General features: G+C 40.9%; 2 protein-coding genes across 4 annotated transcripts; one reads left to right on the forward strand and one right to left on the reverse strand.

Annotated features, from left to right (window-relative positions):
* The first annotated feature begins 1,130 nt into the window (after positions 1 to 1,130).
* On the forward strand, positions 1,131 to 15,876 carry MDM2 (MDM2 proto-oncogene). 3 transcript variants are annotated; one of them, XM_075726421.1, is made up of 11 exons: positions 1,131 to 1,151; positions 1,763 to 1,835; positions 3,959 to 4,033; positions 4,393 to 4,526; positions 4,685 to 4,734; positions 6,031 to 6,098; positions 6,251 to 6,344; positions 8,919 to 9,079; positions 10,020 to 10,175; positions 11,854 to 11,931; positions 13,442 to 15,876. In XM_075726421.1, the coding sequence occupies exons 2-11, from the start codon at positions 1,767 to 1,769 to the stop codon at positions 14,009 to 14,011; spliced, it is 1,455 nt and encodes a 484-aa protein (XP_075582536.1). In that variant the 5' UTR covers positions 1,131 to 1,151; positions 1,763 to 1,766; the 3' UTR covers positions 14,012 to 15,876. The 3 variants fall into 3 exon arrangements, with proteins under 3 accessions (XP_075582536.1, XP_075582462.1, XP_075582608.1); XM_075726347.1 differs by lacking the exon at positions 1,131 to 1,151 and adding an exon at positions 1,579 to 1,634; XM_075726493.1 differs by lacking the exon at positions 1,131 to 1,151 and adding an exon at positions 1,579 to 1,634 and having other exon boundaries at positions 8,922 to 9,079.
* A 5,916-nt stretch (positions 15,877 to 21,792) lies between these two features.
* Positions 21,793 to 35,441, reverse strand: CPM (carboxypeptidase M). The gene is made up of 7 exons (XM_009484193.2): positions 35,412 to 35,441; positions 26,822 to 26,994; positions 25,153 to 25,337; positions 24,720 to 24,890; positions 23,722 to 23,874; positions 22,833 to 22,981; positions 21,793 to 22,026 (listed from the first exon to the last, which is right to left on the reverse strand). The coding sequence occupies exons 1-7, from the start codon at positions 35,424 to 35,426 to the stop codon at positions 21,793 to 21,795; spliced, it is 1,080 nt and encodes a 359-aa protein (XP_009482468.2). The 5' UTR covers positions 35,427 to 35,441.
* Between the last annotated feature and the right edge of the window lie 36,648 nt (positions 35,442 to 72,089).

A 72,089-nucleotide genomic window follows, 5' to 3' on the forward strand; every position in this document is an offset into this window, starting at 1 on the left:
ACCCCACACTTAAAAGATATTCAAAATTATAGAACGGGAGATGACAGGAATATAGGACAATATGATGGCATCCAGTTCTCTTTGGATGTAAAGTTTTCTCCTGGTTTCCTCTCCTAAATATGAGTGAAAAAACAACTTAAAAGCCAGAAATGAGCACTGCAAATCAAACTAGTATTCAAAGTTGTCAGTACCTCTTAGCCAGGCAAGCAGCACGTTTATTATTGCGTCCCTGAATTTATGTGGACTGTAAGCGAGAGTCCCTGCCTTTAGTAACCTCGAAAGACGTTGACATAAGGAAGTTTTGTGTCAGTCACATATGCTGCGGCCGGACTGACGGAAGTACACGGTTGCCAATCAGCAGTCTCACGGCTGTTCATCCCCAAACAAGGCCGCGATGTTTCGGAAACCGGCGGGGGCTGCACGGCCTCGCCCCGGGCGGGCAGGGCTGCGCCTCAAAACTGCCGGATGTGCCCGAGAGGAACTCAGAGAGATGTTCAACATCAACAGAAGATTTTTAAAAATTTTTAGTAAAGTGAGGCTCTGTAGGGAACATGCACGCTCTTTTAGGCCCGCTGTTAGCAACAAGCCCTGCTCTTCCAGCTCGGCCTCCTCAAAGCTTCACGTCCACAAGCCACAACATGTTTTGTTTACCACAACCAGGCGGTTTATCGTGGAGTGGCCGTAAACACAGTCGGGACGGGACAAAAGGGACGATGGACAAGAAAAGGAAGGACGCAGACGCGAGAAAAAAAAAAAAAAAAGCCGCCAGCAAAGCACAGCCCGAGCCCCCCGCTTCCCGCAACCCCCCGGCGCGGGTCTCACAGCGCCTGCTGCCGCTGCCGCCGGGCCGTCGGCCTGTTTGTCCCTCAGCCCGGGCACGGCTTTTCTGTTGTGTCCGACGCCGCGGGCCCGGGCTCTGGCTGTGGCTGTGGCTCCGCAGCCGGGGCCGGGCAGGGCCCGGGGCCGCCTGGCTGAGAAGCGTCGCCTCAGGCCCTGGCCGCGAGCCCGTTAGGGGGCGCTGGAGAGCGCGGCGGGCCGCGCGGCGCGGCAGCTAAAATGGCGGCGTTGGGCGAGCACCGCGCTGCGGTGTGGTAGGGCCGCCGGTCCCCCCGCCCGCCGCGGGCCGGGCAGCGGAGCGGGCGCGGCTGGTGGTGCGTGGGGGTTCCCGGCTCGCTCGGGGGCAGGGGCTGAGGGGTCGCTCGGGGCTCGCTATTATCGTGCGTGGCGGCCTCGGTGCTGGGGGAGGGGCCGGCTGAAGCGCGGCGGGGCCGCCGGCTCTGGGCGCGGCGCTGAGGGGAGCGCGGCGGCTTCCGCCCGCGGGGGGAGCGCGGCCGGGGCGGGGGGGGGTGGGAGCGCGGAGACGGGTCTGGTTTTCCACGCCGCCGTCCCCGTTGCACCCCCTCCCCGCTTCTGGCGGCCGCGGTGAGTCAGCGCCGGCCTCCGCCCGCCCCCCGCGGTGACTCGGCAGCGCCGCCGCTGCGGGTCATGCTCAGGCATGTCGGGCCGCGGCCGGCGGAGGAGCTAAGCCCCGACTTGTCTGCTCTTGGCAGCGCTATATAAGGCCCGGCCCGGCCCGACTCGGCCCAGATACCCGCTGCCGGAGTCCGGCGTGTGGGCTGGACGAGGGCACCGAGGTGAGTGGGCAACCGCCGGGGGGGTGGCTGCAGCCCGCGCCCGCCCCGGGGTGTCTCTGCGGGGAGGGGGAAGCCCCGGTTGTGCAGCTGTGTTCCGCGTTTTGAGGTTGTTCTCTCCTTGACTACAGGCAAATGTGCAATACCAAGATGTCCTCCCTCACGGATGCCTCTTCTGTCACCGCTTCGGAGCAAGAGGCGCTGGTCAGTAGCTCCGTTGGACGCGCGAGTTTTTCATGCTTTTGACAGAGTTTTTATCTGCTAGTGCAGAAGGACCGCTTTGCTCAGCGAGCGATGGTTAGAGAAAAGCCAGGAAATCCGGTGAAGATGGGCTCTCTTTGATCCTGTAGCTGTGGAGCACATCTTTCTCATTTGTGGTTGAGGGTGATGGTTTAGGTCTAGACTCTTTTTCCTGGAGACCTTTGATGGTCAGGTTGCTTTCTTTTGGTAAAAAGGATTTTACGGTCCCATTTGATCATGCTAAGTATTTCGTGGTGGAAATATTTAACGGCTCATAACTGAAGAGTTGTGGAAGATCTCCGTTCTGCAGAACGGATGCTGTTTGTGAAATAATCTTGTCATTACAACTGAAGGCTTTTGAATTTGGCATTTTCACTTTCTTCTCTATTGGAATTCTTAAGCAAGTTGTAATAATAGTCATCGTTTGTGTTTATGGCTTTGCATATCCAGGCTTTCCATGACAGAGTGACAGTTATGCTGTCCACATAAGTTTTCCTGGGGATGGAAGCCTATGTGTTATACCCAGGATGTGAGTTAATAAATGGCATGTGCACCATGACGGTTGAACTGGATTACTTTTTGTAGAACAGTAAAACTTAAAAGTGTAGGCTGATAGCAGAACTTCAAAAAAGTGAAGTAACAGAACAGCAGGCTGTTGAAAGTTGATTTTTTTTTTTTTTTTCATTTATTTCTTCTGGAGTCATAATGTGTTGCTACCATCTGCTGTCAGATCTGCATGGCAGAAGAACTTGCAGGAGTCAGAAAGAGAGGGCTAGGGAGTAAAAGGATCTGAACCCATGGGTCTAGCTGTGGATTTATAGTTCTGAAACTGCTTTGCCTTCCTACGCTGAGCTGTCATTAGTAGTTTAGTAAGTTACTGTTTGCTTCCTTTATGAAACTGTAATACATGCTGCGTGCTCTAAATAATTCAGCACTTAGGAAGGGGTGAATAGACATCTAACGTCCACAAGCTTGTTTATTGTTTTCATTATGTGTGGTTCTTGCAACTAATCTCTTGTTAATGCACTAAAACTTAACGTTGGTTTTAGCAGCTACGTGGAATGGAATGTAGGGAAGTTCCCCTCCCTTCCCTTAAGCATTTATTCATTGTCGCATGATACTTTATTCATGTCTTCCTGTAAAATGTTTCTCTTCTATAATATTTTTTCTATTTTAGGGACTGTATTAGGATAGCTAAATACTAGCCAGTTCTTAGAACGGTTATGCTATTGTTAAAGCGGCAATACTAGAACATACTGCGCTGGGAACCATCAGTGGCTCCACAGGCATTTTCTCTGCAGTTGTGGCAGCCCCTGCAGCTTGTTCTCATCTCCTGCACTGGTACTGGCACTGGCACAGCTGTTTGTGGAACAGTGCAGTGAATGGGATCAGGACACTGGTCTGGCCAGAAGGGAAAAGGTGGGGGGGGAAGAGGGAAAGCGATTCCCCCCCCCCCGAAATTGTCATAGACTGGCTGCAGATACAACTCTGCTGGCACAGTGGGTGGGTGGTAGGCCACTGTGGAGGTAGGAGTGATTGAAATACAACAGAAAGGATGGGGTATGCTTATCCCAGCTAAGAGAAGTCTTCAGAGGTAAAGCAGCCCAGCTGGCAAATGCAAAACCGCAGCCCTAGAAACTGTCACAGGAGGAGTCGAGGAAAGAGGTGGACCAGTGCTTTGCTTTGTGAGTTGCACTCTGGACCTGACAGATAGTCATAAAGGTCTGTTTGCCTTCCTCCTTCCCCTTTGGGAGTTGCCGTAATGACTGAAGGAGTGAAGCTGAATTCCCCAGGACCCAGCCCTGTGCTTGGAACCACCAAATGAATCCTGTAGCTCAAATTGAGGAATGTGTATGTACCAATGAAAGGTTGGGGTTTGAGCTAAGACATAGTGTATGAAAAGTTTAGTATGATTAGGTTTGTGTTACTTTAACTTTACAAAGTAAAAAAACTTGGATGTGAATAGGTTTTAATGTAGCTGTGTGTTTGTGTATCAGACCAATATACAAGGAAGGAGGAAGCCAGCCTGTATAAACAGTGTTTTGTTTGGTGAATAATTGGTGCATACTGTTTTTCTTCCCATGCAGGTTAGACCAAAGCCACTATTGTTGAAGTTGCTAAAGTTAGCTGGTGCAGAAAAGGACACTTTTACTATGAAGGAGGTGAGAACTTCTAATCACTAAAGGTAGATTACGGTGAATACAGATAGATTGTTCTTTTGTTTTGGGTGAAGGGGTGGGCAGTAGTTCACAACTGATCTAGAAGATACTGAGACAAGGTATTTTTAGTCTCTTGCTGACTCCTTAGGTGGTGGTTAGCAAGTTTCTCAAACTGAACAAAAGTATCTGGTGGTCAGTAGAATAGCAGAGTACTTGGGGAATGGTAGATGAAAAAATCGCAGCTCAAAGGGAGTTTTAGGCAAAGTCAGAAGAGCAAATCTCGATGAATTTAATGTGTTTTCTCTTACACTTAACAACAGAATCTGGGTATGTGATGTCTGTGTATGTCATTTATTTTACAGGTAATATTCTATCTTGGACAATATATTATGTCTAAACAATTATATGATGAAAAACAGCAACATATTGTACACTGTGCAAATGATCTCCTGGGGGATTTATTTGGAGTAACAAGCTTTTCAGTAAAAGAACACAGGTAAAATGGGATTCTTTTCTGAGAGTCTGGTTGTGAAATAATGGAGAACATAATGCGTATGGCCTTTTTTAACTCTTTGCATCTTCAAAGATGGTAAGCTCTCTTTTATAATTACATGTAGCTAACTTGTAACATCTCTTTCTTTATCCCCATCTAAGGAGACTATATTCAATGATTTCCAGAAATCTGATAGCAATCAATCAACAAGGTAAGCTAGTTTGGGAGGACCTTTTGTTTTGGGAAGTAGTAGTAGGGAAAACATAATTTGCATTGATGTATCTTGCATGTAGTGATCAGATAACATTGATCTCTCCATAATCAGCTATTTGGCTTTACACACTACTGTCCAGAGTGATCACAGTAGTGAATCAAAGCAACCACTGCTGCTTCTGGGGGAGGGGGGGAAAAAAAAAATCTGAACGTCATGTGGGTAATTTGGTCTGACTAGAGCCAAGCAAGCACAATCAGAGCTGAACACAAAGAGGAATAAATTGAAAAATTAGTCGTTTGCTTGTATTTCTTACAGATAAAGCCCTCAACAACATAAGAAGTTTTAATATCAAAAGTTAGCTTCTTGAACTTGTGCCAGCAATGAAGTCAGGGCAAATGCTGAAATATTCTTTCTGTTAGTGTTCTAATTTTCAAAACTGAATGTGGAGTACATTTAGAACTGGTCACCATCAGCTATACTGAGTCCTCTTTTAAAAGGTACTTAAAGTAGCTTTGTGGTAACTTTGTGGACAGCCACTCCAGAAATGGAGAATTGTTACATACAGTCATCTTCCCTGCAGTATAAAAAAGCTCAATATAGCTGTAATTTTTGGCTAATACAAGGAGTGAACCAGAAGTTAAACAATGCAAGCCATTTTGTAAATTAAGACACCCTTTGTTTCTGCTTCTTCCCCAAGGCAAGTGTTAAGCTGCTGAAGATGGGAAACTTCTTTATCCTGTATTGTTATGCTTGCAAACTTAAACTATGTCTCAAATTCTTTTCTTGAAAGAGAATTTATTAATTCAGGGTCTGTCTGAAGCATATATAATTAAAACCCATTAATTTTTCTTCTATTTAATGTTTTTTTAATTCAGTGTTCCCATAAGATGATAGCTAGTAAAATATACTTTGGAGAGGAAGAAGTGTAAAATACTTCCTGCCTATATTGTTTCATACCTGCAGAATCCCAGCTAATGGACAGCCTTCATTTGAAGGCATTTAGGATAAAATTCTGAGCTACTTTGCAGCTGAGATTTCTTCTTCCTCCCCATTCTCCCGCTTCAGTAATATTGCAGGTTTAAGGGCTGCATGCACCTGAAAAGTAAAGGAATGGGGTTGTTTTTTCCATTGATGCAAAATGTCTGGATTTTAAGTTCTGTTTAGAATTTACTTTGTAAATGCTGCGTGCATTTAACATCTCTCCCTTGCTTTTACTCTAAATCAGTTTTTGAGCCTGAAATTTACTTTTTCTGCTGTGCTGTGTTACGGTGGTGTGATTTGGTTTGGTTTCAGACTCTACGCTTACTGACACACCTGAGGATGATGCCAGATTTCAGCTTGAAGAAGAAAATGTTCTAAAGGTGATTTTTTTAATTTTTTTTTATTTTATTTTTTAAAAATAAATGTTCTGAGATATAAATTCTGTTTAGTTTTCCATGATTCGTCAATTAGTTGAATTTAGCCCTTTACCTCATATTCATGGTCAGGCTTACTCAGTATTTCTGTTAAGCAGGAATCTATGCAAGAGTTAGAAGAGAAGCAGACTTCATCAAACATGACTTCCCGACCAACTACATCTTCTAGGAGGAGAACACACAGTGAATCTGGTATGTGCAGATTTATGATGCAGAGCTTTCAGTAGCATGGCCACTTAGGAAAAAAGTACATTCTGTTGCCTTACTGACTTTGAAAGATGCTGTGAAATACTGTTAATGTTTCTCTGCTTATCTGAAACAAAATGTTCAGTCTGGAAGAAACACACAATTCCTTGCATTCCTCCAGTATCATGTTACAGTTTAGATCTCTAGAACTGTCAGTAAGATGATGGAATAACTTGTTCCACAGATCTATTAACCTTGTCCACATCAGCAGGACTTAATCAGTTGTGTTGTCTTCATGATGAGAACACTTGTGTTTGTAATAGACTCATGCAGTCAATTCATTTCAGTTCCCTCTGTAGACAGCCACAAAATTTTACAGTTTGTTTGCTCTCTAAAAGCAGTTTTCATTGGATTTCAACTGGTGGCAAAGATGTCAAAGGTCTGGTAGTAACATGGGATGATGTTGGATATATTTAGGTACCTGACCATTCCTTAAACACTTCTTTTAAAAAGTCTGGTGACTTAAGCATTGTATTTGTCTCCTCTTTCTCTTTACTGTGGTTATTCAATAATCACTGGCAAATACATTTTCAAAATGTGGAATGTTTCTTCCGATAATTAGCAAATAACAAGCTGGTCAGCATAAACCTGAATAACTTTAAATTTCTCAATGGAAGTGTTCTCTGCAGTTCTACTTCATTACTATTCTGTGGAATTTCTTACATTAGTTTGTTCCATCACTTACTTCTGTTGCCTTATGACTTGACAGTTGTAATTACCTGGCCAGTGATGACCTTCTGTCACTGCATAGAACTTCCTTTTCTTCAGTTGCTCGGAAACTTTTTTTTTTTCAGTTCCTCAGCTTTTGTGTAGTATTTGTGTTCATCATAGGCTACTGTTATGTTAGTCAGTCCAAAAACTGTGCTGCGTTGCTGAGCGGTTTGCACTAAATTAAAAGAACTTTTTAATGTTGTAACAAAAACTGATGAAAGGATGGAAAGTCTCGGTTAAACATCACAACCTGTAATATTTAGGCATGACCCAGAGCACATAAGGTCCTGTGTTGTGCTTACTTATTGTAGGTTTGATTATTAACTCTTGTCTTTGCATCCATTTATTAGTTTGTTACAACCTTAAAAGTTCTTTTAATATAGTGTTTTTATATACACTTTTTTTCTAATTTATAGGAAATCTTCCTTTTAAACCACTATTCTTATTAAATTGGGATGGTAGCGGCTCCTTTGGAGCCGCTTATATAGTGTATAGAAACCTTGTGGTGATACAGTATCAGTACAGCATGGAGCCATGACAACTAAATGAGGACAACGATGGAGAGGAGCAACCCTTGGGCCTGCGGGCACCAAATTTGGTGGGGCTCTCAGGGCGGAAAAAAGAAAAGAGAGGGGCTGAGCCAAGAAGCACCAAGGGAAAGTAAGAGAAGTCTCAAAGTATGTACAAGTGTTTTGTTCTCTTTTTCCTTTACAATGAAAGATTCAAGACTTGAAGACTCATGGATTGTCAGGGTGTGTTTTGCAAGGCAAGGGAGAAGCTGGGCAATAGAGGGTGGGTGCAAAAGGCACCTGTAGGGGGGCAGCAGGCTCGTACTGAGGTCTGTTGAACCAACTTGTCAGGCCTCTTGGGGAGTTTTCACTCCGCTGCACTTACATACTGACTTTGCAACGCCTTTTTAATGAAATTGTTTCTTATCAAAGATTCTAAAAGTCAGCGGAGCTGAATTTTGACTTACCCAGCCCTAAAATGCTGTCCCCCTACTCCTTACGCTGTTGTAGGTGGTTGTTTCAAAATGTGACATATTTAAAAAGCATTGTCTTTGTGCCTTCAAACCAAGCATGTTTTAATAAGCACAGCTTAAAGCAGTGCTTTCAGAGTTCAATTTTTACATAGTATGCCTTGAAGATTTTCTTGCTAGTGTGTGGTGAAAGTCATAATGGTTTGTTACAAAAATCCTGTTGAGCAAATACCATTACATATAGTGCAACTAGTAACTGATAAATTTGTTGAGGTATCTGAAACTTGTACCCAAACTTATCTTGCCTAGCATGAGGTCTTGTATGCATGTGATGTGGGAGCTAGTTGCTCTGTCTCCCTGCAAATTCTGGGATGGACTCAGAAGCCCTCTGAAAGTGCCTTTCTGTCTACTGACTGTAGAGGGAGCCAGGACAATTAAGATCCTAACCGTATTCCGTAAAATTAGAAGGGGTTTAATGTATCGTGTGAAGTGGAGTAAAAATGCTTCCAGATTTGCAATTATTTTATTTCCTGCATGTGGAGACTGACATTTACAAGCTGTACTGATGGGACAGGTGGGGAAAGCCAGCCCCTGAAATACTGGTTTCGGGAATGTTTCACACTTTTCACGTTTCTCAAGGTTACTGTGTCTTATTTTAAAAAGTTTTTGGTGCCTTTACTTTTTTTTCCCCCATAAAATAACACTGAATTACTTTATTTTTCTCAAATTCCTATATAAGTAAATTGTATTTTAAGCTTCTGTTAAGAATATTCAAAACTGCACATTGCATAGATGTTTTTGGAGTAATACAAATTCTTGAATGTGCCCAGAAGAAAATTCTTCAGATGATCTGCATAGTGACAGAAGAAAACGACACAAGTCAGACAGCATTTCGTTGACGTTTGATGAAAGTCTCTCATGGTGTGTAGTCAGTGGTCTGTGCCGTGAAAGAAGCAATAGCAGTGATTCAACAGATTCTCTTTCCATTCCTGTAAGTCAAAAATATATATTTCTGTGGTACAAATTTTGCAGATACCACAGGTACAAATACGCATCTTAAAACATCATGTTCTTAATTAAAAGCAGCAGTGCCCTCAGTGGGGTCTGAGGGGAGAAAAGAGGCTGAAAGAAAAGTTGGTGTGTGGGTGGGGCAGGGTCTTTCATAGGTCTGCTGACAAAGCTGAAGTGAAACTTTTTAAAAGATTAACTCTGAATATTCTTCAAAAACCAGATTCTTACTGCTTGGCGCAGTATTGAAAAAAATGTGATGTATATCTTGGGTTTTAAAGTAAGTGTTTCTTAGAACGCTAAGAGAAGGTAGTTCAGTACAGCTTTGGTCACTGTACATAGTAGTGCCATGATGATACGCTGTATTCATTTTCCAAGCCTTTACTGTTTTCTGTTGTTTTCAGGAAACACTTGAGGCAAATTATCTGTGGTTAGGTTAAGTCACAAAGAGCTAAACTAACAGTATTCCTAGTCATGTACTGTATTTGGAATTGACAGAACTAATACTGTATCTTCACTCTTGCTATTTTATAATTGTTTAGCTGCTGTCTCAAATTAAGGTTAACAAAGTTGATGAGAATAGAGAATTTAATGACATGCAGCCAAAAGACAGCATCTTCCTGTATCTGTTCTTTCACTTGTTAGGAGAGCCTTTGTGATAGAGTAGCAGCAATCTTCAAGCTGGCTGTAGGTTGACTGCAGCCTCTATTACAGAGCTGACGAAAGGCTTTCAGATCTGGCATTATTTTTACCTACCTATGATTCATTTGTCTCATAAAAGATGTTCTGTCTAACAGCAGTTGGTCTTATTTCTCCCATAGCTAATTACACTGAGTGATTTTATCTTGCAAGCTATCTTAACAGTAATGGTTGTGGATATGGACTAGTGAGGCTGAATGTGTACTTTCTCTCTCCTTTTTCAGGATCTTGATGCCAGTTCATTAAGTGAAAACTCTGATTGGTTTGACCACAGTTCTGTTTCAGACCAGTTCAGTGTAGAGTTTGAAGTCGAGTCTATTTATTCAGAAGATTATAGCCATAATGAAGAAGGACTGGAGCTCACAGATGAAGATGATGAGGTACATACTTGTTTTGTTTGGGGTTTTTTTTTGACTTGGGGCAGGGGAATGAGCGAGGGAGGGAAGGAAACTTGCAGGAATACTTCATGTTGAGATTCCAACAAGAAGAAGTAACTCTCAGGTTTATTTCAGGACTGCGTGTGCTATGAATGACTGGGTGCAGTTAGTGACGTTAAATCAAACTACATGCATGTGCAGTTGGGTCGCCATTATACACCCACCAGGCAGTAACCAGAACGGTGCTGAGGCTTTCTGTAGGCTCTGAAACAGACTCTTGACAGTCTGGAAAAGTCTGTCTGTTTAACTTCATTCACTAGCTGTTGGAGTTGATGGCAGCATGTATACTTGAGTCTATTCCTACATTTTTAATTACAGAAGTATGTGTTGAGCTTTGACAATACTTTTAAGACTGAATGACAACTTTCCTAGTAAATATCCTCTTTGCAAAGGGATATTTCGGAATCATTTGCCTCCATGAATATAAATGTCTCAAAGAGATGCTGAAATACAATTTTAGAAATTTTCACAAGGAGGCAAGAAGACAGTAAAATTATGATTACCATAATTTTCAAGAGATCTAGGTATCTGGAATGGCAGGAATGAAGTGGGAAATTATTTTTTTTCTGCGTTAGTTTTCTGTTACTTCGCAGAGGTGAATCAGGTCATGGCAAGATTGGTTAAGTACCAGAGGCAGAATTTGCCTGGGACATGTACATGGTTGTGGTACTTGAAGGGCTGAATGGTGCTGACTGTACTGATGTACACCAGGTTATGGTGCTGTGGTGCTGCACCCTGACATAAGACACAAGGAGGCAAGATTTGGAGGAAGAAAGGATTGAGGTGTGCCCCTGCTCCCAGCAGCAGTGTTGAGAATTGCAGAATGGTTGAGGTTGGAAGGGGGCTCTGGAGGTCCTTTTATCCAGCCCCTGGGCTCAAGCAGAGCCGATTGCCCCAGGCCATGTCCAGACCACTTGTGACTATCTCCAAGGATGGAGGCTCCATAGCTGCTCAGGGCAACCTGTGCCAGTGCTTGGTCACCCTCACAGTAAAAAAGCGTCTCCTGACGTTCAGACAGAACCTCCTGTGTTTTAATTTGTGCCAGTTGCCTCTGGTCCTGTCACTGGGCACTGCTGAAAAAGGAGCCTGGCTCTGCTTGATGCCCTCCTTGCAGGTCTTTACAGACATTGCTAAGATCCCCCCTGAGCTGAGATCTCCGGGCTGACTGGTCCCAGCTCTCCCAGCCTTTCCTCATGTGAGAGCTCCTCCAATCCCTGAATCATCTTAGCGGCCTTTCACTGGACTCTCCAGTAGCGCCGCATCTCTCGTGTACTGGGGAGCCCAGAGCTGGGCACAGTGCTCCAGGTGTGGCCTCGCCAGTGCTGAGCAGAGGGGAAGGATCACCTCCACTCTAGAAAGTGGTACCTTCTACCTGTCTAGTCTACATTTTTCTTCAAACTGTGTGTTACAAGTGTGAACAGAATTATTTTCCCCCAGACAAGTCATCAGATTTTGTGGCGTTACTTGCTAACATAAATTAACGTGTATGCGCTATTTATTTGATTTGATTTTACATTTGATTAAAACTCTTATCAGAAAATCTGTCAGATTAAACATCTGTCAGATTTTTAATTGAATGGCAAAACCAGTTACATCAATACTTTTTTTTTTTTTGAACCAGGTGTATCAGCTGACTATTTACCAGGATGAAGATAGTGATGCTGATTCATTTGATGAAGATCCAGAGATTTCTCTAGCTGTGAGTAAAAACTTGACTGGCAAAGCATCTTAGAGTTGTGACCTGACAGAGTAGATCAAGGGGTATAGATAAATCCTATTGTTACCAATGATTTTTTTTTTTAATTAAATCTACTTTTTCTTGTATGCTTGAAGATTCTAAGACAATATTTTAATTACTGAATATGTGACTATTAAGGAACCTTGATATGTTAAAAAAAAAAAGTTTCCTAATCCATTGAGGAAAAAAAAAAATACTAACTTACAGTTTCACTGACTTAATGGAAGGAAATTATTTGGAGCCTAAATCTTGACTTTTTGCACAAAATTCAAAAAAAACCCCAAACTTTTCCTATAAATCATAATACCTAGTTTTATTGTCCAACTTGAATGAAGGAATCTATAGCATAACAATGTGAAGGCAAACCTGTTTTCAGAACAGTACTATGAAATTAATAGATTTTGAGGCTTTTTCCAAATTCTGAGACCATTCTTGAAGTGTGGGAAGAAATTCAGGGGTTTGAGGCAAAGTAGGTAGACATGTGAAGAAAGCACGCACTAGAATTAAAAAGCAGTGTATCTTTTTATTTATACTTGGCTTTTCACAGTCGATGCTTGAACAAAGCTGTTGTTGTAAACTGTCTGAAGTGTTCCAGTCCCTTGATGGTCTGTAGGACTGAGGGACTTTACTGTGTGTGTAAAACACAGGGCTAGTCACTATCTAAAAACATAACACTGCTCATTTATGGAAAAATGTGTCTGTACGTTATTTTTAGGAATTAAAAATGGTCTCTGAAGCTTTTGATGTCACTGATGTTATTTAGGACTCAAACCAAAAAGTGCTTCAAATCTTCTAAATAACTTTTGGGTTGTTTTTTGTTTTCATTTGCCCCACGGCATGGATTATTTCTAAGAAGGGTCTTTCTCCTTAAAAATGAAGTGTGTTTTTAATGAGAGAGTGGCGTATTTTCAGTGCAGCATATGGAGTAACCTCCAACAGTGATGCAGCTGCCTTTTTTTTTTTTTTTTTTTTTTTTTAAATGGCCGCTGTTTTCTATTCTCTAATACTACTGTGTCAGAGTGCCCTCACTCGGCCGTTTTGCACACCAGCAGCTTAGCATCCCACAGGTTAAATGTCCCTTCAATCTTTACATTTCAGCAGTCTATTGTTGAAAATAACGGGAACAGTGACCATTTGATCAGAAAGTTGTTTTTTTGTGGGTTCTCTGAATACTTTTGTGGTCTGCTTTCTTCAATTTTGCCTAAGAAATACTAAATCATTATTGTTCCACCTCTATTTCACAAATTACTGCAAGAAGAAAGTGAGTCAGAGAGTCTTTTAAAAATCAGACTATTTTAATTTAGAACCATAAAATGGGACCAAGTGCTGAATGGAATTTTTAAATTGCATAGAAGTTGGTAGCTCAAGAAAACTATTATTTTGGCAGTAATAAATTGTTTATAATCTCTGAATACTTCATTTATAAGCATTCCAAGTAGCTTAAGTTGTTCCAACCTTTAATTCACTAAAGGATTATTGGAAGTGCCCCGAATGTAGCAAAATGAATCCTCCACTACCACGACATTGCCACAGATGCTGGGCCCTTCGTGAGGACTGGCTTCCAGATGAAAAGAGCGACAAATCGGTAAAGAGCAAATTAGAAAGTTCCTTCCCCCTAGAGTCTGAAGAAGGTTTTGATGTTCCTGACTGCAAGAAAGGGAAAATGACTGAAGATAAAGAACCAGCTGTAGAGGAGAATGAGGATAAAGCAGTACAAATTTCCGAGTCCCAGGAAAGTGAAGATTTTTCGCAGCCATCGACATCAAGCAGCATGTTTTGTAGCAGTCAGGAGGACTATAAGGAACCTGAGAAGAGAGAAGTGCAAGACAAAGAGGAAAGTATGGAATCCAGTCTGCCTGTAACCAGCATAGAGCCCTGTGTCATATGTCAGAGCAGACCTAAAAATGGCTGCATTGTACATGGCAAAACGGGACACCTCATGTCATGTTTTACGTGCGCAAGAAAACTTAAGAAGAGGAACAAACCCTGTCCGGTGTGCAGACAGCCCATACAGATGATTGTACTAACTTATTTTAGTTAGGTAGGTGTTGGCTGGAAAGCAGCAAAAGGAACTTCATAAACTGGTTGAGAGTAAAACTATTTTTGTATGCTCACTGGAGAAAATATTTTGGGTCTCTACATTTGCTATGAAAAGTAATTGCTGAAATAAATGCAATGGAGTTGTTAAGAGGTTAGCTTAATATTCCTAAGTCAGCTTGAAGATTTTAAATTCCTCTCAGTAGAAATAACCAATTCCTGTAAACTACCTGACTTTCCAGGTGCTTTATGTTCCATACACATTAGTGACATTTGTTTTACTGGATTGAATACAGACATTAAAAACCCAAATTCAGTGATTATGAGAGGAGGGACATGATGTTAATGTGAGTTCTTCCTCCTGAGAAGATTCTCCAGCTTCCAGTATCTGTTGCCTGGTGAAGATACCAGGCTCACTGAATGAGTCAATAAAATAAATAAATAGAATCTTGTCTCCCTCATTCCCAAAACCTAAATTCCTCCAAGTAACTGAAATATGGGGGAGATCTTACCAGGAAGTGGGGGAAGATGCGACAGAAAATCATGTAAGGTTTTGGAAATAGAAAAGGGTACTGTGTGTGTCTTATTTTTATAGTGTGCATTGTAAGCTTCAGGGCTGTGTCTGCCCTGAGCAGTCATTGATCCAAGTTCAGTCTTACAGTTCTCTCTTAAACGTCCTGGGAAATTGGCTTTTAAAATGCTTTGTGGGTTTGGAGGTCTGTACTATCCTGATTATTGTTTTAGCAGTGTGAGAAAACACTTGGAACAGGCAAGATAAATGAAGGAGTGCTATGTAATGTCAAGTCAGGCAATATCAGGGAACAACCTTCCTTACTTTTTTTCCCTGCGCTTGTTTCTGTCTTCAGCAGCATAGCATGCAGCTTGATCACTACATTCACCTGAGTAGAGGTAGCAAGGAAGAAAGTCCATTTCCACGTGCAGAAACAAATAAGCTGTGTAGTTGTAGTTCACATAGACATTCTTTAAATTCAGTAGTCTTTCCAATTTATACTGTTTTTATCTTACCACAAGAATTCTGAAAATCTGTTGCAAGGTGTTTGGCCAACTCAAAATTGGTCTCATTAGACGTGTCCCTTACTGCTTTTAGCTCTCGTCTCCTCACTGTACTTTGTCAAAAACTTTGCAAAACTTATCAGTTCCTTTATTAAGGAGCCTGCTAACCGACTTGGTTCTGTATCTACGTTAGTAGTAAGGTGTGTACCTTAGCTTGCAAATATACACTCACCTTACCTACTCTGAATGCCCCACAGAACCGAGTCGGTTCAGGATGTACTGAGATTACTCATCTGAGCTGTTTTTCAGATGGAGAGTTTCTGTACCAGTGAGCTGTATTTATTCCTTTGGAAAACTAGATTACAAAAGGAATTGTATGTTTTTAGCACCTTTTAATTTTACAGGTGGTTGCTGATCATCTGCCCCACAGAGAATGGCAAATAAGTAGTTTTGGTGTCAGGGGAGTGCCAGGAATGGAGATGTAGCCTGAATGCAGGAGTTGTGCTGTGTTACAATCCTGCAGGCCAAGGTTAAACAGCTTGCTTAACAACACCGGCACAAAACTGTTGATGCCTGTGTGCTAGCACAGAGATTTTCACTGCTATAATTGCCTTCGTGTTGGAGCTGGAAGAGTTACTCTATTGTAAAGTGTCTGTAAACCAGGGCTGCAAATGCCTGAAATACAAGGAATATCTGGAATACCTAGGAAAAGGACTTAAAAGCTGTACAGCAGAGACTTGGTAAACCCTTGCTTGTTACTTGTCTGCAAAGAAATACCTTCATAGGTAAAGGCTGGATTACCGGGATCAGTCATGATTTGTTCATAAATTTGAGATAATTTTTGAAAAATACTACTAAAAGATACTGGTATCTCTGAAGTTTTACCATAATTCATTTTAACTCAACAAAATGTAAATCCTGGTTGTATATGTTTCATCAAATTCTTACATGCAAGTTTCTTGCCCCTTGCAATTTGTAAAGTGACAGCAGGTAGCTGGAAGTTCTGTGGTCAGCAGTAACCTTTCCTGGGGTTTGATAATCCTTCAGCCCAAGATAGAGAAGTCCTCTGGGCAGAGACTTAAATTTTTTCAAGGAGGGATGCGTCTGCCTTAATTTACACTCTGTCCTATTTATTTTTCTTAATTTTTGATTTGATAAATTTAAGTGCAGTGAAGCTTGCAGAAGCTCTTGCATTGCACCTGCAGGTCAGAACCAAATAGCGGTCATATTGTAGTCTGGAATCTCTAACCGAGAGAGAATTGTAGACGTGTATATTCAGGAGAAGCATTGATAACACGGGGACTGTACTTAAAAAGCTTTGTCCATTACATCGTCTCCTATGTCTTACGCTTTTCCAGTGTGAGACCTTCTCTGTCATCACTGTGATGGCTGTGTAACTGCAGTCCTGGGAGAGCAGCTGTTCATGCCTAGTTCCTGCTGGGACAGACTGTACTGTCCCGCTCTTGGCATTCTCTTCCATTCCCCTTAAGGGATCTCCATATTTTAAAAAAAAAAAAAAAAAAAAAAAATTCAAAAAGGCATGTATGGTCAGAGCGATGATCCTTGCTGTTCACCACCACTCAGCTTTGGGATTTTTCTTCAAAAACAATTTCATCTCCTAGTAAGGCTTTATGCTTTGGCAAAAGATAAAGTGGGAGCATACAGTGTAATGAATTTTCCCTTTTATGATCTAAAATTGTACTTCCCTAGCATGCCTTCTGTTGTGGAGAAGGGCCTTGGAAATACCTTCCGCTCCATACAATGCTGAGGAAAGGGTAATTTTGATTTCTGCATCTATGGCCAGACTACTGTGTCAGACTGAACCTTTATTTTGAATTTACTTTGTGGCTTAATATTATTCTGAACTTCTAGTAAAACTTTAGGGTTTTTTGTTCGGGGTTTTTTTTTTTTTTTTTTTTCCCCCAGAAGCGTGCCTTACAAATAAGGGAATGATGAGTATTGGTCTCCATTCCGGTTCCGATAGGAGACACTGGCAAGCAAGTGTGGGTGTGGGGTCTGGGGGTGTGTACGCGATGCTGTGAGCCCCAGCCGGGGCGGGTGTTCAGTCAGAAAAGCTGAAATCCTTGGGTCCGCCTCTGCACCATCACCCTCACCCGTGCTTGGTCCGTGCGGGGCGAGTGGTGACCGGCCTGGTGGTTATCGCCCTGTTCTTTCTGGCCTGTAAATGCATTTCTGGCCTTGGGTAGCAGCACAAAAGTTGGCAAAATTTTAGCGCAAAATTTTAGCACAATAGTTGACGATTGTTCTTATTTGATGAGCTCTTCGAGATCCTTATTTAATACCGTACACATTTAAATCTTTAATTTATTGCCGTTTGTAAATATTCTTGTGCTTGCAGTGAGTGTTTTGAGCTTTAATTTATTGAATCAGTCTATTGGTACGTGTGTAGATGCATAAATAGGCATACTTAGTAAATCATAGTCACAAGAGAAATATTTAAGAAATTGTAGCATTGAAATGAAGAGAAGTATTCAGATTATATTCAGACTAAGAGGGGCATAGGAAGATTGATGGCTTTGTTTTCTTTTTTCCTTCCCTTGAAAACAACTTCTGTGTTGCACCCAAACAACATTTATTAAATGGAGATGGAGGCTGGTGCAAAATGAGCAGAGTGAAAATATTTTGATGGTGTTTGTTTTCCTTTGGAATACTTTTGAATCTCCAGGAACAGCCAAGAAGCTGACTGACTGCTTCGTTGTGCTGGTGACAGGGGAGGGATGCTCTGGAAGATGCGGTGAGGAGACGAGAGGTTGCCAGGTTAATTTGCAATGGCTGGTCATTGCTTTTGCGTTTGAACATGTGACCAAGAAAGTTGCAGGGATGGCCAGATGCTGGCAAAATGTGACACAATCTTCAATAACTGTCTTAGTCTGTTTCTTTGTGCACTTCAGGTAGAGAATAGTTACACACAGATGCTACAAGAACTCATACATTATTTTTTATGAAGTACAGTAAACCTACTTTTTGATTAAACACACCTTTTTCACTATGTAGCTATTTATTAGTATCGAAATTCAGCCCGCAGAGGCGAAGTGCAAAGTGAAGTACTTGAGGCAGATGGCAAAATTGCTTTGTTTCAGTGTCTGACGTTTCTCAGAAAGGCTAGAAGCGTTGAATATTAAAATATTTGAGAAGCTTTAATACTGCGTCTTCACTTCAGATTTGTTAGTTACGAAGTCTGATGCTTTTGTCCTTCAAAAATCTTGCACAGCTGAAACAGAAGTAGCTGGATTGCTGATGACGTTGAGCACTCACGCCGTAAAGATTATACTCTTTGTTGAGCAGCACCCCTTGGTCGTCGTTGGTAGTCAGTGTTACTAACGAGCACACTGGAAGAAATGCGTGCCGTGCCGTGCTGCCGCTTCAGTTCGTGGGTTGATTTAGAAAGGGTAAAAGTGCTACAAAATTTGAATCGATGAAAAGCGTTGCGTTTATTCTAAGTGTGGTACAACTTTATCACTGAGTTGTTTGCTGTAAATGTGTTTAAATGTCACTGTCTCCGAAATGTCTGTCCGTGTGGGTGTGAAACCACGTGCCAGGCGTCAGGCAGATTTTTCCCCTTAAAGACTAACACAACAAACAAATTCCTCCTTAACAGAAAGTGTCAACAAGAATAATTGTTTTGGAAAATTGTGTTCTTGGAAAAGAGAGATCAGAAAATTATTAGAAGCATAGTGAAACTGAATAAACTGCAGTGAATAAATAGGATTAAGATAGGGGTGAAGAACTTTTCTTCCCCATCTTAATCCAAAGCTGCTGTTGCGTTAGGGTGTAATTTTATAAGTATGTAATTTAGAAGCTTATAATTTTAAAGCAAGTTAATTTATTCAGCCTGTTAACTTGCCACATGTAGGGGGGCAGCAGTTATCCCAGGAAGATCCAACATTTTGTTGTGTGACACTCAGCCTGAAAGGGGACACTGGCTGTTGCGGTGCTGCCCTGTGGGAAAGAGCTTTGAAGAGGCGCAGGTGCGCGGGACGCACGGAAGGGCAGCGTTCCTACGGGTTCTGAGCTCTGTTGGCCGCTCTTGGTTACCCGCGGTGCCGGCAGGTGGATGCAGGCCCTGAGTGTCTGTAGGGTCACCTGTGTGCTTAATAAAGGGCGTTACGTAGCGTGTTTGTACTCTCAGCGCGTGCCGTCCCTGCCGCGTTACCGTACTTCCAGCTCCCCTAGCTCAGCACCAGCTCTCCCGGCTGGCAGGCCTGTCTCTGTCCCAGGGGACTGCCTGCCCCACTGACTGAACTTTTCCAGCTCATCCATACCGGGGTCAAAGTCTTACCTTGAGTTACTTGTCATTTAAAGGTTTGTGCAAGCAATGTAAAGCAAAAAAAAAAACAAAAAAAAAAAAAAAGAAGAAACAAAAAACCCCCGAAACCTGGGCTTAAGAGATCTTTTAACAATGGATTGCACTTAGTGAACGTGAAAAATTGTTGCTTTTAACTAGTGTGTGGGTTTTTTTGTTTAGCACAGATGCACTGAAAGCTTCAAGTGAATGCCTCTCTGTATTGTGTGTGTGTTTGTGTATATATATTCTACATGTAAAATCTGTTGGTGATATGTAAAAAGGTGTTTCCATTTTTGAGTAGATGTTGCTTTAACTTAACAGCCCGACTTTTAAAGGACGGCTCTTGTTTTTGAGCTAGACTAACAGCCATTGACATGCCAATTACATAATACCTAAATTACCAAATAGCTTTCCCAAAAGCCACTCTCACTTTGTTGTCTGAGTACACATAGTTGGAATGACTATTAAGCAGACCGGTTAATAGCAAATTTAAGTAACTATGCAATTTTGCCACTACTTCTAGATGAGCACGCTTTCAAGAGCTTGTCGTGGTGCGTACCATTTAGATAACCAGTGCCCGTACTACCACAGCAGGTAACCATTGAAATATAAATACCCACTCAAATTGCACAGTGTAGATCCATTTATGAGAAGAATTTTCACGTGCATTGCATTTGTCTTTTTGTTTTCAGTTTTTTCCTTTTCTGACGAAACAAAATACTGTGTTCCATTTAAAAGCTTTAAATAAAGATTTGTTTATATATTCCTTGGTGCTCTATTTTAGTCAGCAGCTTGATTGTTAGAAGTTCTGCTACTTGGTTTTCATACAGATTTTTAATTCTATGAACCGGTGTGCAGGTTTTTTCTGCCCTCGCTCAGCTGCTGGGCCACTGGCTTCTCAGAGATTTCATGGTTTTGGGGGCATTTTAAACTCAAGGGCTCTCTAGTTCTTTGTGCTGTGACAGAATTGGAACCAAGTATCAGTGGAAGGATTAGTGGGTAATTATTTACTCCTCTGACTGGTAAACAATCCGCAGCAGTTCAGAGGGGGAGAAAAGGTAGAAAATTGAAACAGATGTGATGAAAACATTCAAAAACCAGTATCTGGCATACACAGCGTTGCTGTTTCAATTTTGAAAGTGTATTTACAGCTTCGTGCGCTTCACGGACTCCAGCTACCTGCCAGAGGGGTGGCTGATGCCCAAGCACTGCAGCCCAGCTGGTGGGGTGTGGGGTGACAGGAGCAGGGTATGTTTAAAAAAGGCATCAAAAGATTAACTGCATTCCTGCAGTTTTGTTTACTGGATGCAGGAAAAGAGTGATGTTTCCAAAGATAATCTCTTCTGGTTACTTTTGAAATTGCTTAAGAAAATTTTAAAATAAATAGAGGAGCTGGTACCAACTGGCTTTTCTTGCTATGTTTTGTGTTGCTTGGACTGCTTCAGAGGCCCCTGAAAATGCCTTGCAGCTGGCCAGGCAACAGGAATGCGCTCATTCTGCAGGCAGTACAGCCCAGCCAGGGGAACGGGGGAGTTCAGCCATCACTGAAACCAGCCTCGGGGACAGGATCCGGTTTGTGCCTTGCTGAGCGTGCCTGCCAGCTTCTGGCCTGCGCGTTGGACGTGGCCCAAACAGTGTAGTAGTGGGGCTGCGAAGCGTACTTGAACATTCTAAAGCCATTGCTAAAACTGCAGATTAAAAAGTTCTGAATTGTATGCAGTTCTGTTTCATACCAAATTCAGTAAAAACATGGACAACGGCAACAGTACAAAGCTGTCGATGACCGTTTTCAACAGCTCTGTCTTAGAGGAACACAGTTTTCAGAGACCTGCGTTAACTGTCTTGCCTGATGGCACAGATTATTGTCAAGCTTCCAGCAACGTGGCTCTTGGGCACATACTTGCGCTTCATTTCCATCTTCTTGTCTTATGACGTGTCTGTGTTACTGGTCTTTATCTTAGTTCAGCCCTGAGCAGTCTCATCTGTCTAGGTAAGAACGAGCATATGTAAAAATGCCATTCCTCATTTCTAGCAGTGGCTTTATTATGAGAAATTAGGATTGAGCTAATTGCTGACCGTTGTGTGGCACACTAGCTGTTGGCTCAGTGAGGAACCTGAGCTTGCATACAACATTTGCAGTACAATCCTAGAGTTCTTTGAACTTGTGGCAAATTCTTCAGAATGTCTTTGTACTTTCTGCATCAAAATTCTACAGTTATCTCCACAGGCTGTACAGAATTTCTTTAGAGTAAAATCCTTATGTAGAAAAAATATGATAGTCTGTTATAATTAAAGTAAAACATTTGATTGTCAAGCCAGTATTTTACAAAATACAATAAATGTGCTTGTAAATCTGAGAATTTGGCTTATAAAAACATATATTCTTTTGCATATACAATTCCTTGTCTGAAAAGCCACATTTGTGCAGGAAGATTTTGCCTTGCCGTGTCATGTCATTTCTGACTTTATTGGAGAATTACAAGCATAACAGTCATCAAAACCAAGATATGTAGAGTTGGTTTTACTGCAGCTGAAGCCTGTTCGAGCTCTTGGTAGAGGGGAGTTTTGGGACATGAAGCAGCTCTTGATCTGATAGAGACTTCTGAGAAAGAGAAGTCATGTTTCAAAGCACTGAAGTTACCAGTGTTGTCAGTTATTTCCACTGTCTTTAGCATCGATTTAAATCCTGGTACAGTAGCCTAGGAGCAAACACAGAAGATTTCTTACTTGGTTTGAAACGTTGGGTTCAGCTGTGAAACAAATCATTATCTAATGTGCTTATTTACACTTTCAACATACAGGAAAAGTGTTCTAAACATAACTTTGACAGCATGGAATGAGGAAAGAGTGAAGTTTTTCATGTTCCAGCAATAAGACTAAACCCCCCAAAACCCCAAGATGAAAACAGAGTATTTGTTTACAACGAGGGTGCACCACATGCCATACAAAAGAGGGAATCCTGCAATTACCATTTAAGCACAAGCCCTTGCCTGGCAGCAGGCAGAGGCTACGCTGCATGGATGTTCCCTGATCCCAGCTACAGACAACCTGGGCAGAGAAGCCATTTTGACCCGAGGAAGTAACGCTGACTGATGGTGGTGTCAGTCCGTTGCTGCCTGGGGCTACGCTGATCCCAGCCTCCACCTCCTCGCCCTCAGGAGCTCTGCGGTTTGTTTCAAACACCTCAAGCTGGTGTCACCGTGGTCCGGATGCTCATCCCCGCTGGCTCCACCATCCAGGTCAGATGAGTGCTTATCTCTAAGGGAGACACTCTGGCGACTATTCTGGGGACTCAAGATCTTACTGTATCAAAAAAAAAAAAGTCCTTTCTGCTGACTTATGTTTTAAGATACTATTATTTTCTTTTAAATCTGCTAAGGAGTCTTTACAGCTCTTGTATATGACTTGAGCAAGGTCAGCTCATTCGTCTGTAAGGATACAGTCTGAGAGTACTCAGGAGCAAAATGCGATTAGAAACAATAATTTAGTAAGGCTGCACACTTACATTGATCACATACGTCCCAGGCAGAAGGAGAAGAAAGTACTCCCCTTGTTCATTTGTTCTGTAGGGGCAGATGTGAGGCCTTCCTTTGGCTTCCACGATGGCATTGGGAATAGGATTCCCATTCTTATCAGTAACTTGACCCTTGACACCTATGAAAAAGGGGGAGGAGAGAAAGAGCACAACCTGTAACTGTGGTGAGCCTCCTTCTCTGGGGAAGTCAGCCTATTTGCTGCTGGATGTACTCAAAGGCTATTTCGGTGATTTCAAGCACATCTAGTATCGCTAGTCACTTCTATCTTACTGAAGGGAATTAAAATAGAAAAGCCTTTGTTGTTGTTAATAGCTTACCCTCACGTTAAGGTAGAAAGCAGCATTTTAATCTCTGCTTCTAAATCTCATTTGCTGAAAGCATCACATATACATGAAGGGCTTCAATCTTCAGTACCAGTTTGGGGGTTTTTGCCTTTTTTTTTTTTTAATTTAAAATAAGTCAGCCTCTTATCTAGTACTTCCCAATGGCAGAATACCAACAATGTTTGCTTATGAAGTAGTTTCCCTAAATTCTCACACACCACCTTCAAGGCAGCACTGGCATTAAGCAAAGATAAAACAGCACTCAGACATTCTGGGCAACAAAATGCAAGATAAGCAACAGATTTATGCAAACCCTTCAACTCACTGTAAAGTACCACTGCTTCACTAAGCAGCAGCTCCCTCTTCCAACTGTGAAGTCAAGATCACACCTAGAAAAGCCTTACAAAAAGCTCCCACGTTCATGCCAGAGCTCCTCACCTGCGAGCTCTGATGCTGACCCAGGCTGCTGAAGAGTTCCCACTTTGCCCACTGGCCTGGCCTCAGCTTTAGCTCCCTTCTCCATTTGCATACCCACCTAGATGGACTTGTTTTATATATTCGATCAGAGCAACTTTGTTGTCTCTCCAGAACTTTTCCAGCTGGTCTTCTGGAGGATATTTACAGCATGACAGCTCCAATGTAATTTCAAAACATTGTCCCCAGACATAGTTGTAATCTTGCATTCCACCTTAAAAGTGAAATAAAACAGACAGTGTTCAGCTGGAAAGCACCACCAACTTCAAGCTAGAAGAAAAATAGGAGAGTTAAAATGTTGGTACTTGCATCACACCTGTAAAAAAAGTAAATCAGATAAATTATTCCCCAATGCCACGCTTGTATTTACTGCTTCCTGTGGAAAACCAACTTAATTACTCCAGTTACATGTAGAGCGTTGTTTTCTAAAGCACTGTAGCATTTTGGGCACGATGATTATTATGCCCAAGGAAGGGTGGTTCTTTGACTTAAATTCATTCCAGAACTGCCAACTAAATAGGGGCAGATAAATCCAGAGGCTGGCATGGAGTTTGCCACTGCCAAAGCCATCCTAAGGGCCTTTGAAGGCTTTGAATTCAGACTGTGAAAGCAACACGCAGTGCCACAGTACACAGGACCCACATTCTATTTGGCTACACATAAACAGTAATGAAAACATTTATTTCAGTAATCAAACATTAAAAAAGAAAAAGATGATATTATGAACAGAAGATTGGTTTTCTTTCTGAAAGGACAAGACCTCGGTGCCACACTGGTGCGTGCGTGTGTGTAATCTATACGGCTATGCAGGCCTTCAGAAAGGGCACAGAAGCAGCCAGACAGCAGCGATGGCCACATTCACTTGTGTAACTGCTGGTTGGGAGAGTCTGCAAACACCCATGTCCCGCTCAGAGAATCTGCAGGAATGCGTTGGCTTAGTCCCCTCATCAACATCCTACTCTGGGCAAAATCACAGCCCTTTCATCATCAAAGGTGGCAGGAGAAAGTAAGAACGTCGTATCTGAAGCAGCTGAAAACAAGTATCACTGACATTCTTACCTTCCAGCTGGTACCAAGCATACCCGTTGGTAATGCCTTCTGGAAAGGTTTGTCTGTTGTCACACCCAGTCCCCTTGTACATGCTGGCATGGTTGAAAGAGTAGGTTTTTGCCAGGTGAATAAAGACATCATCATCTGGAGACCTGCTATAGCCTTTCAAAGAGCCGGTAACTGCAGAACAAAGATAGCAAACAGAACAAAGATAGAACAAACTCTCGTTACTGGTAAAACATACAGTGCTGGCTTACGTACAAGATAAACATCTCCCAAATGGCCATATCAGGCAGTGAATTTTGATGAGTTTATCAAAGTCTGCCCATCCCAGCTCAAAAGCTGGAAAAACCTTGCAGAAATCCTTGTAAATTTTGCTTTGGTACAGCTAACGTTCCTAAACCAAATCAGCTGTGGAGAAAAGAGTTTGTTACTAGCTTACCTGAGTTACCATTATCAAAGGCGTAACTGGCAACCAGGGCACCCCCATGCAAGTTTGCCGAAAGAACAAATGTTTCATTTTTTATCCAGTTCATTACTGCTTGAGTCTCTGGCTGAATGCTTGCTTTGTTACTTTCAAAGGCGTCAGGAAAATTTCTGTTCAGATCTTCTCCATTCTTGTTGTACCTTAGAAAGAGAGAAGACATTCCCATTACTGTTTTGCCTATAGATGCTTCCACATCGCCAGCCTCCCAGTACTTAAGATCTGTGGCATGCTAGTGTCTTCAGGAAACAGGCAAGATGACCACTGCAAATCTTCCTAAGCATTAAGAAGATGGACTTTAGTTTGCTTTCTGGCAGCACTGGAATTTTCACAGGACACAATAAAACAATTCTTCTATTGTATTTCAGGTGGAAACGGAATAATATTTAACATCCATATAGCATGTACACACCTACACATACGTGAATTAGAAAAACCTAAGCCAGACAAGGAGGATATTGTTCTGTATGTGTTTTTCACACTTGTATGGAAGACCAAGGTAACTACTGGATGGCTGTGTCCCTTGTACTGCTGTCACTCTGGACATAGAACAAAAAAATTGACTCAAACACAGGATGTATTCTCTTCCCCCTGTATCTGAAGGTCCAGCCTGTGCAAATGCTTTCTTCCTTTTTCACTCAGACAGGTCAGTACAGAGAGTAGAGAGGGTATTTAGCATCAGCTGTGTTGATTTTTAAACTCAGTTAAACTCTATTTGACAGTGAGGTGATAAAAAATACCACCCACCGTAAAAGTCCTATCTATTTGCTGAGGAATACATTTCTTTCCTAATAAAAAGGAGGGCCTACACCGGTCACCTAGAGAACTAAACTACCTAAACTACCTTTTCACTTGCTTCCGACGTTGCCATGGCCAGTGATCCAAGATAACTTCTAGCTAGGGTTTGCTTTTTCTGCACATTCCAGCTTTGTCCCTTTGGCATTTCTTCCCATTCTCTCTCTCTCTCTCTCTCTCTTCTTCCCTCTTCTAGCTTGTTAAACTTTTCCTCCCCTTTCTGGTGTCTGCAATAGTTACATTAAAGAATGCAAAAGTAGCACAGGATGCAATAAGTTTCTTCTTCTGCATAAGTTTTTTTCCTAGCGCTACTATTAGCACAGCATAGCACTACTATTATAGCTAGCTCTGCTTGCGTAACTCCTCCCTCTTACTAGATCAGCATTCAACGTGATCTTTAAACACATTTCTACAAGTCCATTCAACAAGCTTAGACACACCTTTTTCTCATGAAGAAGCATTACAGAGTTCTCCAACTGAAATAGATCCCTGTGGGTGGAGTCTTCCTTCTCTTTTTGTAGCACCCTAAAGGTCTAAATAGGTTGTTGCGCTTCTATTCACAATCTGGGTCTCCTGCCTAAAAGGTTAGGTCATTACACCATTCTGACCAATTCCCTCTAGCCGCACCACATATAAACACCAGTCTGACTGAGTCTTCCAAAAACTCTATGCTGTAACAGTGCACCTTCAGAACAGCACTGGCCAAAATTAGCCCTAACATATCATCTAGGCTATCCTCTCCACCAAGTATGATTCAGTCTCTTGGCTGTCTCTGATTATTATTCCCCACCCATTTCCTTTACCTACTCCCACCCTCCTAAGCCACCCTTACCGTCCTTGTGTGTAGTAACAATCAGGCACTTTTGTAGCTTCAAATCCATCAGGATTCATTGTTGGCATGATGTGAATCCGGGTATTATTGAGTAACCGGGTAATAACTGGGTCACGTCTATAGCTGGTCACCAGGAAGTCTATCAAATGGAGCAGAACTTCTCTCCCAACAGTCTGTATAAAGAAGCATAGATTTTAAGTCTGCTATGGAAGAAGAAGAAAAAAAGACCCACCACCTTGCACTTACAGGTTTTTCTTACTGGATTACACAGACATAAAAGGCATACAAGAGCATTCTGGTCAACACTGTTTTGTTTTATGCTCTCCACTAAATATATTTAAAGTAAGTAATTAGAGGAAAGGAGTCACTGGAGAGTTTTCACAAGGGTTTTAAACCCAGATCAACCAGAGCTTTTTCTGTAATTGAAAACTGACTCTGTTTGCTGCACTGCTTAAATCCTGCATGGATAAGGCCTAGCCTTATCAAAAACTGTAACTGCATAGGCTGCCCATTGAAGATCACGTGAGCTTGGAAGTGCACCACTGCATTATCCCAGCTGCACTGCAAGGTCAGCTCTGTGCTGATGCCCAAGGGACCTGGGGCCCTGCACATAAGCGTCAGTGCTCTGTGTCACCACGTGGCAGTGATGGTTCAGAGGAAAGGAGGGAGACACCTTCCATGCTTTCCAGGGTGCTACAGAGCAGGATTTTTTTCTTATTGATCCCCTTTTATGGGAAGTCAGCTTTAATACAGGATCAAGAGAGCCCCCATAGACACTTCTGTTATATTCTCTGTTACATTGCTTTATATTAATGCCATGAACACAGGCATTGGGGAAACAAAACAGGTATGTATAAATCCTTAGAAAAAGGATGGAAGGACATTTGGATGCAGATTTTGGATCACAGAAAGGCATTGGCAGAGAAAAAGCTAAATACATATTTTTGTTCATTTAAGCTTGTATAGGTCATGAAAGCTGGTAGGACATCTCTCTCTGGTCTACTCTATCAGATTTCAGGCAAAATAGTGGCAAGTTCCAGCTCCAGTAAGGTAAGAACAATCCTATTCTACCCCAAAAACCACTAGTAGAGTGTTCACCAGACCATACTTTCCAGGACCACTTCCTATAGCACTATGACCCATGCCTCAAGGGCACTGTAGGGTTCCTAAGCCCTGGCTGGGATGGGAACAAATCAAGACTTGCAACTAGATGTGCTCTAGAGATAATTTATCTCTACTTTATCTCCAAGAACAAAGCCTGGTAAATCACTGCAGTCTCCAGTTCAGAGCTACAGCATCTCAGTATCTTTTAGGATGAGTCTTGCATCACTAAAGTGGAAATACTGCAAATAATTTTTTTTTTTTTTCTAAGCAAGGAACATGGAGTGGCATTACTGGATGAACCTGGTGTCACAGATAAACACCTCCTTGCTTTCAGACTGGTACAGGCTAAGGTAAAAGGTAGGTGAAAACAGGCAGGGGAAAAGGGATATTTCTCCACAGCTATTTGCTGCCCTAATATCTTTTTAAATTTTCACATTGGTGCATTTTAAGTGGCAAATCCTGCTCTGGATGTTGAGATAAACAGGAACACAGGCATCGTCCAGCAGGAGCTCTGCCTGCAGGAGCTGGGTTGGGCACACAATGGGGCAAGGAGGGCTGGCTGTTCAGGTTGGGAGCAAACCATATCTTGCCAGTTAGCCAGCAATTGCTGTTTATCACAGGAGAAACAAATAAACAAACAATGTAGTGCCTAACATGACTCCGCTAAGTTGCAGATCACACCATTTTAGGTGTCATACTTGAAAGCAGCCATGGTCTCCAAGTTGGTACTTGAGCAATTCTGCCATGCCGTTTGTACAGGGAAAAAGAAGGATCTCTTCCCACCCTGCCCCCCAGCAGATTTGTTCCCAAGTTTTCTAACCCTTGCCTGTCAGCTCCCAATGGCCTCCTGCAAGCCACCATCCAGTAATCCGCTAGAGGAACCTGCGTTACACAAACGCATTCACCATCCCAGTAACAAAGTGGTTCTTTTTCTAGACACTACAGCAAATGGCCTTTGACAAGGGGGGAAAAGGTACCTAACTTCCTCCATTGCCAACAGCTTTCAAAACAGCACCTGAGTACATGAAAGCAGACTGCTTCATGAAATTTAAGAAGGGATGTAACAGAACCTGTCTTGTACAGGCAGCTCAGTTTCAGCTCTGGGTGATAGACATCTTGGGAAGCATATGGAGCGGGGGGGAAAAGAAAGGAGGGTAGAGAAGTCAGCCAAATCATGGCCCTGGGCATGAGAGATAAAGCCAGCAGACTCAGAAGCAACAGGAACAGCTCTACCACAGGCATAGCTAAACTGCAGACAAGACTGGACTGCTCTCTGGAGGAACTGGGAAAGTGCCTCTGCTCTTACTACACTTCTCTTCAGTGCCTGACAAAAAGACACCCAGAAAAGAAAGGGTAGAGAAGCAGGAACAGGAAGGGGAAAAAAGATAAAGAAAAGCAACAAAAGGTGGTGGAAAATGATAACGTTTATAAAGAACAGCAGATGACCAGTTTTTCATAGATGACAGTCTTTGCACTTAAGAGTTAAACCCAGACTTATGTACATATACAGTGTTTTAAAAACTAACCCTATTTTATAGGATTCCTTGTGTAGCTATTGCTGTACCTGAGTACGTAGTACATTAAACAATTCAGCTCATCTTCATCACAGAGGCTTGGTACTTCGATCATTCCCCGGTCGGGGAAGAGTGTATTTATTACCACTCGGGTTTGGTGGAGTGACAGAGGGGTGGTTTTATTTTGGTCCAGAGTACCCTGCATTTCTTGAGAAAGCACATCTAGAGGTGTTTGAGGGGAGAGAAAGGGTAAGTTTTGGTTTCTGGGAAAGTATACCTCCAGTTTTGATCAAGCCCTTGGAAGGCATCTCCTGCCCAGCCAAGCTTTATCCTGTTACTAGAGAGGTCAGCTGGAGAAAAGTTGAGACCTTTATTTTTACTTTAGAGTTTCAAATAAAGGATCTAGACACAGTGGAGGTAGGTTGCTGACAGTAAAGTCAAGGGCAGACACCTTAACCTGCCTCTAGTCTAATACAAAGACGTAGAGAGCAAGGGACAGCCTTTATGTGCTCTGGGGTTTTGAGAAGACATGATGAATATTTGGTTTTAATTGCAGTATCCCAAGGGTGATGCCCAGGTGCATTGTTTTGCTGTAGCTCAGATGAGGGGTGACACAAAAGCAAAGGAAAACCCTTTCTCCCACCTCCAGGGACACAGTTAAACATTACATTTCTCTGTGCACTTTCAGCTGTCAGTTTCCTTGCATGCCCCAAAGGGCGAGAGCTAGCAGGGAAGGCTTTCAGCAATCCTCAGGAGAAGTCCTGAATGAAGAAGCATGCACATGTCAGGGTGTCCTGGTTTTGGCTGGGATAGAGTTAATTTTCTTCCTACTAGCAGGCATAGTGCTGCGTTTTGGATTTAGTAGGAGAAGAATGCTGATAACACGCTGATGTTTTTAGTTGTTGCTAAGTAGTGCTTACACTAGTCAAGGACTTTTCAGCTTCCCATGCTCTGCCAGGTGCACAAGAAACTGGGAGGGGGCACAGCCAGAAGAGTTGATCCAAACTGACCAAAGGGCTATTCCATACCATATGACATCATGCTCAGTATAGAAACTGGGGGGAGGGGGGGGGTTGGCCAGGGAGCAGCGATCGCTGCTCAGGAGCTGTCTGGGTATTGGTCAGCGGGTGGTGAGCAATTGCATTGTGCATCACTTGCTTCATATATTGTTATTATATTGTTACTATTACCATTACTATTTTACTTTATTTCAATTATTAAACTGTTCTTATCTCAACCCAGAAGTGTTTCTCACTCTTACTCCTCCAATTCTCTCCCCCATCCCATTGGGGCAGGGGGAGTGAGCGAGCAGCTGCATGGTGCTTAGTTGCTGGCTGGGGCTAAACCACGACACATGGCATGGATCATCGCTGTAGAAAAAAAAAAAAAAAGGGTGTGACTGCCATTTCTGTAGACATACCCCTTAAACTTGCTGACTATCACTTCTGGTGTGGCTGGGTCAGCACCCTGCTCAGCTACTGAAGGGCTTACTCAAGAAGCCCTAGCGGCAGCCAGTTAAAAGATTAAGGTTAGCTCCAATTGCACATGCACTGTAACACTTCACTGCACCCCTGTTTTTAAAACATTTTTGTTACCACATGACAGAGATCTAATACCAGGGGACCATGGGTGGATAGACTCCGCCCATTTTTATGATCAAAATTCTTTCCTTAAACGTGGCCTGGTTTTTAAGTTGAACTATGTTGAAAGAAAGATCCAAACCATCAGGTAGGACCTGTTTCAGAGCAACACGGTTTTGCCAGTCTCCTTGCTCCAGCCCTGACTGCTTCACAGACCTAGCGCAGCACACCAGGCACAACCCCACCTAAGGAAGCGGAGTTACAGCAGAGAAACCAGTAGTCCATCCTGGTTTACCACTTAAATGCCACACTTAAAAGATGTTATTTTTTAACACTTGTATAGCACTAATTATTATGTACAGCTGCGACACACCCCACTGTGTTTGTCCTTCTTTACTAAAACACACCAGTGTTAAAGCAACTGTTTGTGCAAATACAGTTTGCAGGCACATATCCATTTATTTCTATAGCAGCAATCACTGTGGAAATATGAGAACTACCACATACATGACAGGGAACTGCAGTTCCTTGGTTTATCACTGAAGGAAATGGCAACATAAGGCCTGCTTTTAAACTAGTAACTGGCATAAGATGTTACCACCTGCTCAGATGCCACAGGCTTCAGGCTTCTGAGCACAGGCTTCACCTGGTTGAGAAATGGATCACTTATTCTTTTCCCACTCTTCTGAGTGGGAGTAAAGATAAGGACAAAGGTAACTGGGGTGAGGCAGCAGCCCTACCCGTGTGGAAAGAGATCTCAGCAGCATCCAGCTTTTTTTAAAGTCTGAAGTTAACAAATAAGATTTGGTTGCTTTGAATTTTGAAATCTTTGGTGCTTCTGACCTTCTACTGAAGCCAGGTGGAAAATAGTTCACTATACAAGAACTATTTCTTTTTTTATTCTCTTTTCTAGAGCACCTATTTGTTTCCCTGCCACACCACTTCCATACTACATTGCATAGTTCGAAGGACATAGGAATATGTGCTGAAAATTCCTTATAGCAGATTGTATTGATCACAAATAAGTCTACCCCAGTCCTCAGACACCCAACACCTAATAAAAGTCACAATATCTCAGGAAACCCTGTTGTGGATATGACTATGTCTATGATGACATGGAAAATAGGGTCTAGTAGGTTTAATTTAAATCACAAGATAAGCCAGCGAGATGAACACATCCTTTCACGTAGGCTAGCTCAGGCCTATCAGTACAGGCTCAGCTTCATGTAATGAAAGGCAAAATACTATTACACTAAGAAAAAAAAGTGATCAGAAGTGGATGATTTAGGAGAAAAGGGTTGGTATCAGCATTACCATCCTGGAAAAGAGTTTATCTTGTGATGGCCCAGTTAACCTTCTGCAGCTATAGTGTAAGGAAGCCATATACTTAATACATTAAAGGGGACAAGCAGAAATGCACAGGAAGTTTACATTTTGTTCAGACATGTTTTTCTTTAAAGAGTTTTCCTGCTGTGATACACATGGTTTAGGAACAGCCTTCTAATTATGGTTCAGTTCTGTAGATTGGACTCAAGTCACTGGTACAGCTGGCCAAAAGGTGACAGTTCTACTCCATTTATGACTTAGGAGCGTTTGGGGGTTTGGTTGTGGTCGATGTTAAGTGGAATGAGTTCTTCTCCAGAGAGGAACATGTGAGTGTACAAACTGAGGAAGAGATGTTTCAAGTAAGAGTACAAAAGCCTGGGACAATAGAGGCTGCTGCCTAATTCAGGATGAGAGCTGCCCCAGAACAGCAGGAAACCTCTCCCTCATCTTCCTCAGTGTAGACTTCATTAATATTTCACAGGCTTGTGCATTTTGTGCAGTCTATTAATGCCATTTTGATTAAGTCTCACATAGCTGCATGTGATTGACATACCTCTAATCATCAGTTTTAATCTGGCTTGGGTTAAACAAGTACTGTAAAAATGGCATCCAACTTCATACAGGCACAGAAAGAATGGGAGAAGTCTTTTGTTGCATCTCTGGGGATCTGGGGCAAAAGTTCATTCAAATTTGGCAATGGTGATCACAAAATAAACTAATTTAAGCCTTGGCTGGTCATGTCTTACAGCATTAAGAAAAATTAACCTACTTAAAATCTTTCTGGTTCTGAAAAAAATACTCTCCTCTTAGTATTGTGCACTCACATTATTTTATTAGCACTTCCCTGTTGGGCACCTTTCCAAATAACCTAGATTTTCTTCCAGCAGCACATGTGAACAGGCTGCACAAATGCAATTCAGGCTCCCAGCCAACTTTTAGGTTTTAGGAGCAGCCAGTCAGCTAAGTCAAAAAAGAAAAATGTCATTTGTGTGATCGTGACAGGTTAGAAGGGCAGCATCACCAAACACTTGGGAACAGAACTTTTCTCACTTTGTACCATTTATGGAAAGCATCACTGAGGCACAAGAAACCTAACTAGATCAATGAAGCCATAATCCTGCAATTTGAAGCTATGAAAGACTGTGGAACACAAGTTGAAGCTTGTCATACAGTTAGTACAAAACTTATCTGCTTAATGTATTATAGCTGAATCTTTCCCCAGTGACTAGTCCAGCAGAATCTTAGATTATGGGAAAAAATATCCAAGTTCTCTAATGCTTCTCTATATGGGGAATTCATTTCCTGCCATTTGAAATACATTTACGGTCAGATAGAAAAAACAAACACCAACTGTGTGTTATACCCGTACACAAAGAAGAAAAAAAACCACCCCACATAAGGCAAAGATCATCACCAGGGCCTGAAAAGGAAGAATAGCTCTATTTCCAGAATCTTCCCTAGGTGCATGCTTGGTCTAATGAATAAGCTAGAACATAGCATGGCACTGAGTGCTATATGGTACCTAGGCAGCTCAAGGATCAACCCTGCTCAGACAAACTTAAAAAAAAAAAAAATCTTGCCTCACAAAGTTAATATTGAAATTTAGATCCTAGGCAGTGATCCAGGTTGCCTTATCTCCAGCAATTCCTGACCCCATGGATATGCAAACAGTGTGTGTCTCCATGGTCAAAGTTCCTTGTGCATATCCACCTGGGCAGTGATAATGGCAGGAGTGCTTCACTGTGGAGGTTTCAATAGTGGCCTTCTGCAGTCCAGCAATACTGGATTTGAGAGCCAGGCCACTCTGGATGAGATTGTATCCTGCCTTCCATCTCTTTTCCAACAAAGCTGGGTCATCTGTAGCCATAGATTTGCGATTCCCTTCAGTGGTCTGCAGGGATTGTCATGTGGAGCCTCAGTTCCTAGGCACCCTGGACTACCCTGCTGACATGCACCAGGTTTTAGGAGTTGCAAACCCTACCTTGAGCATCCAGTAACACATGTACCCATTTGAAACCATGAATCAGCTTCCTACCACACAGAGTTAAATTCCAAAGCAGTCAGACTCCCAGCAGCACTTTGAGCATAGCGACTGTCAAACAAGGTGAAACTAGTCTAACTTGGGGAAAATTCTTGGCACATAATGTCACAAGTGCCTGTAGGCGTGCAAGTACTCACACACAGTATCGGTAATAGCAATAACTTGTGATATGTTACACTTGACACAGGATATACTTCCTACTACATCTATTTTTCTTAGTTTTGGGAATTCAGTCTAGCATATATATATATATAAAAAAAATACAAATGTTGCCATTTCTCTGATGAATTATCTACCCTTCACATTAAAGACTGCATAGAAATATACTGTGTAGTTTAAACTTATCCTGAACATGACTAATCAAAGCAGGTAAAGCTAAAGAATAAGGGAAATGGAAAACGAGAGAAGATTAGAGAAGAGTGACGCTTTTTCTGCTCCAGATCCATGTATTACACTGGGAAGGCTCAATCACTATTATTCCCTTTATCATTAATAAGCGGGCATTCTTTCCACAGCAAATTAAGCCTGAAATTGCTTTTTGTTTTGTACTCACTGTGTTATCTCAGGTGAATCTAGGTATTCCTAGCTTAAGGTTCCCAAGAGAAATTTCCTTTCTAAAATAAGTAATTTGGTGCTTCACAGGAATTATTATTCAATCTTCAGATATATTTGAAGAGTTCCATCAGTCATGCTTCATGCCTAGGCAATAACAGCAAACTACTGCATCTGACTCATTGCCAGGGAAGTTAAAGCCTCTGGGTTTATTCACATGTAGAAGACAAAGCTCTCTACTTAAGAGAGGTCTCAGGTGTAGGATTCTTCACCGTGAGGTAAGGTCTCCTAAAGCCCTTCCACCAAAACAAGGGAACTTTAATCTTGAAATTCCTCAAGAAATACACACGTATTAGGTCGTCTTTGAGGTATGATATACCTTAATAATAAGTAGCACACACCTGAGAGAAGTTCACTCTAAACCTCTGGTAAGTGTATTTGGTATAAATGACATTGTAAAAGTTGAAACGTACCTCGTCCCCATGCATATTAGCAACATACTTGAACTCTGGAATGCCAATCTTATGATGGGTTGGAAACCTTCCCAGAACAAGAACCCACAGGTCTCTACCTTTAAAAGGGGAAGGGGAAAAAACATTTTTTTAAACAAGTGTAAAATCATACAAACCTTAGAGAGAAAAAAAAAGAAAAAAAAAAACTTGGTCATTGAGACCACCGTACAAATTCTCATATTTCATTGTTGCTCAGTTAGTCCTATATATAGCATATCAAAGTAGACTGTGGGATTTTGGGATTTTTATTCTGTGAGTACTTGCTAAATTAGTTATAGGAATAAATGTTTTGCCTTCTGACCAAAAGTGTGTAGTGAACCCTCCAATTTCAAAAGCATTTAACCAGTGCTAGAAAATAGTTTGGGGATTTTTTGTAATAAACATTTTTCAAATCAAGTTTAGCAAGCAAGATCTTGTCAAGCAAAGTCACCAAGCAACTTAAGAGTATTTAAAATAGAAGACACTCTTCCTGCAAAAATATTAAATCATGAAAAGGGTTTTCTGAAGTACATACAGATGTTTCCATTAGCACAAAGAAAGAGCTTTTTTTTTTTATTAAAGACAACACAGAAAAGCTAAACACATTCATAAGTTACTGCTCAGAAAAGAGAAGATACTAGGCAGAGCTGTATCAGAGACATACTCAAGAAAAATCAGCAGGGAAAAAATTAATAGCAACAGAAAGAATATTAGTTAGGACCACTAAAGCTGCACAGGAAGCTGAACTTTAAGTAACAAAATAAACAAACAAACATTTTGGAAGTCCTTATTTAAAGGGGGTGGGGAGCATTTTTTATTATTATTTTTAGTGATGTTGTGGCATTTCAGATCTCATCTGCAAAACTATGCTTCCCACTAGTCTGCTCAATGAGGTGGAAAGCTCTAGTTTCAGTAGGTGGCAGCAATGAAACTAGATCGGTTCCTTGATAATAGCGGTCACAACCTATAGATTGCTAATGCCCAGACCTTGCATGCATGCTGCCTGTCCCCAGCTCTCACACAGGGCTTGTTGGGACCTATGAACTGTCTCAGCAGAGTCCAGCCATCATTGTTACTTACAGCAAAGAAGAACACAGGTGCTGCTATATGCAGTGCTATAAAAAGCATTATTTCCTAAATCTTTGTAGATCATCAAATCTGCAGTAAATAAACTCTGGAGCATAACTGTTTCCCAGAGGTGAAAGCCATGACCCTCATGGTATAGCTGCAGTGAGCCAGTCACATCGCTAGAAAAGGAAAACAAAAATGCTGTGGCAACTGCAGTACCTTCAGGAATGGGAGAAAAACATTGAAGAGGACAGAAGGAACACTACAAGATGCACTGAAACTGCACTGAGACCTGATGGTGTCCCACCTCTCTCTTCTAGATAGAAGTGGATACAGCTGAACTGTAAAATGCATGGTTTCCTACAGAGAAGACATATACCTTCTATAAGGTTATAAATTCATTCAGCCTTGGAACTGCCCATTATCAGCATGAGTACCAAGCATGCAGACAGGCTTCAAAATATCTTAGAGCCATTGGGTTCAGTGAATTACATGTAAAGCCCTCTCGGAGTAAGTGAAATAAGTGCTGATTAAAAGCATTAGTTTCCTCAAATCCTTGATGATTTCCTATACAAGCACAAAGCAGTGACCTAGAAGGTGAGATAGCTTAGTGCAGGATCAGGACATTAAACTAACCAATATACTTACTACATTTATATTACCTTTCAGTATATAATTATTATCTAATATATAAAATACCCAACCAATCACAGCAGCCAAACAATACTGTAGTCCCTAGAACATGAAGCATCTTATCTCGCCAATAACCAGACATTAATATTAGCCCCTGGTTTTATTTGAATGGAAGCAGATCACAAGGGCCATTTCAAATCCAACTACTAGCAATGACGACATCCACATCTATTGCATACAGACTTTTTGGATCATCTCGCGAGCCAACGTAGAACAGCACCATACTCTTTAGTTGCTTCCCCATAGTGGCACTAGCACTGATTCAGTACTATATATACTAAAGCAACAAGAGTCCAAGTACAGCTAAAATGCTACAGTTATTTCTGTCATTTAAGACTTTCTACAAATAATATTGTATTCTGATTTTTAAAAAAAAAAAAATTTCCAGTGCCTTGCCATCAGCAGTGCTCATTCCTGCTGCTATCCCTGTGAAATTGCACTCATGGGAAACACAAGGAAGAGCTAAGTATAGACTAGCATTAAGTATTGATTTAAATAGATCTTTCCAGTATTAGTGTTTATAGACTGTTTATAGTTTGTGTGAGGGCCATCTAAAAGATAAACACTCCAATGAACTGAGACACCAATTATTTCCTGGCATTCCTAGCTTGTGAGAAGTATTAAACCTACCACTAAAAGAAATTCCTGGGTCTGTTCAGCCTGCAGTACTGGATAGTGTACCTGTGAGGGATGATGTAAGATTTCTTTCCATACAGCAGTAATTTACTGCATATAAAAAAAGATTCAGCATATAGATAAAGTTTCCTTTAATCAGTAAAGCCTAGATAACTCTGGTTTTGTACCTGAAGTGAACAGCTAAGCTACCTCCCATGCTTTGAATCAACTGAATGTATATCAAAAAGCCATTTCTCACTGCCAAACCAGAACTGACTTCAACTCATTAGTGAACTATATTTCAAGTAATCAAGACAAACATGTTTCTAACTGTGTGTCTGAGGGCAAGTAACAAGACTTGTATTGGAACAGAGCCAGATTACACAGCTTCTAGTGGAATGAGCAGTCGTCTTTTAGATTTTCTAGCATTGCCACAGCTCATGGCTTAGTATCAGTATTCAACACAGAGCTATAAAAACTGGGAATTAAGATGGAGAATTGAAATTGATCTCCAGATCTAGTGGTAAAGAAACCAAATCATTTGTAGATATTGCCATCTGGATTGCACCCCCTGGTTTGTTTTGTTCCGAAATTTATTTCTACTTTTCTTCACTTTGTTCTTTACAGCTTCATTTATGAAAAAGAACTGTTGTCATCTCAAAGAAAGTTATGGCTAGGAAATGAAGTTAAATGACTGGGCAACACACCAGACCCACTGTCAGTACCGCTCAGGCTAGGCTACTGATTCAACAGTTTGCATGGAGGTCCACTTTGACCCAGAAAAAGCAATAGGCTGACTACAGTCCTCCTGGGCTGGCCATGTGTTGCACACTGACTTCATGGGTAGGAACTGCAGTAATGCTGACCCATGTTGAGGTAGTCCCTACCTAGAAAGGCACAGAACAGAGAAGAGGAAGACTGGCTGACTCCCATTAGAATGCAAGGTCCAAGAACAATCTAATCATAGAAATGATCACAAAAATAATAGAACAGCCCAGGTTGGAAGGGACCTCAAAAGATCATCTGGTCTAACCTTTCATTGGAAAGGAAGCCTAGATGACATTATCAAGCACTCTGTCCAATTGCATCTTGAAAACCTCCAGTGATGGGGACTCGACCACATCCCTGGGGAAGTTGTTCCAGTGAATGATTGTTCTCACTGTAAAAAAAGATTCTTTCTTATATTGCGATGAAACCTCTCCCCGTGCAACTCGTATCGACTGCCCCTTGTCTTCTTCCACATGGATCCTTGTGAAGAGAGTGCCTCCATCCTCTTTGTAGCCACCCTTAAGTACTAGAAGAATCCTGTGATGAGGTTCCCCCCTGAACATTCTCTTCTCCAGGGAGAAGAGCCTGAATTCCTTCAAGTCTTTCCTCACAGGGCAGGTTCTCCAACCCTCTGATCATCTTCATGGCCACCCTTTGGACCCTCTCCAGTCTGTCCACATCTGTCTTGAATTGTGGGGACCAGAACTGGACACAGCACTCCAGGTGCAGCCTGACAAGCACTGAGTGGGATGATCACCTCTCTATCTCAGCTAATAATGCCCCTACAAATGCAGCCCAGGATCTGATTTCGCTTTGTTGCTGTAGCTTGATACAAAGCCACAACAATTTACTTCTCTTTGTATTTCATATCCTCTTCCTTAAAACTTACTGATTTTTTTTACTCTTACTTACCCCATGCTTAGCAACAAACTCTGCAGGCCAAGTAGCATATTATCAGGGTGGTTTGCACATTACCCAGAAAGATGTGGCCCTAAGCTGTAGGGAAGGCCACCTTAGTAGTAAGAAAAGAACATAGAGAAGTTAAATAGAAAGTACAAACAACTGAAAAGCTTTATCATTATTCTTCAGATTGTTATTGACTACTGATATTTCAGCAGTCCTGAGAACTCACCCTATCAGGGCTTCATTCTATCGTTCTCCACCCAAACTTTTAAAATACATATTTCTGACCCCCAAAACACAAAATCAAAGCTCTGCAAAATAAGAAGAGGGACCAGACAGACAAGGTTTTATTCAATGAGAACGTAAGATGGTGGTGGCTACGCCTTAGGCATAGCTTGTATCAATCCTGCTCAATTCCAGCATAAGCAGAAGAGCTTCAGCCTAGGTTCTATGATGAGAACACCAAGTAACAGTAGTGAAATAAACATACCAGCTGATTTTTATAACAGCTTCCACTGCAAGAGCAACCACTACGTAATTATGGTTTGACAGAAGAAAGAGAAACAATGCAAATAACTAGCATCCGCATTACTTATACAAAATATCATGGGGAGACGGGATGGCATGAGAGTCACTCCTTGATAAATTCTTCTGTAGATATACCACAATTCCCACATAATCTCACAGATGCTCTTTAATCCACTTTAACTATGCATACTAATATTGGAAACATTTCCCTAACTGCATTTGGCAACATATTCTGCTATGTCTTGGGATACTTCATCCTTACTGGCTACCTGTAATACTAGTGTAAATCTAGGTTAATTGTTACCATGCAAGATACTAAGGCATCTTTACAGTTTTCTTTTTATTGCAGAACTATGTCAGGGTATCTTCCCAGCTGCACCTGACACTTAGTTGCTGAGACCAAGTCAAACTATGCTTATTACTACATCAAGTTCCTTATCTTGCAGGAAGGAATAAGTCAGGAAGTCAACCCTGGCTTTATCACTTCTAACTTTTAAATCACAGTCATGGTAAATCTGTTTCCGTGCTAACACAAGCCATTCTTTGGCTGTTAATTTTTCTGATCTGTACTTGTATTCCCTACAAGGCTCGGTACTGTCAGTGTGTAACACAGGAGTATAATTGCCACCTATGTGCACACGTAGGCAAGAAGATGGAAATACAAAGACATGAAATGCTTATGTAACTTAGCATTGTACTTCCAAGCTTCAGTAAGACGACAAAGTGTTAGTTTCTCCATAACAGTGGGGCAATACTGTCTTCAAGCAAAACACTACCACAGCTAATAAAGGACTTCAGGAGCAATTCCCTTTTGCTAAGCAAGCACCAGCAGCATCCTTGCCCTGTGGTACTCCAATTTGCCATCACCAATTCAAGCTGGAAAAGCTAAAGCTATTTTGGAACTCATCTTCTGCAAGGGGACTGCCCAACAGCACACACAGCTCAATTCAGATTCTAACACAATTTGAGTTACCAACACATTATTTATATAACCAGAAGTGTTTAATCAGAATGACTGATGTAGTAGCATTGCAGAAGTAGCCTTACAAACATGAATATTTGAGTTTAATCTAGCCAGACTGTTGAGTAAAGTACCTTCCCGATTATGGTAAGTAGTGTAATGTATCCTTTGGGGACATAAATTTTGTAAATTATCAGCCAAAAGAGGTAGTTGTCTGCTCAGAAAACAGACACTCTAGATGTCTAGTTTATACTCAAAATAGCCTACGTACTTGAAGCTGGGATCAGACATCTGCATGAACAACTGTAGTACGTCAGATTCTTTTGTGAGTTTACCCTCACTTTCAGTATACCATGTTCTACCGAGACAGAAAGGATTATCTAAAAGGTCAGCCTGGATTGGCATTAGTAATGAACAAAGTTGGTATCCCAAGAAGAGCTAGGACACTTCAAACATAACAAAGTCTTCAAAGTATTTTGAAGGATTAAAAAGACACAGTTCAATCACATATGTTAACCAGGCTTACCTAGCAATATTCAGCATGGTGCATAGGTAAGCAGAACGAACCCAAAAGAGCCCAAGGTAACATTAGACTGCAGGTCCACCATGGCCACCCACCACCACCACCACACCCCAAACTGATAGCACTTCTTATCTGGGGAGGACGGCAATGGTTTTACTACTTGTTTTGTTTCCCCAAGTATCCTGCTTAATGGAGAGACCATAAAAGAGATCATACTTAGCAAGAACTACTCTAATCACACTGTTCTTAATAAGCTATTGGAAGAAATAAAAATAATTGATAAGGAAGCAAATGCTTGTTTGAGGATAACAGCAAGAGAAACTTATAGGTACAGTACCTGTGCAGCATTTTTTAATTTTCCATCAAATTGTTAGGACTATCCTGTGCTCTGTATTTCTACTTGTCAACTTTCTGAGTACTAATACAGACAGTCCCACCTCAGCCAATTTGTGGTATTTCTTGAGATACAAAGGACTGGAATGTTCCAGCAAAAGATGCACTATCACTGACACAGTTACTACACTGGGGCCACTGCTTAATTTAACATTTCTGGTCTCTTCCCATGTATCCCTTCTTACAGACACAAGGCTACCTCTCTCTCAAGGGTAGAAAAATAAAAGTCATAATTTCCTTCTGTTTAATGAGCACCTATTTCCAGAGATGATACCACCCAGTCCAATTTAGAGTCAGTACCTTATAAGCAGAACTGTAGGTTATAAGCAGAACAGTGGGAATAACCAATGATTCTTTGAAAAACCTAGATACTGCTTATTTGTAAATAAAAGCACTTGAGAAGGGAAAGGAACCATGATCATGTGCTTGCTTGTCTTCCTAAAAGTTTACAAATCTTTGGTTGAGTGGGAGATCCATAGCTGCTTTAGACACTTTCACAGGACTTCTATCTTATGAGAACAACCACCCCTTTTTCCCTGTGTATACATGACTCATCACACTGTACCATTTCCAGTTCTCATAATCAAGCTGAGCTCACTCTTTATACACAAAAACATGAAAAATTGCCAATCCAGAGCACAGTCTCTACAATAGCACCTTATAGTTTATTTGAACACAAATCAAGAAATAAAAATAAATTTTAAAAATCCAAACAAAAAACAACCCAGAAGGGAATACTGTTTTTAAATTAATACACACTAACCTTTTTCAGTATTGCTCACTGAGAAGAGAGCACCACAGACACACAGAATTAACCTGAACATGCTTTCCCCACTATTTACACTAACTGGTTTCATATTCACTCCCAGAAACCAGACTATATTTCCATTTCACCAACTCTTGCTTGTATTACCACAGGGTTTTTAAACCTAATTCTGAAAATGTGTGCTTTATTTTCCTGAGAAAGATGTGAAACTGGTATGCAGCTAGTGATTTTCAGAAAAGCTACTGTATACATAAAAGAAAGAAATAGTACCCATTCACAGTAGTACCATTAGATCATCATGAGCAGAGTGATTGCTTCTAACACAAGCTAGGCACAAGGAGGAGGATGGTTTATTTTTAAGTGCAGTTTTTCCAGATTCAACAGCTTTATTTGGCCTACCCTTTTACCACCAGAGGCAGAGGTGGCCAAAACAATTCCTGCCACTTGAAGGCAGAGAGGGAATAGAAAACCAGGAGCAGACTACAGGTTGTTGCTCCTACATGGCGGAGAAGTTACTGGTGCACTTTCAGAGTTTCAGTGCGTTGAAGTGCCTCATCAAGAGACTTGTTATGCTTATCCTGTAAACATCCTTGGCATATCCCAGACGTCATGTTTGCTCCAAGAATAGAAAGCTCTAAACAATACACATCTCAACACTGGCAAGCAGAGTCCTACAAATTCAGACAGTGAGCAGCTCGTTTCCACACCCTCCCCCCTTTTTTTTTTTTAAACTGGCTGAAGGGTGGGAAAAATGCAAGATAGATTAACTGTTTTAAAAGAATCCAATCTTTATCATCATCTGTTTCTGGTTTAGTTAACAAGCTACATTAATTTGACCAGTTGCTTCCAAATTCTCTCTCAAAACAGGTAACAAAATGTGTCCTTAGAAACATTAACTACCACCTTTTAGGAAAGGCAACAGACACTACAAAGAACTAATATTCAGGCAGTGTTACTACCTACAGAGTAACTTAGTCCTTTGTCTCCGAGAAACACGTTCTGGTGGCCTTTGCTTCCTCTTGGATTTTGCGATCAGCCTAATGCAATTGTGTTATCAGAGCAAGCTTTGTACTTTAACCTACTTTAGGTCCACCACGATTGGGAAATACGCTTTGTCAGAAACAGCCAGGTTGCATATTGCTAGAAGCGCATACTGGGGAAGTATCATTCTGTGCCTACCCTATTCCTAGGCTTTTCTCTAGCTATTCTTGGGAAAAAGAATACTGGACCGGACTGGTTTTTTTAATTGACACAGTAAGACTATATTTCTGATTGAGAACACAGTTCGCTTTTATTTTAGCTTTAGGATAAATGTTACTATTTCACATCTGCTCAAGCTCTGTTTAAATGCCTCAAGTAACTGCAAGAGCCATGGATGTAGAACACATTGGCTAGGAACAAACAGGAAATGTAACTCAACTGTCTTAAATCTACTGTGAGCTCAGCAGGTTACACAGCAGCTACAGTCATTTAATTAAATAAGTCCAACTGCCATAGACTGACCTTTCCCATAACAATGACTAAGCCCTAGACATCAAACTGCAGAATGATCTGCTTAGAAGCATCTAGAAACTAGAAACACTTTTCTACTGAAAAGCTTCATCCCCTGAAGTGGGGTAGGAAGGATGTGTTACTGTGTTCTCCTCAAGGTAAGAGGAGAGTGCAGACAGATCTACCATCTGGTTACAACACAGGCATAGGATAACAGTTTTATTTCTTTTTAATTAAGTCTGTGATTAGAATTTGTTTAAAAATTAACAACATTGTACTGAAAAGGCAATTCAACCCACATCACTGATCATGAACATCAATGTTCACCCGATTTTCCCTATTCCTAGGGAAATATAGGCCCTGTAGCATGACCCAAAGACCAGCAAATGTAGGCTGTGACAGGCTAATAAATAGACCTAATCTAGTGGTAGAAGACCCTTAACTGAAGGCCATCTCTTGATTAATGGTTATGCTTTTTTTTCCCCCCTTTATTGGAGCATCTCTTTCTCTTCCTCTGCTATTCTACAGCATCTGAAAAACAGCAGTCTGAAGAAGTGAGTGCTTATTTAGGGCCAGTGTAAGTCAACACTGAGTTATATATAAAAAGTAATTTGAAGTAAGAGTACAGGTTTAATTTGCCCCTTGCAGTCAGCAGACCATAAATTAAATTGCCAATATAGTTATGAGCTATACAAAGGATCACAAGCCATGTTTCAAGATCACACCTCTTATTTACATGGCCAAAAATTTATGTACAATACTCCAAAAAGTAGAATCCTACAAGAAGTGGGACACACACACACAACCCAAACAGTAATTTATCTGTCCATTGTGCACTGTTCTCAGTATCCTGAGCTCTGTGGTTTTGTGTTTGGTTGTTTTTTTTAAAAACATCTTCTACATACTATGATTCTATACTTACTTAACACCAGCTAAAGGATATGGAGATAGGTAAGCATCAAACTGCACCTACTAGCCGCAATTGCTGATTCTGTGTCACACAAGATCCCTAGCATTGCTAACTTCACTGGTGTGAATGAGGATATCTAGTTGTTGATTCTGTCTACTTCTAAACAAACATGGAAAGCTGCAAAGTTTTGCTGAGGGAAAACAGGATGGCTGCAGGCTTAAGACCACTGCTCTGAAGAAGAGTTGGACGAATATATGCTGCAACTAGACAACTACAAAGCAAGGGGTAGAGAGGAGGCAGGAGAGCACCGATTCTTCCCACAACACTGGTTTTAAATAAATGTTTCTCACAGGAACAGACGACTATTTGTAAATAAATCAGATCTTCCCATTTCAAAGTTACAACATAAAGATTCCAGTACTAAGTAACAGTTTTTATACGAGAGGAAATGTTTGATCTATGTTGCTAGGATAGGTTCCTTTCAAACAGTTGTTTGAAAATCTACAGACAATTTAAGCAAACTATTTTACTTCCACTGCAAGAGAATAGGAACACGCTCAGAATCAGTGACTGCATCTCTAAGAGTAACGTCTTAACTTATCTGTCAATCTTTTAAGCATCTGATGCTGACCAAGCTATGTACTTTTATGAATTATTTGTATAAAAAGCACAGCTATACTGACTAAAAAGCAATATTAAGTCATGTTATCATCAGGCAAAATCTTAGTACTTGGCTGTTGGAAGACTGATTGCACACAAACTACCTGTGTCACATTGCAGCAGTCAAACTACTACTGCAGAAAGCAGAAGTGCTATGGCTTTTCTCCTATAAAGTAGACACACACAGTATTCACATTTAAACTAATTCTGGTAACTAAATTGCTATAGGATGCAGTCAGATGAAATATGAAACTCCATTTCAACATTTAAAAACTTTTTGGCTTCAGTTAGGACAAATGGACTTAGAAGTTAAAGCCAATGCAGTGAGTTTCATTTAAGCACATGGTTTAGAGCGAAGCTCAGTTGGAAGCTGAAGATTTTTAAAAACACAGGCTAATACTTCTTGGTTTTAAAGTCATGGTTTAGCCTTGACTAGAACCCTGGACTAAACCCTGAAGCAGCCAGTCCTCCACCTCCTCCTCTGTTTTTTTTCCTCCCTTCCCATCACAGTGACTTACATCATAAGCTGTAAATAGAGTTTATAAGGCTGTTAAGATCAAGCCCATCCATGAACCCAAACACCCTTTCAATAATAAAATGAACATATAAACCTACCTAGGATCTTGTTAACCTACATTTATATGCCACAAGTACTGTCAAAGACTAGAACAAAGATGGTTATGAGGGAAGAGACAAAGAATAGCAAGTGGCACATAAGGGGAAGGAAATTTCACAAGAGAAGCAGGCAAGAATGGGTAAAAGTTTAACTGTCATGGTAAGTTTTAGAACGCCCATTTTTAAATGAAACTCTGGACTTGAGCCAACTGGCTTTACATGAGGCCCTCAAGAGTGGGAAATGTCTCATTCATTCTTGTTTCTAAAATTGAACATTGAAAATCTCAATGCTTATATTATCTACACACACCAAGCTTGCACGATGAGCCTGTAATTCACAGTAGTAAGGAAATTTGTGGGGTGGGAGATAAGGAAGAGGCATTATCAAGGATTGGAGACAAGAAGAAAGCCATCTGCAGCAGTCAGTCAAATGGAACAAACAATAGTCTTCTACACAAACATACCTCACATCATGTAACCACAGAAAAAAAAAAAAAATTGCAATATTCTCTTTAAAGACATCACATTCCCTGTGGATTTTCCCCTAGACAATGTGTTTGTTTTTGAGACAAAAAGAGTCATCTTTATCACCTTTTTTTTTTTTCCTTCCTTCTTTTTAAATATACCGGTACTTGCATTTTGTTTGTACAAACATTTAATAATGGTTAACACTGAAAAACTTACCTCAAAGTACACTGGGCTATGTACAACCTTCTTATTCTATTTTCGTACAGTGCCAGGACCCCTGAAACTAACCTGATAAGAACAATTCCAGTAGAGTACAAACATTTTATGGATACATATTTCAGTTTTGTTTCCTCCAGCAGTAAAACTTGTTTTCTAGTACTTTAAACAAAGTAAAAACCATCCAGAATATAAGTGTTTCTAACATAAATTCAATAAAATTTTCAGTGCATTTTACTATTGATGGTAGTAACCCAGGCTCCTTCCATACTGTATCACAGGAAATGTCTGAAAAGAAGTTCCTATTTTTCCCCAGCTAGATATCATTTTTCAGCTACATACACAGACTATCAATATATAGACTAGCCAAGTACAGTAACTGGTCTTCTATTATTAAATATTTTCACTGGAGTGCAATGAACCTGAAGTTAGCACTCCCCTGTTCAATAGCCTCCCGTAAACGCCTAAAAGCATCAATTACGCTGTATCAGAACAGTCAGGAGATTTAAACTGATCCCTGGTATATCTTGGGCACATATTCCACTGATGTTTGTGCAGAATGATGTCACCACCGATGTTTGTGCAGAATGATGTCAGGGACAGATTAATCACCTAGGTTCTCTATTAACCCTATTACCAGGCAAGCACACACTTCCCACTGCACTACTGAATCCTAATACCTAAGGACCCCTTTTGCTGAAGTCACAGCTGCTTTTCAGATGGAAACCCGGGCATGCACCATTCCCTTCTGTTTTCCAAGGAGGGAAACCCACAAATGCAGGCAGGAAGGAGACCTACATGAGCTCCAACAGGCACCACGTCTGAGCCACTGAGAAACCTGGCCTGCTGGGAGCCCTGATGAGTACACCTTCCCTGGAGTACATAGTATCCTCTCTGCACAGAGCCATGAGGAAGTCCTGCATGAGCTTTAAAAACCAGACCAACCAACCACACACACCCCCTGCATACTTCAGCCTCTCTGCTTATAGAGCAGGGATAGCAGAATGCTAGTAAGTGAGATATTTTTTGGTGGACTAGCAAAAGTTAGCAAAGTGTTTAACATTAATGGATGGAATGTGCTAGTTCAAGGGCAACAGAGAGAGCAATTGAATAGTAAGCAGCAGAACAGGATTCTGCAAAATAGCTTCCTCCAAAAGAGCTGTCCTGAAAGCATTTTTAGGCAAGCACTATTTCTGAAAATTTCTAATGAAGCCACAATAAAGTATGGTCAGCTTGTTTTGTTTTGCTTTTTGTCTCTCCAATGATAGAATCTGCCAAAGAGATGTTAGTCTATTAAGTCAACTTTGAAGCTCCTCACTAGGTAAAGACAGAGGTACTTTAACCATACACAAACATTTTGCTCGGTGAGCGGGATCTGGCTTAAGGGTGATCTTTGCAACTGTTCCAATTTGACTGGAATTCTAAAAATGCAGACTGGCCTCCAGAAAAGCTAGATCTAAACCAAGCTGTAATTGGCATGCTATCACTGTATCTGAATCCAGAGTGTGTCTGAAAAGCGTTTTTAAAGAGTGTGGATCTACTACAAAAGCCACTCAGCTCTTTCAAAGTTGCTTGCCTTTGTTCTCCTAATAAGGTCATCAGGTCTATCTATTAGAATCCCTTCCCAGCACCCCACCACCCTCATTTTCTTTTCAAATAACAACAGCACAGTATCTTGAACAGTGAAAAGCCACAGATCATAGACATACACAAAATATTTTCTTTTTGATAGTGCACACTGTAAGATTTGCTTGCTGAAGAGTCACTGTTTTTCACTGGGGTGGCATTAGGCAGGACAGATTAATAGGATTACACCAGGTCCCATTCTCCAGACTGACGCAGCTCTACAGCCTCCTCTATTACTATAGAGTGCACATATTGTACTGAGGTTGGATATCATACATATTAGAAAACAGAGCTCCTGCCAAAGATCTTTTATGAGCTTAGTCAACAACACATCTGAAATAATATAGAAGAATCAAGGTATTTTCTGGGCCATCATACATCTCTGCCTACCTGCTTATAAGACCGTATCAGGTCTCTCACAAACATACAAGTCACCTGCAAATCTTGAGGTATTTGAGGTTACCTACTAAATCAGACCAAACAGCTAACACTCAGTTTTGTCAGCCAATGGGCTACATCTTTTTAAGCTCCCTTCTCCCCCCTCATTTAAGGATAATAGCTTACCAGATGAGATGCCTAATTAAATATCATAGCTTCCAAACGTACAGACCTGGAGACTGAACAGGCCATTGCCAGTCTAGAACACATTCTTCCCAGTAATCTGGCAGAGGAGCAGTGAATTTCCATATGGTGATGTAAACCACCACCAAACAGATTGGGCATCTTTTAGTTTGTTTTCCAGTGAGGCTCTTGGTACTGGTTCTGTTGTATACATTGCTGTTATAGTCTACACACATCGAATAAACACACTCCGTAAATGTCGCCTCAAATTTATCCATGACAAATCATACCTGACTGCTTACTTTTTATGCAGAAATGACTGGATTAGTGGGAGAGAGGAAAGTACTCTGTTTCTTCAGCCTTGACCTTAGCAAGGCTTTCAAATGAACCACAGAATTAGTTGGAAGGCACCTCTGCAGGTCACCTAATCCAACACACACACAGAGGGTCGTCCCCCCCCCCCCAAGCAGGGCCACCTACAGAAGGTTGCCCAGGACTGTGTCCAGATGGCTTTTGAATATCTGCAAGGATGGAGACTCCCCAGCCTCCCTCAGCAGCCTGTTCCAGTGCTCAGTCACCCTCACAGTATCTTTGTAAACAAGCTGGGAACATAGAGATTAGAGGAGTAGAATATAATGAGGTCAGAAGCTGGTTGGGCTGAGCAATTGGTGGTTCAAGTGACGGCAAATTATTAGCAGCATTCCTCAAGGGTCAACACTGAAGCCGATACTGTTGAACATCTTCATCAGGGCCAGGGCTGCCATTCAGAGGGGCCTTGGCAAGCTGAATGAATTTGTCAACAGAAAACTCATGAAAACTGACAAAGGCAAATGCAAAGTCCTGCACCTGGAATAGAAGAACCCCATATTGGGATTATCAACCCAAGAGATTACCCCACGCTTGTACAGGCCGCAGACTGGCTAGGTTGTGGCTCTGCAACCTAGGGGTTGCAGGGTGTGGGAGGAATGTCCAGGCAGACAAGTGTGAGTCAGTAGTGTGCTCTCACAGCAGAAAAGGCAACCTGCGTGCTCGGCTGCATCAGCAAGAACATAAGCCAGCAGCTTGAAGAAAACTATTATTCCCCTCCACTCAGCATTAGTAAAGCTTCATCTGGAGTATTGTGTCCAGCTATGGGTTCCCTAGCGCAAGAGGGACAACATCACACTCGAGGAAGTCTAGCAGAAGGTCGCTGAGATGATCACAATACAGAGCCAGACCCTTCTTAGAGGTGCACAGAAAAAGGGCAGGTAACAACTCACAGCAAGAGTAACTCTAATCAGATGCAAGAAAACACATTTCCACAACAAAGGTAGTTGAGCACTGAATCAGGTGCCCAGAGACCCTGTAGAATCTCCACCCTTACAGATATTCAAAACTTGGGTGGAGAGGGCCCTGAGCATTGTAATCTAACTTTCAAGTTACCCTTGCTTTGAACAGGAGCTCAAACTAGGTGGCCTCCAGACCCAAATGCTTCTGACATGAAGAGTGTTTAGATATTTCTGTTAAAGAACTACGTGCAATCACTTCCTGGAGTGGTAATACACAGGTCCCCACCACCCTCCACATTTGGGGCTTCTATGAGTGGATTCTATACCCTCGCAGAGCTTTGGGTCTACACACGCCAACCAAAAGTCAAGCCTTTATTTCACATTCTTCATAATCCAAGTCTAGATGTCAGTATATAATACTAGATTATTAGATAAAAATTAGATTAAAACCTATATTAGGTTTAAGAATAACATGGGAACAATAACAATTCATGATAACATTATGTCTGGTGGCTTTATAGCCACCACTTTGATTCACAGGATTTTGTATTCATCATCAAGAATTTCCACATCAGGAATGTCAACAGCTTAACAGAAAACTTAGTACATCACATTGATCTCAGTTTTATAAGATTTAAATTAATTTCTGTTTCTCATCATCAATACGTACATTTTGCTAATTGGGAGTGGGACAACACTAGTAAACCCACACAAGTAAGCACATGTGCATGAGCATACATACATTCTTGTTTGTGTCAGCTTAACTAAGAAGAACAGAACTTCAGCCCATTATCCAAAATTGAAACTTCATTTTCACAAAAATTATATAACCACATTGTCACAAAAATCTTTTAGTATGAGCAAAAAAAAAAAAGACCCTAATTCAGTACCTTCCTCTACCATATTTCAGAGGACTCTAAAGGCACGTTTCTTAACAAAGGTAGAAATCTCTTACCATTTAGAAAAAAAGAAAAGAATAGAGCAGTACTGATTATTTTTCACTGCCATTCTGCCTTATATGGCACTGAGAAAGTTTCCACTGCCCACCTGTTCCATTCAGAGGAATACTGCAGGCAAAAAATGGACATGCAAAAAATGCAAGTGACTGCTTTCTTGTGAATCATGACGTGTAGCTGGCAGATCAAGGGAGAGCCCATGTAATTCTCTTTTCCCACAGTTTGGCAAAGCATTAGGCAATATGCCAAAATCTGAATGAAGTTTCAGAGCACTGCTCACTCACAATCAAGAGATGATGCATTTCCAGTTTGCATACTGATGGAACTCAGACAAGTTGAACACTTCACATTATCAACTTTCAGATATCTAGATATGTAAAAGCCAAAATTTCAATCTCTCAGGTTGGATGAAAGGTTTTATCCTACCTGCACGAAGATAAGCCAGCAGAGTTCATGCCAGAAAAGTCAGAATCTAGTCCTATCATTAAAATGTTAGCGAAGTCCCCTCAAGGTAGGAAAATGAGGATGTGGATAATTGGTAGTTTGTACCAGAGGGAACTGTACTTAAATGGACTACCCTTCTCTTGTATGGATGAATAACATATTCCAATACGATTCTGCCTTTGATGAAACCAAGAACACAAATAACTTTAAGATTCCTTGTCTAGTTTGTCTTCCCACAACGAGACTTTCTTAAAAAAAGTGCAGATATGCACAAAGACAAGATCACACATCCATAGCAACATGACAGCTGTTTGATATCTCCCTGAAACACAACCCTCTTTTCAACTAAAAGGTATGTCCCAGACAAATACAAGCATATTTAAAAAATTTGAAGACACGCATGGTAACACAAGGAAGGAGATATGAAAAGAAAGTACTAGCATTCTTCATGATTATCTACCCAGAAGGATGTAGATTTTTTTTTCTTAAACACAAGCACAGATTTGATAATAGATGATACAACTGTCTCCTTCCAGTGGTATGAAACAGGATTAGAGGAACAGATACTGTTTCTGAAGAATGAACCTCTCTATCTAGTTTTGTACCTCCTATCAAAGCGATTTAATTTTCTGAATTGAAATCTCCCTAAGTTTTTTTTGCTTAAGACTAGACAGATGTACATTAAAGTATTTATATACTAATAAACAGTAAACTTTCTATCTCTTTAAACAAATAAAAAAGTAACTTTTTTCTGTAAATTTATTGTAAAAAAGTACCGATCATGGAGAGATAAATTAAAATATCTGTACATGGACAGAAAGGTGATTATTGATCGATGTATATTTTCCTGTGGGATTAGAGACTGAAATCTCATTCTTCATTTAAAACACAAGACCTTGTATCAGTATGGAATTTGAAATCCGTAGTCAGTCCAGATTTAGTGGAATAATAGGTAAAGGCAGAAGAGCAGGTATTTTTAACATACCCACAAGTCAGAAAACACACACTCCTATTACAGCCCCACCTCGAACGGGCACTTGGCAAACGGGGTGCCACACATTTTAAGCCCTTTGAAGACAGCCCTGTTACTGAAATTGCCACTCGGGAGGCTGCCAATTCTGAAAACAAGATAGGTGTTGGGGGAACTTCTACCTCAGCTGAAGTGTGTCATCAGAGCTTAAGCAAGAGGAAGAGGAAACCTCGCAGAGATTTGAGCAGAGAAGCACCCGGCGTTTGCGAATTAAGAGCAGCTCCGCCGCCAGCAAGCGCGGACGAAACACCACGGCAGCCACCTTTACCCACGCGTGTCCCCAGTTAAATAAACCAGAAAAGCCTTGGCTCCCCCCCCCCAACCCGCCCTTTACCTTCCACCGAGCGCCCGATGCTGTGCAAGTGGGTGAGGGAGGGGTACGCGGCGTGGATCCCCTTCAGGTACGCCTCCAGCTCCTCGGTGTGGTGGTATTTGAAATCCAGCGCGGCCGCCAGAGAAAACAAGAAGAGAATGCCCACCATGTCCTGGAAGGAAACAGATGAACCGAACAGCCGCGGGGACCGGCGGGCTTGCCGCTGCCCCGGCTCTGCCGCCGCCACAGCGGCGGCAGAGCCGGGGCAGCGGCAAGCCCGCCGAGGGAGCCGTTCCCGCCTCAGCCCGTCTCCCCTCACAGGGAGCAGGTGCCTTCCCCGCCCCCACACACACACAACCACCGCTCCTACCCCGCCGGCCGCCCGCATGGTGCCGCCGCTCTTCCACAACTGGGAGCCCTCAACCCCCTGGGCGGGAGCCGGCATCCCCCGTCGCCGGCCTCGCCCTGCCCCTGACTGACGCGGGCTTTCATCCACTCAGGTCCCCCCGGCCCGCCCAAAGGGGCAGAGTGGGGGGGACACAGGCGCGCGCACACCCACAGCCCTCTCCTTCTCCCCTCCCTCCTTCCCGCCTTGCCAACGGCTCCCACCTGCGCGCGACGCCGTTCCTGTCAGCGCGGCGGCGGCGGCCTCCCCGCTGTCCTCGGCAGCCCCTCAGGGCGAAACCAGCCCTCCTCCTCCTCCTCCTCCGTGCCTCCCTCCTTGTAGGTCGAAGGGAGGGAAAGGGCTCGGCCGTACGGCTGGCGGCCGACTTCGTGTCGGCGTGGACCCGCTGGCTGGAGCTGCTGCTGGGCGGTGTCCTGAGGAGACAGCGCGGCCACTTTTTGGCAAGTCCCTGCTGGTTTTACCTCATTTTTAGTCTTTCCGGAGGGGCTGAGGGGTGACGAGGGGGGGGGGGAAAAGGGAGGCGGGGGGGGGGGCAAAAGTTCACGTTTTGATTTTTGGTGATTGTTTTGATTCGGGTTGTTACAAACAAAACTAATCTTTTCTTTCTTTCTCTCTTTTTTTCTCTTTTTTTTTTTTTTTGTTTTTTTAATGGGCGGTGTGACAGCTGCCTGGCTCCGGCTGACGTGTACCGTTCGTGCCACTGTTCATCCTCAGCGCCTGTGTGGTCCTGGGGTGTGATCAGGGTGTGAGCACCTGGGGTCCAGAGACAAAACCTGCTGCACGCAGAGAGACTCTTGAGAGAATTTAGCTGCCCGAATTGAACAAAATCTCTGCCTGGTTTGGGTTTTTTGGGTTTTTTTTTAGATGAGTTTTTAATAGGCTTGTATTCACTTACTCAAAGGAATGGATTATATCTACAGAATTAATTGCTTTTCTTGGTTTTGCACTAACTACATTGCTTTGGGGATATCTTAGTCTTAGGATTCACCACAAAGACTTTTTCATCACCTTTTATTATCTTTAAGATTGGAAGGGGCTAAGAGAAAAAAAAGTGACGCTCGTTTCCAGCAACAAAGATTAGGATAGCATCTACATTTATTTTAAAATATGAAGTGGATATAGCTGAGTGTTAGAATACAACTATTTGTAAATGCTGGTTAATTTTTCTGGTAAAGTAAAATGGCAATTTTCATTATAACCAGCAGCAGGATTTCATCTGCCGCCTTCTGAAGTTTGGTATACTGGACAATGTCAGAAAAAGGGTATTGGAGGAAATGAATGTATGATTCAGTCCCAAATAACAAGTCCTGCATTCCGAATAGAAGACGCTGTATTTAATAAAAAGTTCTTGTTAAATAAAAAGTTACCATTCAATTAAAAGGTACCATTTTTTTTACCCCAAAGTTTTAGGAAAAAAGCCAAAACTGTATTTTAATGCAAGTATCTGTAGTATCCCAATGTACCAGAAGCATATAGATCTAAAAACGGTGGTAAAATATCTATGTTCAGACCCCTCAAGCACTCTTAAGTCATGGGAGGGACTTCCATATCACATATCACGTGTCAAGGCTACTCAGTTAGAGAGAAGTACATAATATTAGGCTTCTCTTGAATAATAGTAATGTTCCTTCTAGCATGGCATTTGGGGGAGAGGATAGCCCCAGAGCCTTTCTCCCATACTCCAACTCCACCATACTTTAACTCTTATAACTTGACAAGACCTTCTCTCACCTATCGCAACAGAAAATTCTTGCAAGACCTAAATATAGATGTCTCTTACCTTCTTTATTAAAAAAAAAGTTAATAGTTGATTAGAGTTACTTGCATTTGCCACATGGAATGGGAGTGAAACTGTGGGGTTACACTGCAAACATGTCTGCAGAGAGGCGGGAGGAAGCAGTCAAGTATGCGAGCTTCACATTTGAACATTTCACATTTGAATTTGTGAGGTTTGATTACATATATATTTATAGGCTCCTTGAAAGATGATCTGGAGACACCACTTGAGTAAGCAGGGAAGAAAATACACTCAGGTGGTAATCCAACATATACATACTTGGAATCTGGCCCAAGATAATCGCATGAAATCAGAGAACTATGACTCCAAGACAGAGTAGGGTGTTGGCAACATGGTAAAAATCACAGGGGGCTGTAAATACTTAATCTCAGTTAAACGGCTAAAGTCACCTTTGAAAGTAGATAATCGCACAATGTTATCTCCTTTGGAGATTACTCCACCCTTCAATGTAGCCAACATAGTCATGTTTAAATGAGAGCATTACTGTATTTAGGAATGTTCAAAACGATAGGTTGTTTCCATGCCAGGTGCTTGCAAGTTAAGACAAGTCAGCCTGCTTGGCAATATTGGAGTTACATGTGACAGAATCAAACTGTTTTTTCTTCCCCTCCCAACCTGCACAAAACCCAAAGATACCTGTTGCTCTTGAATCACTTTTTGGAAGGTCAGTTTAATCCAACCTGGGCAAATAATATTCTGGTATATGCAGTTGTGAGTGAAAGTCAGTACCGAAGAGCAAATCCTGTATGAAATTAAGTCAGTGATAAATCTCCCACTGTCATCAGTAGTTCAAAATCAGGGACTATCTATCTGAAACTGATTGCAGTTATTGTTTTCAGCACTGCAGTGGACCATGACCCCTATGAGGAAGCAAGATAAACAGAGAAGTCCTATTGCTGTCAACAGCACGAACTGTTTTCCTAGTGACATCCAGTTTCATCCATTCAAAAGTATTCAACAAGTAACTATTAAAGCTGGCACCTGAGCATGGGTTTTGTAGGGGAAAAAATGCAAATTTTGACGTGAAATTCTCACCCGTGGATCTCAGCAGAGTTGCTTGGGAGTATATCGGGGTGGTGTAATGATGTGAGTAGCTGTGTTGCCCTCTAGTGACAGGTAAAGAAAATCCCATCACCAGCAACAGGTACGAAAAATTCTTCTTCACGCGATAGTTGGGTAGCACCATAAGACTGACACTTCACAGACACACAGTTAAGATAGGTCTCGGCAGTAAAAAGATCTGGAAACTTTTGTGATTTTGGAGAGCCATTCGCAGAGCTGATCTTGGAATTTGAAATCTTACTCAGTGTTTTTTCATCTTTCGCGCAGGATTTCTGCGCTTTCCAAAGCTTAGTAAGAAAAAATGAGTGTCCCACATTATTCCTGACACTTCAGAATGTTTTTTGCAAGAAATACAAAGAGGTCACTAACAAGGATTAATTTTTTTAAGGATCACAGCTGCTATTAAAACTTTCTCATTTGAAATCATGTCCTCAACATACAGACTACAGCTTCATGTTCTTTGCACTGATGTAACACCAAGGACCTGACAATCAGATTTCTGGTGTGTGAAAAACACGAGATAAAGGCTTTCTCCAGTGAGACGGACCAGACAAGTGAGTCCAGTACAAGTGATGACACAGACACGCGAATTTAATGGGACAGCACGGTCCTGGATTAGTGTAAGCCCAGATGTCAATCACCTGAATAAACTGCAATGTAGCCATTCTGGTGTGTTAATACCCACACTGATGAATTAACAGGCTGATATGAGTATGGCGAAAGATAGATTCCCTGCATGAAAGGCACAAAAGCACCAGAAATCGCTCAAGCATTCACCAACTTACTCGTTTTCTCTACCACACAGGCAATTCTCAGCTGAGGCTTGCATACTTGGTTCATAAATCTCCTCGCCTCCATCCCGGCACAAGGATTACCCCCGGAGAAGAAAGGGATACCCTGCTGTGTCTGGCAATCTGCAATTAGAAAATGATCCCGAGGGGACTATTAGCAGCTGGTATAGTCTAGAGCTGTCCAGACAAGCACTGAATTAGCTGGAGAATCTGGAACCACAACTAGCTGCCTGACAAGCCTCTCACTCATTCCATCTTGCAAAACAGCAAAATCTGCGTACAGCAGAGATTTTGAGCTACCGTATGACAACATGTTGTCACGTGCTATGGTGGAACAGGTCAGTTCTGCTCCACAGGGGTTTGAAACATGGGAACATCGATCTCGTTCAAGACAAATGTCTTGAGTGTTGTGTGTTGGGTATTGCAATACAATTGTAAAATGTTTCATTTTTATCTTTCTCCTCTTAAACTGGCTTACACTTGCCCTTTCAGTAGTTCACACAGAATCAGACGTAATTTGAAAATAAATTATCTCTGGGAAGGCAGAACTTAATTTTGCACCTATGGCATGCTGGGTAGGTAAGAGCACAGGACTGAGAATGGGGAAAGCCAGGAAGGTTTGGTGGGAAGGTCAGTGGGTTGGGGACCAATGGATTTCAGGGAAGTAAACGGGAAGAAGGAAGGTGAGGAATGTCCATAGACGTTTTGAGGAGGTGGGAGGACTGGAGGCAGGGGAGAAGGGGCTGGAAGGTGGAAGGGTTATGCATACTGTTGCTGGGAAAAAGCAACAATTGAGAGGATTCGGGGGGGGGGGGGTGGGGGGGGGGTGGGAGGAGTTCATGTGGAAAAGGCCTGAGAGTAGTCTTTCTGCTCACTAAGATCTTGCTAATCTGACCGCATGAAAACAGAATTTGAGGGATTTAAGATGTTGACATAGCATCCTGTCAGCTCTGCTAATTTGTATATGAAATGCATTGCAGTTAATACCATGGAAATTACAAAGATTCTTCATAGCTGATTTTTTGTTGATATTAAGCAATACTTTACAGTAGCTGAAATTTGTCCCAAGAACCGGACTGATTTCAACTCTTCAACATTTGGAAAATTTGTCCATTTTTAGAATAGCATTTTGCCATTTTTGCTAATTACCTTCAGATCAAAATATCTTCCTAATTGCCATTGTCAAGAACAATGCAACACTCTTACTCACAATGATGGCTAGTCTGTCTCCTTAAACAACATTCCTCCAGGCCACTTCACATATCTATTGCAAGTAAACAATGGTGCCATTTCCTGAACAAGAAATTAAGACATTTTTTGAAAACTTCATTGTGTAATAAAACAATCCTCTATTTCTCTGCACTGAGTTATGGATAATGGGCCTCTACACAGACAACCAAGTAAACAGTATGCACTGAAATCTCCTATCAGTGAAAAGTACACATTGTGATGTTTTGAACTAACCTTTTTCTTTTGGGAGAGAAGTTAAAAGGGAGCTTTCTAGATATACAATATCTATGAATTTGCTGATCAGCAGTTTAAAAATGAATGTTTAGTGGTGCAGTAAACAAATATGCCACTTGCTTGAGCTCACTGAAAGCAGCTGGCTTAATTCTTGGATTAATCTGTACTGGCTGTGTACTGGTTGGACTGTCATTTATTAAACCATATGGCTCTGTGAAGGCTCCGTTTCTCCAAAGATACAGGTAGGTTTTGTGGCCAGCTTAAACCAGCCTAAAACTGAGCTGTCCCTGAGGGAGGCACCCCTGCACCCAGCCCTGCTGCCTCCCTTTTGCCAGTGTGAGCACTGTCAGTTGGATCAGGGAACTGGTGCACCTGGAAGCTAACCCAAACACACACACGCAATCAAAAAAATCCCTTCATTTTCACCTGGCTCAGCTCCCTGATCCAGCCTGTACAAGCACTGGCCTTGGCTGAGGGCGCAGAAGGGCTAGATGGCCCATGGAGGGTGAGAATGAACTGAGAGCGAACTGCTGGCTAGAAGCAGGTACGTCTGTGATACCACAGGTGAGCAGAGAGTTTCTTTGGAAGAATGAGACTCTTGTGCTCTGCCTCAGTTCTGGCAATGGCTCGTTCCTTAGAGATAGGCTGGACATGAAATCCTGTTACTCTCCTACCCCACTAATGATATGGCAATAGTAATGCTGAACTTAACTGTAGATTAATCAATGCTTGTCAAGCAGTTTTGTAATGCCAATTAAATAGAAATTAGAGAAAAAGAATGGTCTTTCAAATATGGAAACCTCTAGTAGGCTTAGTCTGATGCTATTGCTTGTTCTCCATAGAAAGTTATAATATATGGATAGCTCCTCCAGCCAAATGAGCCTTCCAAGGCAACCTGTCATGACAGAAAGCTTATTAAGGTTATCTTGACACAATCTGTATCTACAAACACAATAGCCTGCACAAAAGAACACCTTAAATAATAACTTTTATTCACAAATGCTTGTAAGTCCGTGGAGAAAATCTGCTCCCATGGTGGTTATGGAGGCTGGCTAAAGGGCAGCCCTTGACAAGGCACAACCTGGAAAGAACGAATCTTCCAATCCTCAGGCTTTGAACACAGTTTATTGGAGGTCATGCATAACCTAATCAGAAAATCGAAAATCAGGATGAAAAAAATTGTTGTTGACACCAGACAACTTATTTTTTTCCCCTAGTTCATGTTTTACGGAGTGATTAGACAACTATAAAAGTGGTCAAGCTTTGATATGGAGCAAGGAAGACCAGGTAAGCTTTAATTTTGTCTTGGATCGTTGAATTTTTATACGATTAAGCTTCTTCTAATGTTACTTATTTACAAAGACTTTTGAGGGATTTCTTGCTTTAGAATGCTTTGTACTTAAACTAAATCATGTAAGAAGAATTGTTTTGCTATCACAGTGCCTCCCTAAGCATAGCCACTCAGCAATTTTTCCTGTCAAATCCATGCTTAGAGAAGATGTGTAGGATAAAGGACGCTCTCACATTCTTGGTACATCCTTGGAGTGGATGTTTCAAAACAACATACATTACAGCAGCTATAAGCATGGTCATCAGGCACCACACTGACATCTGAGCAAGCCCCAGACTGGAACAATTGCCTGTACCAGCCTCAGAAGGAGACAGACCTTGGGGGTCAAATGCCTTCATTTTAATTTTGTTAATATATCACTGTGTAAATATTATATAAAATTGTGCCTTGGGAATGAGGATTTCAAGAGTTTAAGAAAGAGTAGCCTCATCTCAGTTGCATTAGTAATTGTTTTTGGCAGTCTCCCACACAGGAAGCCTGAAAATACACAAGAAGAAAAACATGAATTCCTCAGAGAGCCTGTGGTAAGGAGATCACTAAATTAAGATAACTTGAAGGATGCCCTCATTTCAAGACATCTATTCAAATCCCCATAACAGCAAGGCTGAATGTTGCATGCTCTGCAAAGATTGACATACTGCATACCAAAAGCTTTTCTGTAGTAAACTGTTTTTCACATAGTTTTAATTATTGTTCATCCTACAGGGTTTTTAATGGATGATTATGGAGCCTCAATCTGCCTCTTTCATTACACACTGAGTAACTTTTTTGAGCCTTTCCTTTACCATGACTGCTCCTGTGCAAGCCTAGCTACACAAAGGATTCTGTCTTTGATCAAAGATTGGACTGTTCAGAGAATTACTTGGCCTTTAAAACTATCTTGTTGTGGGCTAACACTTTAAATTGCACTCTATATTACAAAAATTACCATAGATTGCCATGGATATAGATATCTGATCATTCAAAAATTTCCACTTCCCATATCTGCCTTCTTTGAACATAAATTATTTCATCTTGTCCTAATAGTCATAGATCTGTTGTGCTCCAGCATTTGGTATTATTTCAAAGTGGCTATCACAATTATAAATGTATTACAATATAAGCCTAATGTGATTGCTGGCGTACAGACTCATGGTACAGATCTTAGCTTCGTGGTGGCAGATAGATGTTTTACAGGACTGGAACGTTAACCAGTTCTTATGTGAACTGAAGAAAGTTCTTGGTTTTATTTTACCTCTAATAATTTTAAATAACAGCCTAAACTTAAAGGAGAACCTGAGTTGGCAGAGCTTGCATCTTCTGCTGATCCTATAGTGTACGCTATATTAATGCAAACTCAGATTTTTCACTTGTCTTGGTTCCCTTAGGTTCACATTTCATGAGATTGGACCTCTAAATTTGGCCTTTTAGTCTAAATGTAACCAAAATGGTTGGTCACTCTACTAGGTCATTTTATCAGACTTCTTTCTTTGTCTCTAAACAAAGAATTATTTCTTTTCACTGCATGTGAGAAAAAACCACAAAAGATATTATTCCTTGCATAAGTTTATATCTATGGCAGTATTCCTTATAAAAGGACCAAAATTTATTTCTTCCTCTCCAGCCAGTGTTGTACTAATTACTCTCAGTATTTTTGGTACTTTTGTCTAGATCTAGAGTTACAAAAAAGATCTTTATCTCTGTCTGTTGTCCAGCCTTACCCAGCTGCAAATAGGGAATCTGAGACAGTAAATCACACAACCATATGTTCAACAACTTTAAACTTATGCCAAATTTCTCTTGACTTCAATCACAGTTAAGTGTATTATTAAGATGACACGTGTGCTATCTCGTAGGAGAGGGAATAGGCTTGGGAGCTTTCACAGCTGGGGCCTCTACTGTTCTGGAAATGTCTGTTATCATTAGTCACTGTAGACTTTACATTGCTTTATATAAAATCAAAGTTGATCCATGGACATACACATCTATCATTTCTATTGTGTCTTCTTTTAATGATTTGGGCTCAAAATTTTGGTCATCATTAAATCCTTCCATCCCATTTTGAAACAAAATTTTAGTGAGTTGCTAGCCCAATAGTGATTTCATGAACTTTCCCTGTCACCTATGGGCATTTTATCTAGTTAAAATATGATATTGTTGTTTACTCATTTGAAGATGTTTTCCTTTCTGTGTTTATGTTCTATTCAGAACTGATTAAGGTGGAAAAAGATCTTACTCCAGCCTCTTTGAAGCATTAAAGAAGTGGCAATGATCTATCTTTCTGCTTCACTCAAGATTCTAGACTCCCTAGACTCAGTTTTGCATTGCCCCATGTTGTCATTTATGTACATAGAGTAATTGAAGAGCGTGCAAAAGTGATAAATTAGCATTTTCCATACATTTGGCACTGATGTATTGATTGGGCCATGGAGGATAGGTCTTCTATCATTTGATATTCTGCAGAGACCATGGGCAAGTAAAATGAAAACAGAGCTGCTTGCAGAAGCTTTGTATTTATGTAATTGCTGAATTATGTCAATAGGGTTAATTAGAAGACATGGTGCTTGCACTTCTGCTGACTTTAGCTGAACTTGTAGGTAGCAATAGCTCACTCAGAAGGTTTATTGAAAATCAAAAATGCTCTAAAAACAAGGCAACAATGCACATATCATAAACATGGTAAGAACACTGGTTCATGTGTATGGAGTAACTGATGTTGAACTAGCAACTAGAAACTTCCAGAGAATATCAAGGCTATGGTAAATGGTCTTTGCTTCTGGCTGCTGGGAAGCCAAACACCACCATATTATTGTCCATGTATTCTGTGACCAACAATTTCACTACTGGTTTTACTACTTGCCACAATGCTGAGGGATGGTTCCAGTATCTGAATGAACTTGAGACCAGAGGGACTGGAGTCCCTGGCCAGTGGGAAGGGCAGGCCTCAGAGATGATGGAGCTGCCTGGTGATTAAAAGAACCCTCAGGTTTTCGGTTAGGGTTGGTCTGTCAGCATCTCTCACTCACTTCCTTTCTCTCTGCTGTCAGAAGTGACCTCAAAAGATGTCCACGGGGAACATGTTATGAAAATAGATATATTTCCACTAAATATTTTTTCTTTAATGAGACAGAATACATGGCTAAAATGCTTTGATCAACTCTGAATTTAACTAATTTGAATGGAGGATTTTCGTTTCCATTCTCCATCCTGTTCTGCAAATCTCAGCCATGATTCTAATTTCAATATGGTTAGAAGTACAAAGGAATACTTTTTAATACAATATTTTAGTTACTCCCTTTGAAGTATCTTCTGTTTATGAGTTCATGAAGGTTTACGCAAAATCTCTTACTATTTATGGGATTGAGTTCTCTGTGGAGAATTGATTTTGTGTGTTGATCTCAGTTAATGTAGCGATCTTCTACCTGATCTGTACACAGAATTGAAAAAATATTAGTAGAGTTGTAAAATCTAGCATAGAATAAAGATTTAAACATTAAATCTAGCATAGAATAAAGATTTCTGGCACAACAGTTACTCTGATACTTTGTGCCTGTATTATGATATTTATTATATGAACTAATTTTTTTTCTGTACCCAGGACCCCTGTTTTGGTCATAGTACACAGTAAGTAGTGCTACTTGATGAGCAACTATTTAATATTTTGGTTTATATTCATTTTTCAGACGGTTGCCTGTTTTCATCTGAGAGATCAGTCAACATTCATGATCTTGTGGGTGCTCCCTCTAAAAGGGGAGACTAGTGATGGAATCAAGGATTTTGTCAATTCAATCCCTTTCATTTAGAAATAACGGACAGTCATTAAATGGTATTCTGCTGAACTCAGTAGGAGTCAAACAAGAAACATTTTCTTTTCTTTCATTTCATTAGCATTAATCCTGCTGCTGTTAGTTTCTGTCCTGCTTCCTCTGACCTCTCCATCAAACAATGCCTAGTCCCTCCAACTAATGTTCATCTAAGCAGGGAGCTCAGCTTCTGACCAACTTTGTATATAACCTGTATTTACAGCTGGCTCACTTTCAAAAGAGGTGTAATTCTCCTATTTTGTATTCAGAGTGAACTTTAAAACCAATTTAGTTTACATGATATTGGTACATTTCAATAAACTACTATTTTAGCCACAAAAAGACATCCCAAACCTTGTTAGGAGGGCAAAATTGTTAATTTCTTTGGGGATTTTTTTGTCATGTTCATAAAAATAGAATATGATTAATTCACAAGAGTTAACATATATTCATAAGCCTCTCTGAAGATTGATGTTATCCTCATTTTACAGGTGAGGCACTAGAGCACAGAAAAAATAGGATCAAAAGTTTTCCTCAGTCTTAGGAGCCAATCTGAAGCATCAGCAAACTGATTTTTGAGGATAGTTAGCATTAGATTACATTCTTTATGCTTAAGAGAAAACTATCACCGACTTCAGCTGCAGCTGTAAATACTACAGACTTTTACAAATTTGACCCCTCTGTATCAGTCTAGGTCCCCCAAAATAAGGGACACAGCATATCTGGTAAGTAGTTTTACAAAGTGGCATCACATAGTAGAGGCAGAGTCATAATCCCATTCAGCTGGACAGTATTTGCAACCTTAAACACATAACTATGTTTTCTTCCAGCACTCCATGGTCTCAGATAATCCCTTCCAGCTTCAGCAGCAAATGAGACTAGACTCAGCTATGACCCTTATTTACAGCCTAAATTCAAGCGTCATTTAGTAAGTCTGTTACAGGGCCTACACAGGAAGGAGCCAGGAAAAGGATGTGTGGACGCTCTAGTTCACAATGATACTCTTTTAGTGAAGAGACTTTTTATCTAATCTTCCACATGAAAAATCCAAAACAAGTAGAACAGGTATTCAGTCCTGTGAAGTGCCATCCTCTATATGGTTCATGAACAAGGTTATATTTGCTTTCTGCCAATTGAGTTAATGAGACCAGCAATGGTTTATTATCTTTTGTGTCAACAGGTACACCTGGGACAGTGCCAGCACCTTTCAAAGATATTTGGTGCCAGATGAGGCTTGGGAACTTCAGGGATCTGTTCTTGGCCTTGAGGGCACAGAAGTTGTTCTCACCTGTCTTGACTTCTCATACCCTCTGCACACCGAGCTCCTCCTTTTCCAGCCTGATTCATCCTGGTGCTTGGCTTCTTTTTCCAGTTCCATTTTCTTTACTTAACAAGACTCACAAGATGTACCAAAGGCATTCCTAGGCCCAGTTTGCCTCCATTTACCTAAAATAGGCTATTATATTACTTCTGTATTGTTTTACCCACTGTGTTTACTGACTGATTTTCAGCCGTTTTCTGGAGATAGAGAAGCCGCACACCTCCAACTGAAGCTGACATTGCGAAACTTGAACTCTAAAAGTGCTCATATGCCTCGAAGCTATCCCTGTGTCTTTCTGTACAGACAACAGCATCAAAAAGCATCCTCTCATTTTCAAGATCATCAGGCTTAACAAAGTTCTGTGCTTACATTTCTATTCACAGCACTGCATTCAATTGAATACTTGAGGAATTCAAACAAACTGAACTCCTGTACCCCTGAAATTACTATAACTCTTGCCTGTCATGTTAGGTAAATCTGGACAACACTTAAATGCTTACATGTTGTCTTTTTCCACAGTCAGGGTCCATAATACTAGTCAGTTAATTTGCTTGTTTCCTACCACTTCTGTCTACCTTATTTATATTAGCTCAAGTGAATTATTGCACAAGTATTTGGTAACTGCTATTCTCTTTGTAACATGGGCTATCATCATATTTGCTAAAAGCCTAATAATCTGCAAAGACAGCATTGTGAAGACTGAAAAATAAAGTGAACTAAACCATTCGCTGTGGAGTCTTCAATAGACTGCCCTTCGGTCTGATTACCAAGTATCACGAGGTACCCAGCAGGTCGTAAGGGCACTCTTCAGATTGTTCTTAAAGGCTACAAACATTTTTTTCATTTCTCTCCATTAACACTGGGTAAAAACTGGTGGCCTTCTCAGAAATATTTAGGAAGCAGTCTAGGTCATAGCCAGCCAAGCTATCCTAACCATTCATTGATCAGCCGCTTCGCTTTGCTTAGATTTCAGTGTGCCTTCATGTCATCAGTGGCCACATCTCTGAAGCCTTTAGTGACTTTTGGCTCTGTCGTTTCTGTTTTACCTGCTATTGCCCCACTAATAGGACTCTGACAGTACAATGAGGCATAAAAAATGCTTTGTGGTTTTTATTATTTTGGATAATACTTTGGAAATTAGGAAAATCCATTCTATGTCAGGTTTTCAGGCTGAATCAAAAATGATACTAGCACTTTTCAGAACCCTGGCTTGCTGACCAACTAGATGACACTGATTTTCCATGTCATGCCAGCTACTGATTTCAACTTTAATATCTAGTTTGAAAGGGGTTGTATGTTTTTATATACTGCAGTGTATGAGTTCTCACAAATCTGACATGGTCTTCTTTTTGCTCGCATAATTCTCCCCTTTTGTTGATCCTTTTTCTTGCTAACATATATAAAAAAGTTTGTTCATAAAATATAAATTACACAACTATACAGATAATTAAGTGGGTAAGCATTACATGTAAGAGTATTCTTGAGTTGCAAAAATGCTTATAAAACCTATTTAAACTGTTTATTCAGTAGTAATCACAGCATCATGTTAGTGTCCAGTCATAACCCCAAGTAGGATGTTTAAACAGAAAAATGACCTTTGTTATCTGAGGATGAGCATTACACAGCATATATACTTTTCCAAAGTTTATTAGCTGTGGTGCTTCCGGGATTTAAAATCAGTGGGCTTTTTTCTAGCCAAAAATACTCAAGGACCTTTGTTTCAGAGTTCACGAGGTGCCCTCCTCCCTGCATCTTTAAAATTGGGTAGAAATAATCCTTTCAGTAATTTTTAAAAGTCCTTTTGTGTTACTTCAACTAATATAAGAAGTAGCAGTCAAATGCTTAAGTTGGATAGTTTGGATTTAAAAGAAGGGTAACATTAAAGGCCATTGATATTTTAATTAATCTATTTCCTTAACTTGGTGAGAATGGCCAGTGAGTACTGGGAGCTTCAGCCAATTCTGATTACTTCTGTGAAAGAGATAAAAGTGGGGGAAAACAGTCAGAAGAAGCTAAAAAAGGAGTGTGCTAACAAGCTTTGGGAAAGTACAAAAAATATCTAAATGAACCAGGGGAGAGCAGATATGTTCATTTAAAAGGATAAATTATCAGCAAAAATGAGGGAAGAAGAAAATCTGATTTGGAAGTGCCCACTGATAATACACACAGCATTTTCTGAGCGTAGTGTGAACATATCTCTCCCCACCCTTCAAAATCCAACTATTTTCACATTTTTTTATGCTCCCGTCCATACCTGGAGTTTAAATACACAGTTCTGATTAATGGGAGACCCATAAAACTGGAGACATCCATCAGGCTGGTAATCTAAGGATCTCAGGTTCTAATTCAGTATCATTCCTCCAGCAAAAAATCTGAGCACTCAAGAGTCTTATCAAGAAAACACAAAAAGCACGAGTTGCTAAGCAATTCATGGATATGAAGGCTTTGAGGTATTTATGTAATATCAGCAAAGTAATGTGTCCAATGAATGTTGTATAACTAATGACACGTTTCATGACTAACAACGTAAGCTCCTTGTTGTTCCTTATTCCACATTCACAAAGAAAGCAGTGGGTCAAATTCAGGTTTGCATAAACAGTTGCAAGTGTTATATCTTCAAGGTCCTGGGAGATCTGTCCACTTATGTAAGGGCTGAATTAAGTCTAAATACATGTATAGTTAAAGATTAAACGTATGTTTCATAAAGAAGAAGATATTGGGAGTAAAAAGAAAGTCTTCATATTAAATACTAGAATATAAAGAATGACAAGACATACACAGAGAAATTGCATTATCAGGACATTAAAATAAAAATACTCAAACATTAATGAAACTAAAATATTTGAGTATTAAAACCCAAGGCGAAAACACTAAATTTTTTGGGAAGTCATAGAATCTAGACCTTAAGACTAAATCCAGTCTTGGAACTGGCTATCTTGACTCATCCCTTTCTCTGTAAAAAGGATAAACCCAACACTTCATACTTGGGAAAGACTCAAAAATCAGTTTCATCTCTAATTAAAACACTCAAGCTATGCACAAAGTAAATCGATAGAAGGCTCATAAACACATTTAATACAAGGTGATTTTAAAAATAGTAAAGGCAGAACAAAAGAGCCTTTCACTAAAATTTCCTATAACAAACTCTCCTATTACACAAGGATACTGTCACTGCATTGCAATCTGAACAGGCTTTAAATTGAATCATCAAATAAACTGCTTATCCTGCTAGTGTAAGATTGCTCCAGGGTACAGAGCAGAGTTTGCAGCAGCCCTGTTGCACCTTTGTCTTTTTCGACTTGTAAGCAAAGACTGAAATCCAGCTTGGTGCTCTGTTTGCTTAAAATGTACATTTTATGGACATTTCAAAATGATCTGCTCAATGCTTTGAGAAAATTAGACACCAAATTAAAAACCACAGGAAGTAAATAGTGAATCTGTGATTACACCCTGCAAACAAACACAGAGGAAGAGGGTAAGTTTACTTATAGCCCTGTATGGAGTGCGGAAAATGATGTTCTTTTGCCTAAACTGCCATATATTCAATTTGGTCTTACTTTACAGGTCCTCTGCACTTTATTCTATAATAAATGCTGTAGCTCCACTGATATTAGTGTAGCTCCACAAATAATAAGTTAAGGTAAAGAAAGAAAAATGCAGACAGATTTAAAATGTATGAACATATTATTCAGGAGGATTTATCCATTTAAAATGTTGTTACAATTCCCCAAAAGTGTTGTTACAATTCCCCAAAAGTGTTGTTACAATTGAGAATACTATTTGCACTGTAGTACAGGATCAGGCCCTGACACAGGAGGCTGAGGTGACCCTTCCATTTTACTGGGAAATAGACTGTTACATCTACTGTTACGTGATGCTAAGACTGTTGAGGCTAATTTGGGAACACCAGGCTGTCGCAAACTATGGTGTGAATAATTCTGTGTAATAAATTCATTGAGTGAAGAGTCACACAGCAGTCGTCCTGCATCAATAAATTATTATCTCTGTCTGTGATGGCTTGTGGGGCTGCCACAGACTGATATTTAGGTATTGCATATCTTTGTAATGACAAGGACTCTCTAGATAGCATTTGAACAAGTTTCCTGAGAAGACTCACACGTCAGGCTCCCTTACCCTTCACTAGCAGTCTTTTCAAAGTCACCCTGCTTTGCAGGGGTATTTTTCTATGTTGTGAAAGATTTCATATTGTCCATAAGCCACTAACACAGCACTATTGCCTTCTGGTACAGGCTGTTACTGTGTTAGTCCTCTGTATTCACAGAATTAAGCTACAGTAGGGCTGTTGTCCTGCCTTTCTGGGATGCACATCACTGAGCCAATCTTGTCCTTTCACTGATGGTATCTGGACTGTTCTGAGGTCTGGGACACTGCAGTTTTGTTTCCATTTCTCTGACTATATGCTTTGTAATGCCATTTCCTACCAGCATGCCCTTTCCGTCTGGTACACAGGAATTTGGTCCCAGAATCTCTTCCTTCAGTTGAAGGCAAATTTCTACAAAATCTGCCCTGTTGCATCATTAACTTATTACACTGAAAAGCAAGGAAGCTCAGAGAAGTGCTCTGTGATTCCAGGAGGAACTACTGCAGGGCCAGACTGTGAAACCTGGTTCACTGTCACCCATCCCACAGCAGGTATTATTTCTAATGTTACATACACAGTGTTATTACAGGCAACCCAAACTTCCCCTTCTGATGATCTGCAAACTGCCAGCTATATCACCTACAAGAACAGAAAGGATATTGGAAACACCCTTTTGGCTAAAGGCTTCTGATCAGGATGGCTAAAAGCTCCTGATCAGGACTGAGCAAAGGCTCTTCTAGGAGTCACCTGCTATTTCCTACCTAGTCCTGCCTCATAAGGACTGTGGATGGCCTGTAATTCACAGCTTTGGTGTATTGCCGTTACTCATTTTGCTAAGCAGTTCATTTTTATAGCCAAAACAATTTGCACAGTTAACAAAATCATTATAACAATTAAAAGGACAACTGTAAAAGGGAAAGCCCCATTTGAAAATGCCTGTAACTGTGGGAAGCCACCATTAGGAGGGATTCCCACCATGGCTGCAATATGAGTAATCTTGTTATTCTAACAGACTGTAATTTCTGGAAAGCTACCTAACTGACGGAATCCAGTAAAGGTAAGGTTTTTTAGCATGTACCTCAGTAGTTTAGCAGGTACCTAAAGGCACCTATTTAAAGTTATCAAACTGCTTTTACATGATGGAGTTTGATGGTTATTTCTACACATGTCATGTAATTGTAATGATGTCCCTTCATGGAGATTACACTACAAATATGCATATTTTTGTCACTTTATGCACTGGAAAGATTTGCATACACAACTGACCTGTTTCTAACCAATCGATAAGGTCACATATGATTAAGTGAAAAGGCTGTTAGGTGCAGGTCTTCACAGATGTTTTGCGCAGGCTGATTTGCAATTTAAGCTAGCAATATCTGGACAGTAAAACCATCCAGAAAGTTTTCTCTTACTCTAATCTATCTTGATTGATAAATAGGAAGGTTAAAACAGAACATATTTTGGGTTACCACATCCTGAGTGATCAGGTGGATTTACGATTATATGACTCCAGTGGCAACATGTTTTTCTTTTAACATTGTTGTACATTTTTAACATTACCTGGTCAGCTTTTTTATCAATATCCTCCCCCTCCCCCTTTTTAATTAAATTGGAATGCTTGTGTATTGTACACATATGGAAAGTTTTGATTATCACTCTCCACAAATTACAAACCTCTGGTTTTGACCATAGCTTCCCAAATATAGCCCCGCACAAAGTGACTTTTTTTCCTAACCTCAATGCTGCAAAACTACACACAATGCTACACAATCTTTCAAAGTACTTTTTACCATAACAAGCATTTCTATACTTAACCGATTCACCTTTTTTATAGTGCTCAACATTTTACAGACATGAAGTCACATCTACCTGTATGTACTTTGTTACATACGCAGACATTGTTTGTTTATGTATTAGTGATCTGTTAGTCATGACTCCTACTAATAATGGAGGTACATTTGTCCTCACTGAGAGAAACAGTTTAACGTGTTTGGAGATGGAGGCATGGTTAAAGTGGGAGCTCTTTCTCCATGTTACCTCAATTTGTTAATATTTTTCTCCTTTTTAAGTTCAGCTATAGTAATCAATCTGATAATAATATTATATCTTTTCCCTTTCACTACCACATATATGATAATAAAACCAGAAAAAAAAAAGCTAAAACAAATCTAAGGAACTTCTCTCTCCACTGGTGACTTTCTTGGTGACCTGTTTATCAGTCTTTACTTTGTGTATGTTATTCATTGCTTCCACCTCTTCTCTGTAACAAAAGATGAACTTTATGGCTTAACTTAAATCAACAGTTCCACTTTCCATAATCAGAAAAATTGACTTTAACACATCAGTTAGAAACACATACTTACAGAGCTGACTTCTGGCTTTCAAAGCCAACTGTATCCCTCTTCAATAAGAATATAATTCATTCTCTCCATCTCAAATCTTCAAATACATGTGCTAAACCCACAATTGTCTCAGCTTTTAACCACTTCAGTACCAACAACACTTATTCAGGTTCTGATTTTGAACTTCTCCTTTTTCCTTCCTTTCCACCACTTACTGTGCAGCTGAGGTACACACTCCTCCAAGATCTCACTGATGCAGGTACTCACATATTTACTTGAAAACCCATTACTGATTTTCATAATACTACTGTCATTAAGCCTGAAGTATTAATTTTTATCCTGATACCTCTTAGATTTGCTTGAGTCCCTCATTTTAGATGCCTTAAATTTGCTAACCATCAGGAACTTTTTTGTGTATAGCTCTCTTTTACTTCCAAAACTTTTTAGAAGCCATGTTAGAGATTC

Source organism: Pelecanus crispus, chromosome 1 (genome assembly GCF_030463565.1).
Source record: "Pelecanus crispus isolate bPelCri1 chromosome 1, bPelCri1.pri, whole genome shotgun sequence".
In the NCBI taxonomy this organism is placed as follows: domain Eukaryota; kingdom Metazoa; phylum Chordata; class Aves; order Pelecaniformes; family Pelecanidae; genus Pelecanus; species Pelecanus crispus.

Excerpts from the sequence above, each read along its gene's own strand:
- MDM2 (XM_075726421.1), top strand. The coding sequence starts at position 1,767 with ATGTGCAATACCAAGATGTCCTCCCTCACGGATGCCTCTTCTGTCACC. Across the intron at positions 4,735-6,030 it reads GATAGCAATCAATCAACAAG|ACTCTACGCTTACTGACACA; the intron begins GTAAGCTAGTTT and ends GTTTGGTTTCAG. Across the intron at positions 9,080-10,019 it reads CAGATTCTCTTTCCATTCCT|GATCTTGATGCCAGTTCATT; the intron begins GTAAGTCAAAAA and ends CTCCTTTTTCAG.
- CPM (XM_009484193.2), bottom strand. Across the intron at positions 25,338-26,821 it reads TGTTACTACACACAAGGACG|GTACAACAAGAATGGAGAAG; the intron begins GTAAGGGTGGCT and ends TCTCTTTCTAAG. Across the intron at positions 24,891-25,152 it reads CTTTGATAATGGTAACTCAG|TTACCGGCTCTTTGAAAGGC; the intron begins GTAAGCTAGTAA and ends TTTGTTCTGCAG.